Genomic DNA, 72,089 nt, shown 5'->3' on the forward strand with positions numbered 1-72,089 from the left:
GTTTTGGAGATCCGGAGAGAGAACACGTTTTTTGTTCATCCATGGAAAAGTCCTTGAGGATCCTTTGACCACTGATCAGCAAGATACCTTTGCATTGACTGGAGATGTGTTTTGATGTGAAACATATGAGTTTGACAAGTGGCAGGCTGGTTTGTTTGCTCGGCCGCCTCTCCGGGTTAGCTTGAAACAATTGAAGGGTCCTCGCAAATAGCTTTGAGTGACATCCTGCCACTGGCTTGTTTATTTGCCAACCGTTTCTCCCTCCCACGGCCGCCTGCATGTTTGTATTTGGGTTTTCGGGTGACTCGCTAGCAGCCACCACAACAGATCCATTGTTGAGGGCAGTTCAGGCACTGGAAATGCTGACGCCTGGAAAACAGGAGAAACAGTTGACTGAGGAAGTAGTGGCGGGGAAAAGTGGGCATTATAGCCGTCTATTGGATGCAGGTTTGGCGGGTCTCTCTCACTGTCCCCAACTTCTTTGTCAGTCACTGTTGCTGTTGTCTTTGATTGACACGGAGCCTCGATCACAAGTGGAAAGTTTTAAAGCCCCTGGTCTTTAGGCAGTGAAAACAACCAACTTCAGGCTGCTGCGTCCCTGACTCACAGGCCTGCTGTAGGAGGACAAAAAGGGAAGCTTAATCCACCTGTTATCAGGGTGAGCCTCCCCCTGTCATACACACTCTCACACACACACGCACAGGACTCTGGCCGAGGAATGCTGCCTTACCCACCCATTCACAAGAAGAGCAGCTTAACTAATAGACCCTCACAAAACACTGTTGACATTTTTCCTTTTCCATTTTCTTCATACCACATAAAAACGAGTTAGTACAGTTGTGCAAGCCCCAGTGGGTTTGCTGTTGGTTTGGTCCAGAGATATACATGATACAAGGCTAAAATGGGATGTGAGTATTGTAGAATTTCCCCAATATTAGTATCTGATATTAAAAGTCACATGTTGTGTAGCATGCCAGAAATCAAACCAAATTACTTTATTTTTTTGTCTTTTTTCCCCACATATGGAGGATGCTAGTTCTGTCTTTTGGAGAAAGATGAACCATTTCTCACACATTTTTTGTAATGACACAAAATTGTCATTCTATATTGTGAGTATTTGATAGGAACTGTATTCATCATTGGCTGATACTTAAGTACTCATGTGGTATTAGCAGTAAAAAAACGTGTTGATGCAGTATCTAACCGTAGCTTTAGGGAACATGCAAAAAAAGGTGGTAGAATAATTGGCAGAACGGAAGATTTAATGGGAGCCGTTTCAGAAGGCATAGATGGCTGTTTATTGACCATCAGACAGATAATAAAGTGTAAAGTGAAGGTGGAAAACTTATGTGCAGATATGCAGTGTTTCTGTCTGTTGTGGTATAGGGATAGCAGAGCTGAGATGACTGTGTGTCTTTGTGAGGCCTTCAGACTGTGGCGTTGTGTGCTTAATTAGGCAGGCTGGCCAGAGGTCCGTCTCTCCGCTTCACAGATTCACATGGACAATTTAACCACTAACCTCCTGAAATGAGCTGCTCCTGAATGCCTCGGGGTCCGGTTTCAGCGTCTGCCGATTGCAGGGAGCAAGGGGTTATGATAAGTAAAAGTAGGGGAAGGGCCGATTGTTTGTGTGTGTGTGTGTGTGTGTGTGTGTGTTTGTGTTGGGGGGGTGAAGTGGGGGGTGGGCGTAGTGCTCATTAACTCAGATGACCCACCTTGAATAGGTAGCCTATACTGGCTGAGAACTGGATTCTTTATGATTAGGATAAAGTAGGCCTAAGTCTAGCCTTGTGCTTTGTTCTAAGACTTTTACTAGTAGGATTAGACCAATATTTACCTTTTATTAAAATCATATATTGGCCAGTCAGTGTCGTCCACTACCAATAAGATGGAGGTTCCTCCCTGACCTCCCTTTTTTTAAAAATATTTATTTCAGACGGCTGACCAGAGAAATCATTCCAATGTGGTGTGGGAGGATTTTACTCAACAGGTTCACGGGTGTCAAGCCTGCCAAACCTGCAATGCATTTTTATTTTGTTTACACACTTTATTTACTCATTTAATTGTTCAGTAATATTTTTGCGAATTCTTCATTTAAAGGTAGTAATCTATCCCATAGTTTCCCATGGCATTGAATAGGCGGTGGGTCACCCTGCCTTTAGGGACTGCCAACCCAAACAAAGGAATGTCATTAGTCTTGGTTTCAGTGTTGAGTTGTAATGTCATGAGGGCCTGAATGCTGTTTCAGAGGCTTTCCACTCAGCCAAGAATACAATTCTTGGGGAAACACTGAATCCTTGTAATATCGGCGCAAAATATTAGCTATCGGCAGCTTCAGTTTCAGCCTGCCAAAACCTGTGGCGGTCTAACCCTGCTGTGAAGCCAATCACCGAGAGCCACTCACGTGTGATCTTGCCGTGATTTGACGTTGACGCATCATTTCCTCTCGGCATACCTGCGGTCGGTTGGGTTTCCTCGGCTGCCCGGCCTACAAACGACATAAAAGCCTGAGCTGCTGCCTCTGCCTCTGGGACAACGGCTGTTGATCACAAGAGGAGTGAGAAGCCCGAATCTCTGTCTGTTTACTGTAATTAAGCTGTCAGAGGCTGTGATTTATGACGTATTGAGTAAGAGAGGTGTTATCACGTAGCCTAGAAGGAGGAAGATGTAGAGAAAGCTCCTGCGCCCAACAGCCACAGGCTTGTAGCTACTAACAATAGAGAAAATACAGACACTGCATTAAACATGCCTGTCTGATTGCTGTGTCGAATAGAAAAGGCTTGGAGGCGAAAACAAATCGCTCTCTGACAATCAGTCTTTGCTCATTGTTTTTACATAAACAAATTGGGATGACTAGGTTTCTAAGGATTTGGAGTGTTAGGCCCAGACTTATGTTTTTATCCATCTCACGTTCTCATATTCCATTTCATAACAGGAGTCAACTGAATCAACCCGATCTGGATGGAACCGTTTTCATTTTTCATCGTATGCTGAAATGGCATAGTCAGTCTCCAATCTGCCGTTTTTGTTAGAGAAACTGCATTTTGCAATGTTGTGAACATTCCCAGTGATTGAAGTCAGTCACAAAATGAACTCATTTCTCATTTCTTCCAAACTGTGATCCCTGTGAACACCACAAATGTAAACCCAACAAGGTTTCACTTAACTCCTTCGCCTCAAAAACACCAGCTTGCGTTTAATGGACATCTTTGAAGCTCGGTTCATTTCTGGGGTTGTTTTCTCTTCCACAGGGTGAGATGATTTGGGTTTGTGGCCTCCGCTGCATCCGTACAGTGATCCGGTGATGTCTCGTCCCGCTCCGTCCCCCATCTACACCCTGAGGGGGGCCGGCGGGCCCCTCAACGCCCTCCACTTCAGCTGCCGTGGAGGGGACCCCCCCCTCCTGTTCTCCGGGTGAGCCATTCATCACAACATATCTCCATGTTTTGTCTCTTTGTCTTCCTCAAACAGTCGAGAATGTTTTCATTTATCTATGAAAACGCCCCTTCTCCTTCCTTTTGCAAGTAAGCCTGAGGAGCTTAGGCTAGCAGAAACAGCATTCCTGCGGTTTTATTGTTTTTTAGCATTCATCTAATTGACCCATCTGTCATTGTATTGTCTGTAAAGCACTTTGTCACTTTGTTTTGTTTTGATATTATTATTATTAGTAGTAGTCATAGAAGTATTAGTCATCCCCCACATTGAAGTGGTAGGGGAACTATGGATCCATTGCTCACTAGCCACACACGATATCTCGGACACCACTGATTGAATTTTAACGAATCTTGGGGGAATGATGCATCTCACCACTGCGTTCCAGCATTTTCAGAATGACACCAATTAGCCCAAGAGGGGTGCTACAGTTACAGGACAAATCCAGGTGAAATTTGTTACTGATTATCCCAGCGGGGGGGATGTGGGGGACGTTTACTTTTACCTTGTATTGTTGTTATTAATAATTCATTATAAATCCTTCCGAAATCAGCCTTGTTGTTGTGTTGTGCAGGTCAGGGACGGGTGCCATCCATATCTGGAACCTGAACACCAGGAGGGCTGAGAAGGTTTTAGAAGGCCACTCTGGTAACTCGGTCATCTGGATCAGCACACTGCAGTCGACAAACGCCCTCATCAGGTCAGTATGACGCTTCCCTGGGTCTTGCCTTCCTGGTGGGGATGCTGTATTCTGTTTAGCTATCCGCAACAGAAGCACGTGCATTACTGTGCAAAATGTGCACAAGAATTGGAGAACATTGTCACTACTGGAGACATCATTAATGTTTCTGTTAGCAACCGGTGCCTGTTGAAATATAATGTTAGTTTGAGCTACAGTGTAAAACGTTTTTAGAAACATGCTTTTTTTTTTTAAAGATTAGATTACATTAGATTTGATACAATTTTAATGACCCCTCTTAGAAATTGTCTCATTGCAGCAACAAATAATAGGATACAGCAAAGAACCAATAAGACATAAATAAGAATACAGAGCAAATGGAGGGTATTAAGCATAATGCAGCCAATAGTTACAACACTAGAGCATATTAATAAAAAAAATACATGGATGAAAAAATTTGAAAATATATGAATTTATAGCACACACAGGGTGCCAAAACAAGACGGCAGTAGCAGATGCTGAGATGAACAAAAATGAGGAATACATTTTTCCCTTTAAATGATTTTTCTTTGTTTCTCCCTGTTGGTGGAGCAGTCAGGGGCGGGACATGCGGGTCTGTCAGTGGGATCTGAGCGAGGGTCGTGGCGAGGTGACGGACTCTGTGTGGACCGGTAGCGTTGGCTTCTGTCAGTGCTCCCTGCTGGAGATGAGCCCTGGGACCCGGCTACTGGCCTACCCTGGACAGCAGACGGAGGAGGTCAGACATCAGGACTCTTTGACTGTTTTCATGCCCAAAAATTCCCCAAAATTCCAAGGATTCAATAGGTAAAGCAAGCATTCAAAGCATTCAATAGGTAATTCTGAGGTAAAGCCTCTGAAACTGCATTTAGACCCAGTTGGGGGATTTGAACCAGCAACCTTCCAGTCACAAGCCCACATCTCTAACTTTTAGGTCAATGCTTTGGATGAAAGTGTCCATTAAATGGCACTTATGTTCAAGATAAGAAAACATCCTTGAAATTACTGGCAGGTGGGTGGTGAGCGGGTTAACTGGTTAAACAGTCTCACTTGAGGATAAAAATAAAGCCAACCTGCACAAACCTGACCTGACGTGCCATAGCCAGTCTGCTGGATTGGCTTTCAGCGTCCGTGCATATTTGTGGCTTTTAGTAGCCTAAGTAACTGGAAAATTGGAAGTCCCACACCATGGTTGTCGAGACTAACATCGAAGTTGGCACTGCTTTCATCTTTCTCTTCCACCATACTGTTGTGGTCCTGTGCATCTATTCTGATCCACTCATGTGTAATGGCTTGAATTTAATCATATGGCCTATGAAATAGTTTTTATTGAGCGTCAGTGAATGTGATGTGAGTCAACATGATATGTGAGCATGCACTTTGCAGCCAGGAGCTGTCAAACAACAATCTTAAACGGCGTCATTAACAAAGCCGCTTTCATGTCATAAGGCAACCTGCGCATTAGAAGGATGGACTCCAGGATGGGAATTTAATACTAGCCACCAGCCAAATGCAGGTTAATTTTGGCGGTGGCTCACATGCCATTTGGTGAATGCTTTTATCCAAAGCACCTTGTCACTCTGTGTCTGCCCCCATTCTTTGCATGGGTAAGAAAGTCCGTTGATTATGCTACCAGACATTTTGGAAGGCAACGAACAAGGCTGTTTTTTCTTCTAAAAAGCACTTTGACAAGTAAAATAGTTAAAGTGGCTGCTAGATTTTGGAATGAAACCCACTTTTTGGAATGAAAGCCCACTTTGACTGGTGGTTTAAAAAGTGAATTTCCAGGCCTGATAGTACAGTAGACTGTGCTCTGGAATGAAGTCACATTTGTGTGTGCACATTACAGTATGTGTCTCTTAGCAAATGTGTGTTCACCCACATGGTGTAACGTTTGGTGTAGGGTTTTGTGTAGGGCCAGTCTGTGTGCGGCGAGGCGGGACGGGGAGGGGGACGGCCAGCGATTCAGCCACCTCTTATTGCCTCCAGATTCATGTTACTCACTCCGCTGTGGAGGAGCCACACTTGAAAGGGACAGAGCAGTCACCTGATCCAGCCAAACGTGCCTCCGCTAACTCCAGTCTACAAGGCCAGGCATCGGGGCGCCTGCGATTCCCACCACCTCAATAATGCCATTGTCCCAACAGGCAGACCGACAGACAGACAGAAACACGCACACACACCCAGTCCGCAGTTGATTTTGTCATTTTGTCTCCCCACCCCATTCCACTGAGATCACTGGTCGAGGCAGATGCTTATCACGTATCCACAAATTAAACACTCACACAAATAAATATCCCTAGAAACCATACGCATGCAAAGCGGTGTGGTTTAGCTCCATAGGCAGTAGGTAATAAGTACGTAACACAGACTAATAATTTCCTGCTCAGCTGTTTCAGGCGGTTTTACTGTTTACTGCTCGCAATGAGACTCCTGCCAGCGGATTGCTGCCATAGCAGAAACATTAATTAATAGTGTGGGTGTTTTATTTACGGGCAGTGCGATGCCACACAAGAACAGCCCAGCACCTGAGGCACAGGCAGCTCCTTAAAGGCCCTCTTTGTCAGGCGAGCGGAGGTAAACATGCAGGACAGATGTGGCGTAGCGCTAAAATACAGATCGCTCCCTTAAAGGGATGTTTAATCTGAGGCCTAATGAGGATGAATATGCGGATCATCAGCAATGGAGGAAGTCGGCGGAATGAGTTCTGGTGCTGCGGTGATGTCCGTACGCACGCACACACACACGCATGCACACACTTGATCGCGGGCTTCATTAGGCTGTGTGTATTTTATCAGAATCAGTGCCAACGCGTGCAGGAAAACACCATTCATGTCGCGGGGTCAGGCTTTAGCAGGATTTATTATAGACAGCGGGGCGGCTGCTCTGCCCTGATGGATGGTACTGTACCGCCGGTGGGAGGCACTCTGAACTGCCGAGGCCCTGACCCACAATGACAGATTCAGGCTGCGGCTTTATTAGTTGAATTCAAAAGGCAAACAAATCACGACTTGGCAGACAGCTTATAGTTACGTGATATTTTTGTGTGTATGTAGCTGGGTCTCAATAATGATAATACATGAATGAAAACATTACACAAGGAAATAACAGGCAAATTCATCAACAAATAAAAGGAGTAAAACCATTTTGTATAAAAGTCTGTCTGTAAAAATGTGTCAAGAAGTGATTTAACAGGTGACAAAGATTTTTACCAGCCGCAACTCCATAGGCTTCGCCTTCCAAAGTCTAGGCGGCCGAGATGGCAAAGGCCTGGTCATCTTTGGCTTTTAGTCTAAGCAGGACAGCGCCAGATTGTCAGTTAGGCGATTTTAGCATGGCATAAGTATGTAAGTAACCTAACTTAAAGCTGCACTGGGGAGTTTCGCATGTTGACGCCCCAAATGGCAACGAGAGGTAACTGTTTGAAGACTTCAATACCCAGATATTCAGGTAATGTGACATCAGTAAATTCCACACTCCTCGGAACGGAAATTCTTCCTCTTAGTGTCTGGTGGGGGTGGAGGTGGTGAAGAGGTTCAGTCAGAGTCCAGCTTTCTCTGGACGGAGAGCTCACTTTGATGCTTTTGTATTTTGCTCAGAAGTTTCTATTTGTTGCCTCCTGTGTGGCAAGAAGATTTCCAGCCAGTAAACATACCTGCCACCAAAATGATAATGAAAATAATTTGAGCAAATAGGGGTGAATCTATGGTGCCTCAATTAGTGAGGTATAGATGAGGAAGTGGTGTTGCAGCACCACTTGGTGATTTAGGCTGATTTTTGCTTAGTGCAGCTTTAAAGTTTAATTGTCTTGTCTCCTCCGCAGATCAAGATCATTGAGCTGCCCAGTAAGGCCCCAGTTTGCAGCCTGATACCAGATGCTAAGCTTGGGATGGTCATGTGTATCAAACTGTGGCAGGTAAGCACAAGGCAATCCTCTCACATGTATCATTTTAACAGCAAATGTTGCTATTAGGGGTGTAACGGTACACAAATATCACGGTTCGGTACGTACCTCGATTTTGAAGTCACGGTTCGGTTCATTTTCGGTACAGTAAGGGGAAAAAATGCAAAACAGAAAATTGCTTGTCGTTTATTATGAACTTTTGTAAACAACAGTTTATAATTTTTTTAATAAAATTTTAAATGAAACATAATAAAAAATAAAATATATAAAAATAAAATAGAATAAAAAATAGAATACTGCTGCAAACTACTACTAATAAGTTCTCCAATAAATAAAATATTCTCAAATAAATGAAACAAAATATAAAATATAATAAGAAATATATAAAATATAATAAAAAATATAAATAACTAGAATAATCTTTTCTTTTTTTAGGAAATGAACTTTTCCACATTGACTAAAGTGCAGCATTTGTTATTGCTTTGGCCCGATCTGAATTACCAGTGAAAGGCTGTTTAAATGACGAAGGGAGCAGCGTTTGCACTACGCTCGTTTTTTTCCTTGCAGCAGTGATATTCACATTCGCGTGGTGCCGTTTCAAATGAGTTATCAAGTTTTGACGTGTTGCCAGAAACATACCCGATCACTACTGAACAAAGGAGACCTTAACGGTAAGGGAGGGTCTTCAAGCTCTGGCTTATCGTTTGCATTGGCCATGACGTTCGCTAGCCAGAGGCTAGGCTAGGCTAGGCTAGGCTAAGCGTGCTGTCTGTGTAGTGCGCTCAAAGTGCGAGGCGGAGACTAAACAAACTTCCGGTCCGCCACTTAATATGTTCGTGTGGGAACTCGGATTTGAAGTATGTTCCGCACGCAAAACAAGCCTACTGAGATTGCATTCGGTACACATCTGCACCGTACCTAAAGTCCCGTACCGAAACGGTCCGGTACGAATACGTGTACCGTTACACCCCTAGTTGCTATGGTTTCACACTTCACCTTAAACTGCAATACCCATGAGTCCCGACACGCCAAGTTCAGCGAGTTCACTTCAGCGACCAGCATCAAAAGCAGTCAAATCCGTTCCTTCTCTTTCTTCCTCCTTGTAAATGTTACCGTTTCTATATTTACCAGCTATAAACTGATTGGCCAGCGGCCCACAACAAGACGCAATAATAGATGAGTCAACAAATATGCGCGCGGAAGACGTGGCACGTGATTTATAGCCCACCAACTCATCCTGGGCCATTTTTCCAAGCGTTTCTTCTCAGTTGGCAGCGAGTCCCAACACTGTAATTAGAGCGTTTGGAAGGGCCGGGGGTTCACAGCCATATATCAGCCTGCAGCTGTACATCCATTCTGAGCCGCGCCGGAGTTCGCTCTCTGTTTTGTAAATGCTGCCGAAAGTTTTATTTTCCACCCATTAACGAGACCCTGTAATTATTTTCATGCTTAATTATTAACTCTTTCTCGAGGGGTTGGAGTCGGGGGAGGGGCGGAGCGGGTTTTTTGCTCATGCAAGACTTAAACAAATTGCGGGTGGTTTGGATCCGTTTGTTGGGCCGTGCAGTTTGGTGGCAACAGGAATCAAAACACAACCTGTGGTTATTTATGCCGGTGGCAATCGGGAGGCTGAACCCGCACACGTCAGTGCAATATCGCAATACTGTTCAGAATCATTTTAATCGGCAAGTACAAAAGCCATACAGGTGACATTAATGCCGAGCCGTGTTGACGAGTTACAGAGCCTCGCAGTACACACTGACACCGTGTTTGTGTTTTTCTTTTGATTTCAAAGCTTCACCCACCGTTTCCTTTCATCGTCTGATTTATGAACCAATGCAGTTTCAGCGTTGAGTGCCAGGAAACATAATTATCAATTATATAATATCAGTGTAATACAGCGCAGGCAGCTGTCTGACTTCAAAGCCGAAGGGCCCAGGTGATTCTAAATCATTCCAGGCTGATTCCTTTCAAGGCTGAGGCATGTTCATCTGTTACTGTCACCGAGCGACTCGGAAAGTCCATGCAGTGGGGAAAGACCGCAAACCCCGACACACACACACACACACACACACACACCTACAGGCAGGTTGAAAACACTGGCCACACATTCTGTCAATCAATCATTGGAGAAGAAAAAGCTCATCTTGTCTTTCACATCAACTCCTCATGTGCTACTCACTGTTTCCTTAACCTCACACACGCCGGGAGGCGGCCGCTGACATAGTCATCCTCACGCTTTACCTCTCTCTCTCTCTCTCTCACACGCTCACACACCAGGAAGAAGCCACTGACACAGCTATCTTTTTTCTCTCTCTGTTGCTCTCTCTCTCTCTTCCTCCCGCCATCCCTCCCTCCTTCCCACCCTTGAGACGAGAAGTGATTATCCTCCATTATTTCTAAGACAGACCTACCAACAGATTTATTGTCATCCTTTAAGCCCTCTATGCTCGAGTTTTTGGGCGAGATTAAATGCCATGTTTAAACTGCAGTTTCTTCTCAGTTCAGCCTCCCTTCAACAAAATCCCACCCAGCACTTTTCCACAGTTCAAACTCTCAGCTCCATCCAGAAGGTGACTGAGCACACTACCTGATCTCTCCGAATCTGATTGGCTGTGGAGCGGTGAGCGCTACAGCGGGCGTGGAGGAAGAAAGTGCCTCCATATGTGGGTTTGTCCCGTGCGGGGATGTCGGGCTCGGCCAGAGGGACAGTAGTGATGTATGATGTGCAAGGCTTTTAACGTGAACAGAGGCTGGCGGGGAAAAGGAAATGTTCCTATACAGATATCCATCACTCTCAGCTCATCACCTCGCCGCCTCGCGGCCATGACATCATGGCGGACCGGGGCGAAAACCGGGGGACGCGATTGGTTCCTTATGTGCAGCAGTGCCTGCCTGGGCCACATCAGCAAACAGGGCTCTTGGTCTCTTGGCTGTTCCTGGCTTTGGAGGGACTTCCCACATGATCAACAAGTGACATAGAAGTGTTTGCTGCTAATACACAATTAAAATCAGTACGTCACACCTGGTGATCACTGGAGACTACCAATACCAATATCAATAGCTGATATTTTGTGCCATCAAATAAAAAAAAATGTATTTAGTGTTCTTGTTAGGCTTGAAAAGCCTCTGAAACAACATTTAGACCATGACAGGACACTAAAACTCTCCTGTTGAAACACAGGATGATGATGATGATACTGATACTAATACTACTGATAATAATTAAACTTGATTAAATATAGAATAAATATGTTGTCAGACTGCATCATATCAGAGGTGGATGACATTGACTGGCCAATATCCAATTTTTAATAAAAGGCTAATATTGGATTGATATATTGACATTGGCATTGTATTGGCAAACCAATACATCAGTCTAACCCCACTGGCAGCATGCATAACATTTAATAACAATAATAATAATAATACATTATATTTGTATAGCGCTTTTCTCTACACATAACAGACAATATCAATGAATAAGACAGAGAATAGAACATATCAAATAGGGGGAAAGAGAAGACAGTTAAAATAAAAGACCAAGAGGCCAAAAGAAAGTTAGAGATTAAAAGCAGTTTTGAAAAGGTGTGTTTTTACTCACAATCTTTGGCTTTAATGTTATTGATGATGATTAACAAAGGCTCTTATTCAGCCAGTGACAATTAACTGTGTTGTATATAAACAACGTGGCTCTTATTAAATGGTCTTATACCACTAATCGGTCAAATGTATCAGTCTCTGTTACCATTTCCCTAATAGACTCTGGAAGTAGTATTGAGAGATTCTGATGCCAGAGCGGACAGTAGCTCAGTGGGTTAAGACATACACCACATTCTTGTGACATTATGAGTCAAATCCAATTCATGAGCCATGCAGCTTATAAAATAATCATAATGATTACAAGAGAAACTACCAGAATGACAGTGCCTTGCTCAAAATAAAGCAAGTTGTCAACATACTGTACGTTCTGCAGTTTCACTAGAACCACTTTTCTGTCATTTGTGTTCATTACCCTCCACTGTATACCATAAAAGCAATCTTCAATCAGAAGCCGGTGTGGTGATGAACAGGTTGGACACTGACCAGTGCTGTAGAAGACCCAACCCCACCCCTCTCTCTCGCTCTCTCTCCGTCGGCCTTGCCTCTTCCTCCAGCCTCCATCCATCTGTCTTTCCAGCTGCTCTGGAGTGATGAATCTCCTCCCGAAGCCCCGGCCCCACTCCAGCAGAGAGCCCTCTTGTAGAAGGGCCTGTGGAGGATATAATGAATTAGGTGTCTACCCAGGGTTCCCTGACCTCCGACCCATGACATCATCAATCAAGGAGGTCCTACACTTAAGTGAAGTGCAAAGGGCCACGGCGGGCCCCCAGCCTGGAACGCTTAGCCCGGGCCCTGCCTGCAAGCAGGGGCCACTGATTTTCACTTGTTTTTATTTGTTTTCATAATCCCTTAGTGTTCGTCCTCGCTGACGTGTTTGGAAGGAATACACGGCTCTGTCTATAATTTGTTTAAAGCTGGAAAAAGAGAAATATATATATAGCGTTAAGTGAGAAGAGGACTTGAAGATGGATGAAAAAATGTCAGCCTTGGCTCCCTCGCACATATGGAAAGAATTTCTCTCCCTCCTTGCTGCTGCCTATGCAGGGCACACTGCTATTGCTGGGGGCCTGTCGGCAATTTAGAGCAAAGGCACAAAGAGTCTGTACAACAATGTACATCTGTCTTTTGTGCTCTGTCTTTTAAGATTGTAAAAGCTTTAATCATCATTTGCATAACGTCCCAGGCAGAGGTGGATGTGAGGGGGCGTGTTTTAGGCAACAGGAGGCGTCGTCTTTTACATACTCAGAGAGAGGAATGGTGGGACTTTGGGAGGGAGGGAGGAAGGCAAGGGGGATTGCAGTCTTCTCTTTTTGTAAATTTCCCTAGCCCTCCCTCCCCATTTCTCTCTATCCTTCCCTTCTTCCCTTGCCTCCCTCAGTCCCTCCTTCCCTCCAGCGGTGCCATGATATATGAAGCCCCCTGCTTTTATCAGCTCACCTTTATGTTCTCATTCACTGAAGTGATTTACAAGCTCACTGTATTCCTCCGTGCAGCTCCTCTGCCTGGCCGATAACACACACTCCTTCCTCCAGAGACAGCCAGTAAGCAGATACTGAGAGGTTATCTGGGACTCCCAACAGAGGGCATATAGTCCACAGACAGGGTGTCAGACAAGGCTTTGTGGGTGACATAGGTCATAGGTGACTCTTTTATGGGCGATGTTGTCAGCAGGTCATCTATGTCATCAGGAAATATTCATTACACAATGTTGTCATGTCTGCATACTAGTGAATTAGCGGTTAGTACATATACAGCGTTGCATCAGAACACACTGATGATGGTGTAGTCTAAAACGTCTTTGTTCTTGCTAGTTTTTGGAGGGTTTTGTCATCATAGCACTTTATGTGTTCAACTTTTTTTCTAGTTTTTACATCATATCCTCAGTGTGATCATTCTTTTTTAACTCCTATACTGCTTCCTTTTCCCTTTTTATATGCATACAAGTACATTTATGCTCAGTATGTACTTTGCAGTGTTTGCTCTATATTTTTGTAACAACGGTGGTTGAGGGCAGTTTAGGTGTTGGTTGAGTGTCCAAGCTTGTGTTTGTACCATGTTTCATTTATGATGCAGTTTGCAGCATTAAAACTGTTCTCATTTGAAAGATCTACAATGATGAATGCACCATTTGTAAACACTGGGCCTGTACTAGTATTTTGGGATGAAAATGAAAGTCTTTTGTGCGTTTTATGTGTGTATACAAGTTTGTTTGTGTTTGTATGTTTGTCTGAGCATGTGTGTGTGTTGTGCTGTATTGTGCAGTGTTGTATATTCGCTATGCATGCATTTGCCCCTATATATACTGTATGTGTTCTGCAATGCACTGTAATTAATACTTTGGCCATTTTTTTCACTTATTTTAAGATAAAACTTTGATGATCCCTGTGGGGAAATTTGGATGTTGCAGCAGCAATAGTAATGGGATACAGCAGAAGAAAATTATTAAATTATTAAAAGTATAGCAAATGGGATTTATTTAAACAAAATACATGAAAAAAAGAACTACAGTACTATGAGAGGTGTGCAAAATAATAGCAGTAGAACATACTAAGGAATGAAAAATGCGTACAATATAAAATATACAAAATTGTATGATACAGAAGTAAAAATACAATAAATATAGGTTAATGAAATTGCATAGATTAAATGCATAGAGTAAACCAAGTCTTTAGAGGGACAGTGTTGTTTTGGCAGTGTGTTAGCCCACTGTATTTCTCAGTGGCAGCAGCGAGGCCTGTGGCTCGGCGATATAGATGAGGAGCAAAGTGACGAGTGCTGTAATGGAGTGCTAGGAGGAGGGAGCGGCAGGCTGACGAATGGAGCCCACAGCGTCTCTCCTGGTGTCAGCGGGAGCTTCCAGGATGATAACCTCTGCTCTGCTCTGCTGCTAGCACAGCGCAGCGGTTTCTGTGGCTTTTACCGCACAGCTCTCATCTCACGTCGTACCCCCACTTCTCTCTTTCCCTCTCGTTTTCCATCTTTTCCCAACCCCCCTCCCTCCTTCCCTCTGTTCCCTCCCTTCCAGCCAGACTCGGGTCCCGGACCGCTCCTGTTGGCTGGCTACGAGGACGGCTCCCTGCTGCTCTGGGACGTATCCCAGAGGTCCACGCTGAGCCAGGCGGTCGCCCACCCTGAACCTGTCATGTGCCTGACCTTTGACCCCAAGCGTCTGAGGGGCATCTCGGGCTCCTCGGAGAAGAACCTCTCCCCCTGGATGCTGGACGGACAGAACAACCTGCAGGTCAGCAGATGAGGGGTGTAGGTTAGCAGGGTGGCCTAGAGGAGTTAAGAAAACTGTCCTGTAACCAAAAAAGGTTTATAATTAAAAATCAACGCATTTCATTTGCATCAGGGTTGCAGGATTGCATGCATTGTTGACAATAAATATATTCCATGCCGTTACATGAATTAAATGGCCCTGTGAGCCCACTATTTTAAAGAGGCTAAGCATCTGATGTGTTCCTTTTCTCCTATATGCGTCAACAAGTTTCTCTCATCCCAAGAGGAGGCAATTTAAATTTGCTTAGAAACTGAAGAGTGGCTTTTAAGAGCTTTCAATTTTAAAGGTCTTTACCCAAATGGAATGATTGAGGAATTTAATTAATCTAATTTATCTTTAATATGTTGTAATGTTCTCAAATGTAAGATGGGATTCTGTCTGTAAAACGTTAAAACCCTCTGGGGCCTCATACACCAGGAGACAGCATTTGTTTTTTTTAAATACTGGGGAATGATTGATAAGTGGGCCCTGAAGCGGCCATTTTGGATGTCATGGAATATATTTATTGTAAACTATGCATGAAACCCTGTATGCCTGACAAAGGCTATCACAGCCCAAACCCACGGTTCTTAATATTAAAGTGTGGTCAATAATTCTCCAACTGTAGCAGAATTATTTCAATCTGTTGTTTCATTTTGATTTATGCACCTTGGAGGAGCTGCAAGGTTGCAAGTTTTTTTTTTGCCCATAACCAAAAAGGTCACAAGTTCAATCCCTGCAACAGCCAATGTGTTGTCCATGTGTCCTATCGAAGTGTCCTTGATCAAGCCCCCGAACCCCCTACCTGCTCACTTATTGTCGCACAAGGCGTTCTGGTTAAGAGTGTCAGCTAATGCCTAAAAATGTAAAAATCTAAAAGAGGAGAAGAGTGTTGCTTCTCTCTCCAGGCTCTCTGGGAAAACATTGGGGGCCAAAGAGGAAAGAGGCTCAGCAGGGCTCCAGGGCCATAAATCAGCCGCTGGTTACACAGCGTTGGCAGGGCCAGGGCCAAGGGCCGGGCCGTCACTCCAGAGCCCAACCACCCACACACACACTGACACGTAGTCACACATTAGGCCTGGGTAGTATGATCAAAATACCATCAAATATAGTCCTGGAAAATATATCACAACATTTTTCTTACTTGTGACGGTATAATATTTGCCCTTAGTTGTGTTTTCCAATAAATATCACACAATCATTAACATATGACTTTAAGATGCCAGCCAATGCACTCACACAGGTTTATCCTCCGTAAATATGGTTTACTCTTTACATTGGGATAGGAAAGAGACATAAATTATTATATTTATCGCTTAAAGAAATTAAAGCAATAAAACACTGTTGACAGCGATAATGTAAAGGCGCATACTTTGTGGATCCATGCCACCATACCTTGAAAACACGGTGTACTGCCTTGTCCTAACATGTATAACTACACATACACACTTTGGGAGAGGTCCAAACTCTACACTAAAGCCGGTGCCAGAGCATCTTCTACCATCTTCTCTACTCTGACTGCTGCGGTGATTCAGACCAAAAAGAGATCACATCAGCTTTGTACCATAATTCATCTTGCATAACAGCCAACGCATCAGAGTCGCAACGCCTCATTTGATGCTATATTTTCTGTTGATTTCATGAGCAAAAGGGAATGGCCCCATATTTCAGCCAACCCCCATGAATCAGAGCAGAGGGGAACCTGAGGCTGATATAGTACACTCCTGCAGTGGGAAGGGGTATTATTCTTTCCGAGGCTTTTTACAAATGAACGCTTGAATTAGAAATATTTGCAAAGCCCTGTTTTTTTCACCCCGAAAATGCGTCTAGAAAAACACTGGGAAGGATTTGATTCAATATACCAAAAACAGGAGGAGAGTGGTTATTTGGTTTATTTTGCTCAAGCAACAAAATATTGATTCAGCATGTAATCCAGGATGAAGATGACAGGAAAAAAGCACAAGGAGGAGGAAAGGATCCAGCAGGGGCTTTTAAATTATCCCGAAGTGCAGCTCAGTGTGACGTCCAGACAGCTATCCCCGGTTCTTCCCACAAAAGTATTTTTGTGTGGCAGTAGCGAGGGGGGGACCTGCCGGGCAGCGGCCCCCGGGCCCCGGGTCCTGACGGACGACCCGCGAGAGGTAATAAAAATATCAAAACCTCGGAGGCCCCTTAGCCAAACAAAAAACACATCTGCAGTAAAGGGAACAGTAGTTCACAGTGGGAGGCTGCAATAAAGGCTGAGGAGGCCGTAAGTGCCACAGCATCCCACTTCCCACAAATCACCCCCGCACCACCACCCAGTGTAGTGGAACAAGCCGGCAGGGCAGAGGGATGTTGCTGTTTGGGAGCTGGAGGGGAAACTGAATGTGACACAACACAGCGCGGTTATGATTTAGTGGAGGTGAAGTGAGCTTATCAAGCCCAGATAAGGACAGATAGCCTCAGGAATGAAGGTTAATGTATTACACATGGCTCCCAGAGGCCTTTATCTGCTCGCGATGAGCTTTGGAGACCCGGCTGGCTCGGTATCTGTTCCTAGTAATGATGCATCATCTATTCAGCTTTTTTTTCCCCCTCTCCTTCTAGAAGGCATTTTTGGTGAATGTGTCAGGGTGAGAGTATGAGGGTGTGGCCGTTCAGGTTTACAAGCTTTTAAGCCAGGTGGACATATATTTAGGCGGCTACTCAAATGTATTGACAAGTGCAGTGACGGGTTCCTCCAGAATATGGAGAAAGAGAGTGAAGTGGAGAGTCGGAGAAAGAAAAAGCGGCTATAGACAGAGGAAGATTAGCAGCGTAAATCAGGCATGGCTGACAGCGAGCTATTTCTGAGACTGATGACAGTTCCCTATAGGTGGGGCTCCTGATCCTCATCTTCACCAGAATGTAAAAACATTCCCACTGTCTCCCCCCGGTCACCTGCATGGTATCTTCCGTGAAACAGGAATTCCTTCACCCCTCAACCAGTTTGGATGTGACGTGACCAATAAGTCAGTCCAGATCAGGCCCAACCACTATCTGCAGTTGGACTGATGTATGTCTTCAGTCACAGCTCTTCTGATGCATGGGCCGGCTGTCATAGAAATCATGGCTCTTTTGAGTTTATTTTTCCCCCCTCTTTCTGAATGGGACTGCTCACCTGTTTGACACGTCCATCTCCTGTCAGCCAGAGCCAAGCTCTGACAGGCCAGGTGACAAAAGGCTGTAATCTCCCCGTTGCTGAGTGTGATTCAGGGTCGGGGTGTGTCAGAAATACCTGCGAAAATCCTTCCAGCCGCTAGGCTCGAGTGAGTGAGCGATGATGGGACGTTTCAATAGATCAGCGTGAACGCCAAGATCGGTGCCAAGACCGAGGGGAAAGAGGGAGAGAAAAGGAGAGTGAGACTTGAATGAGATCTGCCAAGTGGACGCTCCTTTTGAACGTCTTTTCTGTCGGCGAGATGCTACAAAAGAGGATCTTGAAGTGTGAGTTTGTATTGGAGCCGCTGTAGCCCACAGAAAGTCTTGTGGCCCAGCTGCTGAGCAGAGCTGGTAGCCTCCTGACAGCTGAGATTTAGACAGCAGGCCTGCTGTGTGTGTGTGCGCATGTGTGCGTGTGTGCGTGTGTGCGTGTGTGCGTGTGTGCGTGCATGCTGTAACGCAGGCCAGGAAGGAGTGTTCAAACAAAAAAATGAATGATGAGGCCCAAAGAAGGATTCCATCTATGATGAGAGTTTGATAGTGAGGGAGCAAGGGAAAGAAAAATGGGGCGTCAAGGAAAGTGAGCCAAGACTCCCAGGTTAGAACTAATGGATTTCATTAGGAATTGAGCCCTGGCTAATGGCACTGCTAGAAGATCCGCAGTGTTTCCTCTGTATTCATTCAACAGTGCTGTGGCACCACAGCAAGAACAACATCACCACTGCTGGAGAACACGAAATTAAAATGCCACTATAACTTAGCCAAATGCCCTTTTAAAGGACAAACAAGCATAATCGTAACATTGAGAAATTATATTTTTTATTACGATACAGTATCCAAAGAACAAAATGTTTAGCACTGCAACCCTGACCAAAACAGGCTGTGTGACTAAAACAAAGATTACCATCAAGCATCACTGTTACTGCTACATAAAATCACAGAGGAAACCCTGTTCACTGTTGTCACTGCAGGAAGTGTCTGGTGGAGGAGCCAGGCTATAAGTGCAAATCAGGACCATCCATTTAAAGTGGTAGCTGAAGACAACCCTGCAGCCATTTCCTCACTACTTTTTCTCTCTGCTTTCTCAGACTGGAGAAAGTAAAAACAATTAGCGAGCCGGCCATGCTGAATGACTATTACTACATCATTAGCCGTTTACTGCTTACGATTGACCCCTTAATGAAATAAATGCCTTTTCCTGACACAAACTATGGGAAGCAAAACAAACAAAAATAGACACTTAAACCCATCATTATCAGGCCTGTAATGCAAACCAGATGGAGTGAAGTTGGGGCATACCAACTTCTTGAGGTAATAACAGGGCTCCAAACAATCTTTCACCCCCCAGGGTCCTTTGTAGCGTTGTATCTGGCTTGTTTGGTCTAACAAGCCCCGCGCTGTTTCACACTATTGGTACCAGCGATGATGGGTTGATTAACTCAAAAAAAGTTCCATTAATAAAAAAAAAAAATCACACCACTGCCTGTTCTGAGTTTAGCTTTCTTTTAGCTCCATTTTGATCAATGACATTCCTCCCTGCTCTCCTTCTCCCATTGCATTCCACTTTATCCACTCTGGCTAGGAGTACCTGGCTTATATCTTCCACATGCAGCCTGTGGATGGTTCCAGCCCGGAACAGGAGCACGCAGATAAATTCTCCAGCGTCTCCTCCCGCTCAGGGCCATTAGTCTCCCTGGACACAGCTTATGAAGTCAATTTTACGCTGTCCAGTTTGATTTCAGCTCCCAGAGCCAGATGTTTGTGTCCTATTTACTGATGCAGCGGAGATCCCCAGCCCGCAGGAAGAGCACGTTCGCTCCCCAGGAATGTCCGCCACAGCAGGCCCTTTAGATAGCGATCTTAGCCGCCATCCATTACAATATGTCAGAATGTTGCCCCTTTACAGAGATTGATACAGTCCTAGGGACACTGTAGATCACAGGGAGAGGGAGCTGTGGCTAATCTTTAGCAGGCAGCCGTTACAACAGTGTATTTATCGGGTCTCTTCTCCCGCTGACCAGACCTTTCAGTGCGAATGTAATTCATCAGAGGTGCTTAAAGCAACAACGCCTCTGCAAACAAGCATTTCAGCGAGATGGTCTCTCTCTTTCTCGCGCAATGTGACAAAGGTAACTCAAGCCCCGTCGCGCCTCCAGAATACGCCTCTTTAACTCCAAACCAAATAGTGGGACGCCGAGAGATTTGCCCGCGGCCCTCGTGCTGTAATGTTTTATGGCCGATGATTGAGTCCCAGGAGTCGACTCGGCCAGGTTCAGCAGACATCCAGCCCTCCGCTCTGACCTCAATCATCAGATCAGCTGATAGTCTTTCCCTGTCGCTGTTTGTGTTGGATACGCTTTCCTAGACGGCAATGATTAAGTAACTTGCTGACCTAATTGGTTTGTCTGACAATTGTTTTTTGGTATTAGGAATAGATATCTCTGGCAGTAACAACAAAGAAACTGCTGATCATCGTCCTCATGTTTTGCTATGCAAGATTTTAGGGGTAGTAGCCTTAGAAACTGCATTCTTGTACTGAACTGTATTTATCTGCACTGTGACAGCCGTGAGTGTGCGAAAAGCATTTAATACATGTGCAAGTGTCTCTGCATGCATGTTGTATGCATGGTTGTAAGCTGCAAGCACCTCTAAAGACTCTCAGCCTCCTCTCTGTCTGTGGTTCTTCAGCTCCAGGACCCTGTTTCACTGGTCAACCCCGGGGTTTCCCAGCTGTCTATCCGGGGGGACGGTAAGCTCGTGGCGTCGGCGGGTTGGGACCACAGGGTGCGGGTGTTCGGCTGGAAGAAGCTGCGGCCGCTGGCGGTACTGCAGCACCACACCGACATGGTGCTCAGCGTGGCCTTCTCAGACCACCAGGACCCCAGACGCAGGCTGCTGGCCGCTGGATCCAAGGACCAGCGCATCAGCCTCTGGTCCATATATAACGAAGGAGCTGACACTGGTTGAGCTAAAGACTTCTGGGTGGATATTTGTATACTCTTTATTGATTCTTTCTTAGAGAGTCTTGCCCTCATCTGTATTGATATTGGTGTGACCCAAGGTGGTGTGGCACTAATCTGGAATAGGCAGGAGCACTGGATTGGTCTCTGGATAAATGGATTCTTTATATTTTGTTCAGGAACATATGTCTCACTTGATATAGTGAGTATGCAATGATTATGAATATGCAAGAGGAACTGAATGTAAAGTCCTGAAGTAGGACTTTGGCTCCGCTTGGAAGGACTGCATTCCAGATCAAGGCCTTATCCACAATGGACAAAAAAATCTGGCGGTGTTTATTTTCTCATGATTTAATATTTTGATTTTTGTATACTATTTCTTTAGCTGTTAAGCCAGTCCAAATAGCTGAGCTCGTTCAAATAATTAGGTACCAGCTAACTTTTGCCTCCCACTGTTTGCCAAAGCCTGATGCTCTGTGCAGCTATATTATTGTGTTGCCTTATCTGGCAGGAGATTTGCTCCAGTGGACTTGAATTTGAGGTACAAGTCGCACCTGAGCGGCTGTGTAATCCAGTGTTGTTATTCTAGCAGGCCTTAGTTTAACACGGGCCCTCCAGTCTGACCTGAGTTGTATTTGTCAAACAAGGTTAATCACAGCAGCAGCATAGAGAACACAGAGCTGTTGGTTTAGTAGAGCTGCTGATCAACAATGGCCCTCCACAACCAACATTGTCTGTTTATGAACTGTTGCTAGGTTTCTCTTAACAAATGTTGCCTCTTTGCAAAGTAAAAAAAGATGAATATGCCATATATAAAATTCAAAAACTCTACAGTAACTGTCAAGTAATCATTTTAGAAATTAAAAATGTATAGGCTATAATTTATGTATATCTTTTGATTAAAGGAAAATTCAACATTTGGACTATTGCAACTATCTTGCATTAACTTCTACATTTACTTCACATGCAATGCCAAATGCAGATGTCCTTTTTGGAAATATTATATTTGTCATGAAGAAGGTCAATGGTCTTGTTATGGAAGTCCCAGAGAAAATAGAGAGGTGTTGTTTTTCTATCCACTGTCTCTAATAATATCTCTGTGAGTCAATGAGCAGCATGGGAGCTCATGTGCTGCAGCGCCATGCCGAGAGGCCCGGGCCGGGACTTCAAACGGCACGCAGACGTTCTGCTTCATAAAGGATCTGTCTCCTGGGATGACCCCGAGTTGAGAAGCTCATCATGCTTTACAGGAAAGGCCCGAGAAATCAAAGAGCCAGACTAGCATTATAGCCGCGAACCCTCGGCAGAGAGAGGAAAGACGAGGCCGTTCGTTAGACAAACCGCCTTGCCATATTGCTGCTGTCATGGAAAAAAACATGTAACTGCAGGTTTGGTGGTTTTTCTTGCTGGAATCCAAAGTTTTGTGTTGGATGAGTCTCATGACCCTTGGGCACTCTAAACCTGTTAAAACCCCCATTTTATAATTTCCAAAATGCATGGGCACCAGTGAGAGAATAAGTCGTTACTTTATTGCTTAAAATTTTACTTTTTTGCAGATGCGTGTTTGCAGATATGTTTTGTCCTCGTCTCCTGCAGAGCTCCATCCATGCCTTTTGTCCCTGACCCCGCTGGTGACATCTTGCATCCATAATAGCTTCCTACCTCTCCTCCTCTTTGAACAAACACGAGAGGTGGCGTGAGCCGGCTTCCGTCCATTCTCTGATAAATCACGCGGCGGGTCCATTGGTGCAGATGTCTGCTGAATGGAGCAGACAGCAACCCACTGGCCTAAGAAGGGGCAGGGGAGGGGGGGGGGGGGAGTGGACCTCGTAAATCACTTCATAATGGATCATTTAGGAAGTCAATAAATGGACAGGGAGACCCCCACTACAGAGCCGGCTGCACAATAGGCCCTGTGCTTCACTTATCACCTAACGTGTGTCTTCCATGGCCTTGGAGGGCAAGGGTCAGCCTGGCTTTGTGATTGGACATAATCCGTTTTCAGTTGTGTGTGTGTGTGTGTGCGTGCAGATGTGGTTGTGGGTGTTGCTGTGCAAGTGTGTGTGTTGTTGATGCCGTCACCCCCTGGGCCTAAATCACCCTGGGTGTATTCATGGAGGATTGTATTACTAGGTGGGGACGACGCACTGAGCCCGATTGTTTAGAAAACACAAATGATGACAACGAATGATTGCAAGAAAATAATCCCTTTCTGCCGGAGCCCAGGCCAACGCTCCGCCTCACGGTCAAGTTGATTTTATTTATTTTTTCTCGAATGTGAATTAATACGAGTGTATCAAGGCTCTCGCTCTGCGGCGATGATGTGTTTTGATGTTCCGCATAAAACGTCCGTCAGCGGTGTCACGCACAGCGGAAACTGCAGTACCATTTGGATGTGGAACACGTGCTCTGCTATTTAGGTTGAGGACTCCGGTTGGTTTACCTGGCTTGTTTGTAATAACCGTCCCCAGATATCGGCGGCAGAAATGTACACAGAGGTAAAGCGAACGCGGTGAAGCCCTGATAGGCCTGTCACAACAGATGTTCCAGATGCAGCTGAGTGTCAAATGATGCCTCGGGTTGCATTATCATCCATCCTCCACCTCCTCATACTTCACTGGCAAGTCCTTGGCACCCTGTCTCTTTGGAGCTCGACACATCTGGGCATATTCAGTGTTCAGCGATTTTTCGACCGGGCCCTCGCAGGTTTCGCCCTTCCTCTGTGTGAAATGAATGATAGATGCGTATATTATTATGGTTCAGAATGGCCTAGGCCTGTTGAAAGCATGCCAGAGCCTATTTAGGTGTGAGTGTAGAAATGTAATGTAGATAATATTTTCCAATGCAGGCACCACACTCATCATATGGGTTGGCATTGAATTGCATTTCTTTATAATTCCTCTAGTAGGCGCAATTTCTTTGATATGCCAACTTGGAGAAGGAGTTCACTCTTTTAATTCTACTGCAAAGATTTATAATAATTGTTTATACCCTTGGCCATAAAAACGATATTGCTATGGCTTAATATGATGTAGCTATGCTTCATCATATTGGGAAAAGTCATTCTCCTATGTCCCAAACTTAGGCTATTATAGTAGGCTATTATAGGTCCTATTTAGACTATAAGATTTAACTTCTATAGGCTAAACCAGGGGGTATCCTAAGGCTTTAATGTCAAGCACCCCCAGACAGATACGCATTAGGCCAGGGACCCATTTGATGAGATTTTGTCTGAGGGACCCCCATCTGAGGAGTTTTGTGTTGCTGGATATGATGTGGTACAGAATTGGACAACTACTGCAGGTGGGGTGAAGAGAGTGGGGGGAGTGAACAGGTATTCCTCTGTCATTACCTCACTGTCCTATCTTTAAATGAAATTATAATGAAATAAAATTGTTGCTCATTTTGCTGGTGGACCCACTGCAACCCCCTCAAGGGGCCCCTGGAGGTCCCTGGACCCCAGTTTGGAAGCCACTGGACTAGGGATGTAGCCTAGTGGAGGGTAAACCCACCTAAACCCTGTTTACCCACCTTTTTTAGCCTGACATATATATTTTTTTACCTAATTGAAAAGTAGTAAGTAGCATCAAACTAATGTAAGTTATATGATATGGTCTTTTAAGGAAAACCTAGCAAAAATGAATGCCTTTCTGAAAATATAGTAATTGATTTGTATTGCTGGTTGTTCGCCTCATAATGACCACTGACTGGACGCAAGGACTGGAGCTCATAGTTCACCCCCCTTCTTCTTTTTTTAATCACTGCATGGAGTTATACTGAATGAGACGTTGTCAGCAGTCTCATTGATGTTCCTTATGCCGTGTCTAAACGGTAATATCTATGTCCCTATACGGCCTTTGACCTGTCTTCACTCACCGGGCCCGGGCCCACATCAAGGCCCGGCGGTGCGCGGATAAACTCAACCGGGTCCCGGTGTCCTCCACGGCTTCCTGCGGGACCGACCGGCCGCTCCTCAGCACCTCCTCAGCACCTCCCGCCCGGCCTCGGCTCACACCAAGCGGGCCTCGCATCTCCGGAGCGCTGCTTCCTGACCAGGCCGCACAGGAACACGCAATACTGAACTGGAGAACTATTTTACGATAAAGAACTATAATACCCTATATGAATATGATACCATACGAGATGGGAAAAAATACCATACAGTCGGATAAGGTCGCTATAAAGTTGCTATTGAGGACCAGACGTCCTTAGGAAAATAGTGTTAGGGTTGGCCTAAGCGTTTTGAATCGGTTTAAAATATAGTTTTCTGGCCGATGTCCAATGTTTCTGACATAAATATATTTTCATGTGTAGCATAATTTAGCAAAATAAATATTATGAGATTACTATTAGGCTAATTAAAAATGGTCAATACATTTGCGGGCTGTCTCTTATTGTCCTGAAAAAATGTTCGTCATCAGCTGAATTTTATAAATTTAATACTTTTTGTGCACGAGACGTCATCAAAATGTTATCACTTTTATGGCCCATTGGCTTCTTAATAAAATTACGCTAAAAAAAATTAAGTTTTAGGACCAGAGCAATCTTTCCAGTAAGTGAGTGTCACATGTTGTTGGTGTTTCTGCCCCAAACAAAAAAATATTATACAACCAATTAGTCGCCGTTTAAATGAGTGGAAACATTATTTAACCTTTGACACCTTTACAAGCCATTAAACAGTCAGAGGTCAGGCGCCCCCAGGCATCCTTTTTCCCGGCTCGCAGCTCAGTGGCAGCTGGGTTCAAGGAGAAAAAATACATTATTGAAATGAATCATTAGGATACGTTTCCTTTTGTACCCTGACAGTCACAAATCCCCAAGCAGACTGTGTATTTTTTCCAACAAGATTAACCTTGACAACAAAGCATTCCTCATAGGACTTCAAATAGGGGATGGAAATGGCTGCACAGATAGGGGGGTTTTGACATTCCTAAAATATCGCCCAACTGTCCCATTACATATGAGCAATGATATCCTTTTGGGTTGGGGGGAAATGTAAATGCTTTCTTTTTTCCTATTTGTGTGACATGACATGGTGCTCTCATTTTCTGGGAAGTGGTCTCGTTGAAAAGCCCACTTGGGGCATTTGACCACTTATAAAAGAAGATTAATTAAATAACATTTTTATCAGATTGTTTGGGCAGCAATCTGATGAAAAATACATGCAAAAATGCCTCATAAGTGACTATGGAACGACATGTATTCTAATTATTTAAATGTATTTTTCCAATTAATTGTTTCAACTGTTTATTATTCTTATGAAAAATGTGATGCCATGACCTTTTTACTGCAACAATACATAAATGCCCTGTAGCTGCTTATTTTAATCATCATCAATCACTGGAAGACTACGGTGTGTAATGATATCACAGTCCTTAGTTTAGTTGCACACATGGTCTGTCAAGAGACTGAGAGAGTTATGTCTTTGTGTGTATGGGAAGTATGGTCTGTGAGTGAGTGTGTGTACGTGTGTGTGTACGTGTGTTTTTCATAGAACCAGGTGCAGATCTCCACATTTGAACTGCAGTGCATAATAGTGCGGTCTAATGTTTAGACAGCTTCCAAGTCCTCATTCCCACTGACTGCAGGAACGGCGCAGCACAACCCATTTCAACAGGGCAAATCCGGTCGGAGAAACCTGAACAATGCTATCAGTGAGGTAAGCTTTTTTCCCTCCCTCCTAGCCATGCAACAGCAGACAGCGCTCTGAATGGAAGACCGGTAGAAAGACCTATATTTTTTTTTTTTATGAATTACAAGAATTTAATGTTTATTTTACAGATACAGAACAGTCATTCTGCTTCATTTATTTACTTTGAATTGCTGCAAGTCAGTGCCATGGTACAAGCTTCTCAGAGCGGCTCAAGATGTTCAGAACGTTTCAAAATCATATCTCTTTTTTTCTTTTTTTTTTTCCTCAAACAAAAACATTTCGATGTGTTTCGACACCCTCTCTGATGAGCTCAACATGCAAACATCTCGTCTACCTAGAAGGTTGATGGACTATATAACATATGGCTTTTTTGAAAGCGAGAAAACAAAGAAAATCAAAAAAAAGTGCATCCAACACAAAACAACAACAACAACAACAAAAAAAGAAAAAAGAATTCAATTCCAGTCCGTGATCAAAAGTATCGTCCGTGTGTTAAGGAGAGGTCCCTCCTGTCCCCTCTGTTTGCTGGCTCAATGTCTGCACTGCTCAGGTGAGAGGCGCCCTGATGTGGAGCTATTGCCGTTTTTGGGTTCAAAGGTCAAAGCCGACCTCTTCCGGGGCTCAGAGCGTGTGCCCGTCCTTCCTGCAAAGATGCATTTCCTTTTAAATAAATACGGCAGGGTTTATCCAGCGACAAGGAGCGTGCAGCTTGTGAACGCGCCCCGCAGGTTGCGTAAGCCATGTGGAGACAGAGTTGCGTTGTGTTTTCCCGCCTGTCCGCATTCCCACAGTGCCGCTGGCCGTTCGCCCCGGTGGGCAGCAGTCATTATCTGGGCCCGTAGTCGTAGTTAGCGGGGGCGCTGGTGGCCGAGTACATGTTCGCCGTGGCCGGGTTCATGTGGTGGTGGTACGTGTGTCCTCTGATGCCGGGTAAAGGGTAGGGCGATGGCCGGGTCTTGGCGCCCAGGTAGTGTTCGTAGGTGGTGGGGTACTTGTAAGGGTGGTGGTGCAGGGTGTCCGGGGGCAGCGAGTGGGCGTCCGGCCGGAGGTCGTGGGGAGGGCTGGGCCGGCCGCTGGTGAGGGGGACGGCGTGGAGGCCCCCGGGGACGGGCAGGGCGGGGCTGAGGACCCGGGACATGAGCTGGTGAGCCGGGTCGGCGTGTATGGGCGTGCCGCTGGGGTCTCGCTCGTAGTCCCGTCTGCTGTCTTCTGGAGGGGAAGAGAAACCAGGATTAGTCAGAAACAGCCAAGCACTTCTTGGTTATACTGGCAGGTTGTGTGTATTTGTTCCAATATTAAGCATGTCTAGTTCTGTACTCCAAAATAGGGTTCAACAGACATGGGTTTTTGAATGCTGATACTTATCAATTGTAGCTGGCGATACTCAATATGTTGCACCGATATACAAAATCTTTGAATTTGATCATTTTCATGCCCAAAAATGACAAGTATTCAGTGTTTCAGGGTGGAAAAGCCTCTGAAACAGCAGTTAGACCATCATAGGACACTAAAACTCTGCATTGAACCCCAGACTAATGAAATTCTTTTAGGTGGATTAGCAGCTCTTTAAGTCAGGGTGACCCACCACACCTATTCACTGGTAGAGGAAAGTCACTTACTGCTTTTAAATGAAGATTTAATAAAATGCATTAAGAAAATAAAATTCAATTGCAGGTTTTACAGACAGTTTTTATGTAGCTGTGGTCAGGGAGGAACCTCCATTGTATCAGAGGTGGATGACATTGACTGGCTGATACGTGATATTTAATAAAAGGCCAAAATCTGCCTGATATATCAGTCTAACCTTACTCTGAATGCTGAGGACAAGAATGTAAAAGAAAATTGGGGGGGGGGGGGGGGGGGATATGCGACCATGCCAAAAACCATATTTCTCGCAAAGGTTGAATAACTTCATGTGACTTTGTTTCAGGTTTGATAGCAAGAAGCAGTGTTGAAACGAAACAAAGAGCGAGCTGCAGACCTTTCTCTGTGCCGTTCTGCTGAGGGGGAGATGACATTGGGTTTCTTGTTCTGGCAAAGGCACTCATTATTGGCAGAGAGCCTGGCCTGTGATTCCTGGGCCTGCAGCAGGGAGAATGGATTCAGTTACACACTCATTTAATGAATGTCAAAGGTGCAATTTCTGTATTATATATTAAGATAGATGATTTATGTGCATTTTAAGAGTGTACATCGATGCATGTAATGAGCATTTGCACATTAACAGGCCCTCGAGTTACTGAGACTAAAATGTTAGTTATGTAAAGCAACCTGTTACATGATTCACATTAACCTGTTATAAGATACAACAAGAATCCCCGTAAATTCCAGGGTCGTCAATTCAATTCATATAAAAAACAATTAAGTCATATGCAGACCTGGGTGAATATTATTTGGAAATTAGTCTAAGCGTTTGCTTTAAAGTGCTTGGGGAACTAGACGAGTTTACTGCATTAGGACAATTCAGTGTCTAGTAATTTGTCAATCACAGAAAAGTATACTCAATTAACATTAGCCAGTGATTGTCTACACACTCATTTTGTTCTTTCATGTGGCAAACTCCATCTATCTGGCACCCGAGTGTGATAAAGCAAACAATTAAATTATTTGGCAAATACCCTCTGGCCCCAGGTCGGCTCCTTTGTGCCTCTTCACACTGTGTGGAAACATGCAAATGAAACTGGCTGATTTTTTTTCTACATGCAGATCCTTACCAGTCCTCTGGGTCGCAGTCCCTGAAGCCCTTTGCGAAGGGATTACTGGCTATCTTCAGCTGTGTGATCTGAAATCCACAAGACGGCGTCAAATAAACCTCCTTGTCATATCATTAGACACAATGTCATTTCCAGTATATTCAGATAGGCCTAGACACCCATTAGTGGCTGTAGGCTGGCATGATGAAGAGCTGAAAAAGCCACTTTCAAAAATCACATCTCAATAAGCCCCTAGGTTGTCATCTGTGAAATATGTAAGTGAATAGTTGAGCACCATCTTCATGTCCATTCAAACTGGTTTAGAGTGCAAATCAATTAAAATAACTGCTGGTTGTAGCCTACTTATTTATTATTTCCTGTATTGTGTATCCTGCAGTGTTTGCACCTTTTACAGCTGCAAAGATATTCATGTGGTATAATTAGCTTTTCATTCATCGATTTCCATACAGACAAAACACATTCCCACCCCCAGGTCTTTTGGATGCTCTGAAGAGTTTTAGGCACCTGATCCGTTCATAACATGCAGAAGGTTTCTCATAATACAGTTATTATGCATCCTGACACCAGCTCATGTTTGACAGACTGAAGTCTGATTAAGACTATGAATTCTAGACAGTCCTAATTACATTAATTGCAAGAAATATTTTATTTAACCTTTATTGATTTAATCAGGTTAGTCACTGAGATTAGGAATCTAATGATTTTCTTTTTAAATGAGACCTTGCAATTAGAAATAGAGCTAAAAAAAAAACCAATCATCAACCACACAGTAGGCAGCATAATCAAATTAAGGACTTGTTGAAATTAAGTTATTCGTGAATTGATATTAAGGCAACAAGTTCGTCTACTTTATGTAAATTGTAGGCAATCAGGGCTTATCAGGGCTTCAAGTGTAAAAATAATTTCCACTGTAGAAAATCAGTGACGTACAATACCAAAATCCCTCCTAACTCAATCCTTATCTTATCTACTACATTTCTTAACACTGATCAACCTGTGGTCACGGGAATATTATAATGGCACTACACTCCTCGCTATCGGCTACTTGTAATGTTGCTGATCTAGGAATTTAATCTTATTCTACTGTTGCACTCATCGCAAGTCGCTCTGAATCACCGATGAATGCCTAAAATGTAAAATTCCAACTGGTGCGAGTGGAAACCGACACCGGGGGGTCAGACTGATGGAAAACAGAGCAGGAAAAGACGCACGAAGACGAGAGGAATCGGACAGCTGTGCGCACACATCAGCGGCATGACAACATTTGGGCGCAAAAAATACCCGCACTTAAATAGACTGTGGTTTATATTGACTATAGCATAACTGATTTGTTTGTTCCTCCGTGCGTAAACGGTCTCTAATAGTCCGTGTTGTAAACCTGTGATAGGCAGAAGCAATAGCTGATTTGTTTTCTTGTTATACCCTAAGAAAAAAAATCCCTATAATATTCCTATAATAGCCTATATTTATAGGGACTTATGTGTGTGTCGTAATCAATAGTGAGTTTATAGTGACTTTATCGTACTTTGTAGTATTTTTTTCATCTCCTATGGTATCAATATAATATTCCTATAATATTCCAGTAGGATATTATATCTAGGATAGTTTATAGTGTGATATCTAGTATAGTTGTTTTTCATAAGGGAATCAGGTAGCTGCAGTGTTACTGTGTTTTTGCCCTTCACATCAGGTGAAACTGCTGCAGCAGCCCATGTGAGTCTTATAGTGGGTCATGGCGGCTCCTTACCCGGTGGTTCTGGTATGCTGTGACCGCCGTGAAGCGGGTTTCCTCAAAAACAAAGGTCTTATAATTCTCCTCGGCGTATTTCTCGCTGTCTTTGCGGGGATCCACATAAACCACGTGGAACCTGGGCTGGTAGCGGTGCATGGAGTTGAGGATGATCTGCAATGGAAAGAGGACGCATTAGCAGTCCTAGAAGTATTAGGCATGAAATAGGCTGCAATGCAACAGGCAAGCATCGTGTTAAATGTCCAGTTGGCTATGTCATAATTCGGTCTTGTCGTTTTTATCATTATAATGAAGAGCAAAGATTAAGCTAAATAAATAAATAAAAATCCAGAAATGTATTTGGAAGCCATAGCCTATTTAAAAAAATAAATTTCCCTCTAAGCTGATTGTTGGTGACCTATGTCTAATCACATCGACCAAATAGCCTAATATTTTTTCAGCCATCACTAATGTAGTCAATATTAGCGGGGTTCTAAGTTTTTGCTGGCAAATGTTATTAGATGCAGGAATACAGCTTGACGCTCCTGTCACATGTGCAGTTAAACGTGTAATTTGAGCTTGCAGAACAGTCATAGCCCTGAATAGGCCTACCTGAGAATAATGAATAGCTCCATTCTCATTTGGAGTGCAATAATTTATTTTTAAACACGTTTTAAAAAAAGTAACCATGCAACAATAATAATGAAGTAGCCTATAGGCCTACTGTATCCTAATCATACAGACATATGCTGAACATATGCATGAGGTGGCATTTAGGCCCATTTCCATCCAGTAGGCATGTTTCACCTTTGTCCTCATTGCTGGCTAAATTGAAAATCCTTTCAAATTTCCCCTTTGCTTTCAAATTCCATGTTGCAGGCACACGCGGAAATACAGGCAAGCGCAGAGGAAGATCAAACGGAAAAGGCTGAATTAATTTCCAGTGGTGAAATGTTCCATTGCCTTGCCGTCATTTTTGGAGTTTTGCAACCCTGTATCATCCCATTATTACAGAAAATATACAGTCTTATTGCAAGTTGAATCAAGCTTTACAATCAGTAATAGCCTACTACAGGATAACACTATGTATCGGTACTTGTATCAATCAATTTGAAGGTGAATAAAATTCTCCAACCTCTCCCTAACGAATATTCCTATAAGAACTTAGTTTGTCTAAGTGGTGAGTTTATAGTGACCTTATCCTACTTTATAGTATTTTTAATCTCCTATAGTATCACTACAATATTCCCGTAATATTCCTATAGGGACTTTGCGTGTCTGTGATACTCAATATTGGCTGTATGGTAGGCTATTTCTATCTCTTATGGTATCAGTGTAATATTCCTAGCGTGTTTAAAGTGAGATTATCCTAATTTATGGGTTGTTGTTTTTTTTATTTTTTTTCTCCTATCACTATAGTATTTCTGTAATATATAGGGCTAATAACTTAGTTTGCTGTGATATTTGTATAGTAGTGTTCTAAAATTGATTATAGAATTACCACCGTTTTATTGTTTTTCATAAGGGCGTGAACTCTCTGACCCCTAGCTGAGCCTGTAGGCTATAGCGATGCCCTTGTGTTCATATTGGAATCTTTAAGTCTTTATTGCATGCATGTGATTTATTTACTCTTCCAGCCGTGTACTCACATGGCCGTTGTCGTCCAGCAGGTTGTTAGTGAGTTTGAGTTTATCAAAGGAGACGATCTGCTTCATCCACTGGGCGCCTTTGGCCGGGGAGTCAGGGTGGTAGTGCACCCTGCCCGGGGTGGCGGGGTCAGCTTTACCGGCCACCAGCCACGAGGAACTGTGGAAGGCATACCTATAGGACAAAAAACAATAAATACATTTAAACAAAATAAACCAAAAAGGTAGAGGTGTCATCATTAGTTTTCTTCTTTTAGATCTCTGTGGACTCAATTCAATAAACCAACGTTAGAACATTAATACCCATACACAAATATAGGCCTATTTGCATATATTTTGTATGCATGTTTGCTGTATGGAAACCACATATTTATAGTTTAAAAAATGCTGTATCTTTTAACGTTATGATTATGATTTATGTAGGCTACAATATATGGAGGAAACGTATGTCAGTATTACAAACAATGGTGCACTTTAATTTATGTATGCTCTAGTGCATTTGCATGTATTTCAATGCATGGTACAGAAATAATTTGGACGTGGAATAATTTGAGTGTTGCTTATCTTATGCCAGGATCCATTAAACAAGAGGACATTTTGAAATATGAGTACAGAGCCTACAATACAATAGTACAGTACAATACATCATTCATAAATAATAATTTTACTGATTTTTTTAAAATATATGTATTCACCCAATGATACATTATATATAAATATATTTACTTGGAATAGCTTGCCATGATAAACTACTGAGAAATATATATAAATATATATGTTTAAATATGTTTTATACGATGTTTTTTTTTATGTATTTTTGCGCATAGGACTAAAAGCTGCACAAAGTGGATATGGAACCCATTAAAAACCTCCGGACATATTACAATATTTTGATGGTGCCATAATGACTAATTATGTGTTTCAGTTTTATAAAGACACCCAACATTACCTGTATCGTTTGTCGTCTACTGGTAGGAAGTCCATTAGGAGCATGTAGTCCGCCATGGGATCCATCCCAAATATTTTCACTTGGAAAGTTGGAAACATTCTCCTGGCGAGGAAGAAAACGTGGGATGAGTTAAATGTAGGCCTTAGATGCTCGCTATTGCTGCTTTTGTGGGTGGGTGCACATTTTGTTTACATGTTCCACTTTTTAAAATTGGATCATTTGTGTGTGTCTGTGTGCGTGCGTGTGTGTGTGTGGAGGGGGTTTGTTAAATAGCCTGTGCCCGGCTTGAAAATAGTGTTTTAATTATTCGGAATGCGTCAGAGCAGCCAACGGATATTGCCAAAAATATTTCTCAGAAAGCCAACGTGTTTAGAGAGCGACAGTCAGCTCCGGGCCTGCAGAGCACGATGTGGCCCCCGAGGTTGGGGCTGTAGGAAGAAGACAGAGGCCCCGAGCTATTGAAAATGACGTGATTCAGTCCGTGCGTAACCGGAGCAGGACGTGGATAAAACTCTGCCTGATCCAAATGAGGCTTTGGGTCTGTAGCCTCCTATAGCTCCACTTTATACGCTCTGGCAGTGCGCTTTCATTTCTCTTCTGCCCGTTTGATGAATTCCAGACACACGTACACACACATGAACACACACAGAAACACACATGCACAATTTACATGGACGTCATTTAGGTATGGCAAGGTGTGGCGCTCGTCGCACTAGTTTTTATCATTAGAATGGAGAGAAAAATATTGCCAGAAATGTATTTGGAAGTCATATCTAAGATAAATCACATAACGGAGCATTCAGGGCCGATATTCCCTCTACATTGGCCACCTAATAATTTATCACACTTACCAAATAATAAAATCTTGTCATTAGTCATCGCTCAACATTGTCCCCAGACATTCAGTGGATATACGTGAAGTTTGGCTATTAAATGAATTGGATGCAGGGACTTTGGGTTTAATCAATCGACGCCCCCGCCGCACAAACACATTTGTTTTTCCCCTTTTCTTTCCTCATCCAGCTCCGCTCTGCGGGGTGTATTCCCCAAGAACGTAAATTGAAAGTTGAGTAATCCGCCGAGTCAGTGAAAGGGATCCTAAAAAATCAACGCTCAATTAACGTCAGTGTCGTGGCTAGGTGAGGCTGAAGGAGCCTGTAAAGTGCTCTGCTGCGGATCTCCTTTCCGCTGTCAGGGAGAGGAGAGGAGAGGAGAGGAGAGGAGAGGAGAGGAGAGCGGCTCAGCTCTACCTTCACTTCTGGAACCAAAGAAATCAATTGCCTACCTGTTTCTATGCCGTAATACTTAGCCTACAGTATGGCATTAAATAGGGGCTCTGTGATACATGTCATGTCTAGTGTTTACTGGCTGAAAATAATGATGATAATGTGATATTTTACGGCCCCCTGTAGGGAAATCCTCCTTTCTCTTCCCCCCTGCACAGAGAGGTCAGAGGTCAGATCTGGTAGGGATTCAGTGTTTTTGCTCAAGGACACTTCAGCAGGCTGGATGTTAGCCGACACAAGAAGCTTGAACCCGGTGTCTTTAACCACCAGGCCACCCTGCTGCCTAATATAAGGGAATTCAGTAGGGAATGACTAAATGAAGCTGTCCAAATACAAAGGCCAGATTTAAGGCCTGATGTGCGCAGTCCCGCTCCAGAAGCAGCTCTCCTCCTGTTTTATCACCAGACTTGCACCAAACCGAAACCAGGTTTATGCCAAGCGCATGCTGTTTATTTAACTAAAATGCTATTTCTTTCTGAGACGGTGAAGAGGAAGGGGTGGGAGGCGGACAAACTGTAGACCTATAATTAGGAAATAATGTCATCCGAGGCAAACGCATGTCGAGACCCGAGTAAAAACAAAGTTGCAACAGTGTAATAGGCTCGTATAGGGAGAATGTGTACACTCGGTTGTTATGATTTTGTTCGCTCACACACGTAAGGACTGTCTGTGGATTAAAGGCCGTATAATGGCCCGTAACAGCGGCGCGTAAAATTGAGGTTGACGGTGAAGGAAAACAGCCGAGAGTCGCGCCGACTGCCCTTAAAGCCCAGCAGGATCAGATCAACATGGTGTTTACAGCTGTAAGGTTAGCGTCCAACTATCAAACCGCCTGCGTGTCTTAATCCATGCGTCCTGAATAGTATAAAACATCTCCACTAAGCAGGCATATGCTGCTCTATTGCACGAGCTTTTATTAAAATACTTTTAAGAACACCAAATGGAAAATATGTCCAGATGCGTTAGCACGAAGATGAAGTTAGTGCTTTTATTTATTATTATTATTTTAGCACATCCAGCTTATTCAAGATTATGCTGAATGTGTTTTGAATAAAGCTAAAAACCAACATGACAGGCAGTAATGCGTGAGAAGTAAGATTAGGTTCACTCCTGTAGTATGTTTGCATTGCTGGGTTATTTTTACCAGTCTGATCCCATAACATGCTGCTTGAAATGTATACTGTTAAACAATGACGTGGAAAATTAAAATGTGGCTAAACTATCATCAATATAAATAATAATATATCAATATAAACATTTGTTTTTGTTTTTTTCTCAGAAAAGCATTAATTTATGCTTGCTTCATTAAAATACCCTATCCTTATATAACTTACATAAGTTTCATACTATTTACCCGTGATGTATACTATGCATTTACATCACATACATTTATATAAGCCTTAAAATGTTAAATAAAAAGGTGGGTAAACTGAATTTAAATGGGTTTTGCCTTCCACTCAACAATATACACCAATGTCTCACAAATACTGCTACTATACTAAAGAATACAAGACCTGCAAGTCTGATAGAAGTTATGATGGTTCTTTACGCAGGATATAGCCTAGAATAAAATTGCATAGTATTTATATGCTATATTAAAAGTATGCCTAGTCCAAACTGAGAATAAACGAATTAGTCCAGTCTATAAAGTTGCATGACGGCCTGGGGAGAAAAGTGATTTCCCAGCTCCAGGCCTGTGTTTTTATTCACTCCTCCACTCACCTGCCGGCCTTGGTAACGATCATCTCCGTGCCCAGTTGATTAAACTCGTCCCATAAAGCTTTCATCTCCAGCTGGACGTTAATGTTGGCCACTTTGGGGTTCTTCTTCACTATGCTCTTGCTGTTCGGCGTGGAGCTGGAGGACGACGAGGAGCAGTTGGGAGTCCCGGCGTCGCTCGGCTGGGCCTGGCCCGGGTTGGAGCCCGGGTAGTTGTAGTTGTGCTGCGCGGCCGGGCAGGGCTCGAAGTGGGCTTCATGCTGGCTGTAGGGGTCCCCGGGGGACGGAGAGAGGTGGTAGCCCCCCGGCGTGTTGAGGCTGCTCAGGCTGCTCGTCGTGAAGGCTGCAACATCGCAAAAATGGGACAGCTGCGTCAGCCACGGGCTGGATATGGCTGAAATCATCCCAAAAAACTGGATTTACCAAATATGCCTTGCACTTTGGGTGGGTTATAACACAATAGCAAAAAACAGAAGCAGGATTCAGTGATCTCCAAATGAAGATGTCAGGCAGAAATGCACCTCTTTCGATTCAAAAGTTTCCGTCTCGACTGCTCATTAATCCTTGAGGTTGCATCCACTGCCAGCATACTAGGCTGCCTGCTCTAAAATAGCAAAACGTCCGAATAACGACGATAGATTTACCAAAAACGTTGTTCGCGGAGAAATATTGAACTATTCCGCGCAAAACGAGCTTTGAGTGTGCTTAATGTCTTTTTTTAACCGACCTACTGCGCTCCAAAGTAACTCCAAGCGGCCTCTGTTGTGCGCTACTGCTGTGTGTTAAACTGCAACCCAGTCTCCTCTCTTATCTGACGCAGAGGGCCTCCCCTTTACGATAAAACCGGTTCTTATTTCTATTTAGATAAGGAACTGCAGGTAATGTGCCTTTTCCTCGCCTTGGGACGAGACTGATTGACAGAGAAGTGCGCCCCTTTTTAATGGGCTTTCCGGCACCCATTTAACTTTTGGATAAGGGTATCGCCCACATCGCCCTCCGTTCACAAACAATAGAGGATCTGGCTGGCACAGTGGAGTGTAAACGGTTTACAAGGTAAACACACATTGATTTGCATGAGCAAACAAACAGGCTGCAGGTGACAGTTGCTTCGTCGTTATTTGACAAATGGTAGATCTATGGAATTGGATATTCATTCCCCCTGAGCTGGATATGCTTATTATGGTCTGTTTTTACCATTACGCACACAGGGTGCCCGTGTAAACCCTCCTCCTCCTGGCTTCATTTTCAATGTATGTGCTCCTGTCCATGAGTTGAAGTTGACTCTACTGTACAACTCTTTAGGGTTTTGGAGTGGGAAACTTTTTTTCCACTCTGGCTGCTTTGTATGGATAGACTTCTCCTCTCTGATGGTGATTACGAGGCTTTGCATAAATTTGCATTATTTAAGTCGGCCGACTTTGTCAGAATTTATTTTTGAAATGATTTCATTCATGCGTTGAAAGCAGCACTCATCCCTCCGTGGTTTTTCTTATTTTGTTGAAAATACAAATGAACCGAGCAGATACGGGGCAGACGTGTGTTATTTCGTGGGTGTTATGGGTTGAGATGTATACATGCTACAGCAGCTATAATACACACCAAGGGCATCAACAAACAAATTTACCTTCCATTTCCCGGGTGACAGTGCTGTAGTGCATTTTAAAGGAACTGTGGTTGTGCAGGTCTGGCTTGTCCAGGCCGGTGCCTTGTTTGTCAAACGCTGCGTTTCCTGCTTGCTCTGCAGCCGAAATCAGAGAGGCAATACTGAAAGCATTTGCCTTTGGAGAGAGGGGACCGCCGTCGTCCATAGGCGAGGGATCGAGTCGGGAAAAGCCGTCCCACCTCCTCCTCCTCCTCCGCTTTCCAACCGCGCAGAAAGCAGGAGAAGGCTGCGCACAATAGAGAGGAACATGCGCCAAAATGGGGTTTTCACATTCCGCCACCGGTGCTCCTTGGGTGCGGGAGTTTGGCGAGCTGGAGAGACTGCTCTGAAAGTATTCCCACGGCTATTTTGAAGACGCGAAAACCTGTCCGCTGCTCAGATTCATTTGATCAACCAGCAAAACTTGTCCTTTGGTATCAAAACATGGTTCATCCGCGCACAGAGAGAGAGAGAGAGAGAGAGAGCTTCCCTTGTTTCCCCTCCAGTCGGTGGCGGGGTGGTGTCATCTGAGTCCTGCCTTGAGGAGAAGCTACTACTGCTGCGAGAATGTCAAAAGTGAGAGAGATCCACGCCTCCCTTGCACTAGTAGGAAAAAAGTGTGTGCGCTCTGCACTGGATGTTTTATTTCAATAAGACCTTGTCAGTCATTTGAATTCAACTCCAACGTCATTGCAATGTCCGGCTTCAAAGTGCGCCACTTTTCCAGTAAATTATAGGCCTATATATGCTTGTGCGTGTTTTAGCTGTCCGAGCCCAGATAGCGCTGCTCCGTCCTCGAGCTTGCCTGGAACATCAGGCTCTGCACTGCAAAAAATGTCCATCTGAGCGAGTCATATGGGGGAGGATGGAGTCTTAAAATCTGGTTTTCCATAAAGCAAGAGAAGAAAACAGGCATCGAGGCTAGATAATTCCATTTGTTTCCAATATACATATTTGGAGTTGTTTTTCTTTTTCTTGAATCAAGTATGTTGAAATAAGCCAGGTCACTCCACTATAAGGGAATGGTACTTAATTCAAGTAATAATAATTAAAAAAAAGATCTTGACACTAGTGGAACTGAATTGGAAGCAAGTATCTCACCACATTAGCAGATTTTTTTTCACCTGTTCCACGAAAAATTAGATTTTCAGAGTACATACTGGACTAAATGGCTTGCTAAGGTGGATATTTTTTGCAGTGGGTCTCATCGGAAAGTGAACTTGACTATTGGTGCTGAAATATCACTCATCGCAGCTGTATTCACATAAGCTGAACAATTGTTTTACTCGTGTATACCATCCATCCGTGCGTCCATGCAATCACCTATTTGTCCGTTGCATCATTTATTTTTGAGTACAGCCCTCTAAGACACTTTTTTCCAAAGCAGTAAAGTCACATGTGTAGGACTGCAGCGGGCCTGAAATGAAACCCCAAGCAAAATCCTTCTTTGTGCGTCATTTCACGCAATTTTATCTCAGATTTACGCAGCCTTTCGCATATCAAACCTTATTCCTCACAAAGACGCACAGAAACTTTGCCAAGCGCCGAGCGCCGGTCAGTAAACAGAGCGAGAGAATAAACACACACGGCGGCTCAGTAAGGCCAGAGCTGGACTTGACCTCTCCGCCTTGCGCCTCCAGTATCGCCTTTGGTTCTCAGCTTATCGAGGTTCAGCATTAATGAAGCAGCAACCAAAGATGTGTTTTGTTGGAGCTGCTGCGATAGCGGCCGGATTGAGTCTAATTTACACTGGAGCCATTGAATAAAGTGTGAAGGCAGCAGCGGGGTACTAATGGGATAAAGCAGTTAGAGGATTAGCCCTATTTGTTTTGGATGTTTCTCTGTAGGAGCCAATGAGCATAAATAAACTACCGCTGCAACGTGTTGTTTTTGGCAAATATTTTGACACATGGATAGATAGATAGATAGATAGATAGATATATAGATAGATAGATAGATAGATAGATAGATAGATAGATAGATAGATAGATAGATATGTAGATAGATAGATAGATAGATGAAAATAACACATTGGAAAAGATTAATTCCAATTTACGCACGATCCCAGTCTCAACCCAAACTCACAAACTGACAGTACTCCATTCACTCCTGTTTATTTATGAAGTGGGAAACTCATCACGCATGGCGCGGTCTAAAGCATCGCCAAAGATCATGTATTCCGCCCAGTGTGTCCCGGCCTTTCTTTTTTTTTTTATCAGATGATGCCATTGATACCGGCTCACTTCATCATTGCCAAGTCGGAAGCCTCCTTTGTAAATACTCAGGTGATAACAGACAAAATACAGGAGCAGATCAAAATGGGAAGAGACTGTGTTGGAATTCGCTCGCAGGCCTCAGCAGCGGCCAAAGCACAGCGGAGGCATTCAATCGTGCATTTACAAGACTAGTGTATGTTTTGTGTATAGTGTGTATTTTTTTAATGAAAAGACTAACTCAGGTGAAATTTTAGGAGGAAGAAATATACACGATTAACAACGGGCTACAGTTTAATTTCCTATAAGAATAACATATAAAATTAACATAAGGTACGATAAGGTCACTGTAAATTCACTAAGTACCACCGAGACACTGTAAGATCCTATAGGAATATTATAAGAATACTATAGTGAATTTTCGTTAAAGTTATCATAAACTGAGATGAGAAATTAAAGAACCTTCTGAGGAACCCAAATCCCTCCCGAAATATTATAAGAATATTATAGTGATACTCTAGGATATCATACAGTATACAGTACGATGAAGTCACCGTTGAGTGCCACACTATAAGTCCCTATTGGAATATTATTGGAATATTACATGTTATTATTTTATATATTATATACAGGTGTTTGCAGATCTGAATCCTCCTACAATAAGCCTTCACCCATGCGTAAAAGTGACCACACTAATCAATAGTAGTCAATTTTAGATGGATACTATATAAATATCACAGCAAGTCCCTACAGGAATATGATAGGAATATTATAGTGATACCATAGGAGATAAAACTACCATAAAGTACAACAAGGTCACTGTAAACTCACTATAAAGTAGGCACAGACGTTCCTGTAGGAATATTATAGGAACATCATATCATCACAGGAATATGATTTTTCGTTGGGGTTCAAGCAGCTATAATACGAGCAACAAGGAAATGTCTCCCTGCCCATTTTTTGTAGTTCTGACTGTCTGATCATTTAAACATTTTCTCATAGTTTCCTATGGCCGTGCGCCTTCTAATGCGCATTGGCTTCCTTATTGTGCGCCCTAAAGGAAAATTATCCTCTCTTTTGCATGTATATGGCTGCCTAAAGCCTGTCCTACAGACTGTAACGCATGGCCCAGACTTAACAACGAGACAAAGTGGCCTTAGTGTGCGAACAACGTTTACTGACTGGAGGAGGATACAGGCCTAAACACAGGCTGCACCGTTTATACATGTGTCCGATGACTGATGGACACAGAGACATATAATCACATTTCTCTGCTGCTCCATGGTCAACATAAAATTAGAATATTGTATGAAAAGTCGAATCTTTTTTATTTGAAATCTGATGTTGAAATTGTTAACTTATTTACCATGTGGCCAATAAGGGAAATCGAGACTTTTGAATACTGTAACAAAGTATTTAAGTGATTTGAAAATTGGAGGCCCTGATAGTCCAACTCACCCTGGAGGGGAAACTAGGCTTTGATTTTGTGATGTCAGGCTTTCAAACTGTTTTTCAATAAGATACTGGCGAGCAGAAGTCTTTTTAAATTGATACAATGGAGCATTTTGGTGTGAATTTCCACGAGACCATCCTTCATGAAACAGGCCTATAAATTCAAGACTTACACACCTACATAGAGCTAGATTATAGCGCCTAGTCATAGCTATAGCGGCCCGAATGACATTTCCTTTTTCTTACATCGACAATATCCCATGAGATTTTATATATTTCGTTATTTCATGTTATTTATTAGTGCATCCACAAAAAACTCATTTGCTGTGATCAATAACAGAGCATAAAATGAAAAGTCTTTCATTCAGCTTTACTGGTTTCAGTTTAGTAGTGATCGTGCATTAGCCCAGTAATCCGTGATAATACTTATTGAATTTTACAGACTTTGGATAAGAAAAAGTAAATATGTTGGGTATTGAATATGTTTCTGAGTTCTAGGACAACAGGGGAATATTATTCGCCCCGTCATGCGTCAACTTCTATTTTCTAATTTATTTATTTTACAATATACCTTATTATTGTTACAGAATTGAAATGGTCGTTTTGTCTCCAAAAGGCACAATGAGACTTTATATTAGTTTAAATGACAGGACACCGTGCAAAAATGAGTGTGGGCCCAATAGAAGGCAAATCAGTGGAGTTCAGTGCCATTTGGTGTGCGCTTTTACGCACTAAATGAGTGTATATACTATCATTTTTTTCTTTTTGTGAGGTTTGTGAAGTAAAAAAAACAAAGTAGCCTAATTCATCTCCCGGATTGTAATTTTTTCTCACTAAAACTAGTTTTTACACATTTTGAATTATTAGTGACACCGATTAGAGCCTCTCACAGCCTGTTTTATGCCCGTTATTTGTCTTTTACAGGAGAGCCTGAGGTTCCTGTGCTTCCTTATTTAGGAAAGGCCTGTGTGGTCCTGTGTGTCCTGTTGTGGTAACATGATAAATCACTAAACCAAAGACTCCCGCCCATGCCTCATTAAATAGCATAGATCTCGTAAATGTCAAGGCATGGTCTCTGCTATTTTTGTGTTATTATTAAACATATAGATGTGATTAGGTCATCGGTATATCTGGGGAGACCTGTGGGCTCTCTCTCTCTTTCACAGATAAAACACCATAAAACCTGCTGTGATTTTTTTTTCTTAGTGCATTTTGCTTCTCCAGTCTTAAACTTATATATAATAATATATTAATACATTAATTACACTTTCAGATCAATTAACGGATAATAAATCATAGGTTTATCCACTGATCATAAAACAATGATTTTCACATTCACATTGCGTGACTGAGGCTGTAGGGACCGAGGCGGCGCACTCCACGTATAAAACCCTATCCTATCTAAATATTAGTCTAAATCCCTGAATAAGAAGGGGAGGAAGTGAGCAGTTGACCGCTGACAGCTGAGGGCCCGGGGTGTCCCCTCTCTCCGCAGGGCTTTGGGAAACGCGCGGATATGCCCAGGGATGTGGGGGTAAATAATCCAAAAGGTGGCTGAACTGTAGGAGCTCCAGTCGGTGATCACTATGAGGCAAAACAACCACCATTACAAACTAAAATCAATTCTATATTCAAAAATTATTAGTTTTTTGTTAAAAGACCCCATCCTGACATGACTTAGATCCATTTGATGCTATACTTACTATGATATATAGCCTACAATATGAATATACATCATAAACATTTATATCAGCCTTAAAAGGTGCCAACTCTATTCTGAAAATTAAAATGTGTTTAAAGTGAGTTTAGATGGTTAAAAGTTGCCTTTCCTATACTTTAAAAAATACAAGAGCTGCAAGTCTGTTAGAAGTCATGCTGGTTCTTTACGCAGGATATGCAGTAAAATTACATAGTCTGCTATATTGTTAAGATTCTCTAACTGCTCATTTCAATTTATTATAAACTTAACGAAAACTCCATATAGTATTCTATTGGGCCTATATTCCTATAGTGATTTATAGTTTTTCTATGATAGCCTACTCAATCGTGAGTCTATAATGAGCTTATTGTATTTCATCATGTTTTTTTCTCCTATACGGTATCTCTATATATTCCTATAGAGACTTGAAGTTTTGCTGTGATATTTGTATGGTATCCTTCTAAAATCTCTTATAGAATTACTATAGTTTTTTGTCGTAAGGATCGACGAGGATAGGTGATAGAAACATTTTAATTGTGCTTCTGAACGAATGTTCCAAAAAAAACGAAATTTCACCAATTTTAAAAAGACGCCTTTTCGCAGGTGCAAGCAGTCTGCTGTCCTCAGCGTTGCACCAGTTGGGAAGTTTGTCGGTCGGTTAAATCTGTGAATGCTTTCATTCACTCCTCACAGTAAAACAAATACACCCCCTTCCCCAAAACGAAGCTTCAACTTCAGCGCAAAATAAATCCTAATTGCAGTTTTCAATAAAAACGTCTAAACATTTTACCACAATGATGAATATTTGTTCGATGTCTATCATTATTTGTTTTCCCTTATCGTAATTTAGATATTATTTCTGTGATCTGTCATTAAGTGGTTAGCTGGACATTTTCAGGCCTTTTTCCGTGGAGATGGTCGGTTTCCATGCAGATATAATGATGCACTTTTTGCAAATTGCTGGTCGAATGGTCTACTATTAAATGCAAATACGCATACTGATGTGGAAAAACCTGTGGGATAATTACAGCATACATTGAGTGCGTGTGTTTGTGTGCGCGCGTGCGTGTGTGTGTGGGAGTAGATCGAAAACACTGATGTTTGTTGAGTTTGCTTTTCAAGTTGTGTTACAGGTGTTTGCAGATCCTCCTACAATAACGTTTCACTCATGCGTAAAGGTGACCACACTATAGTAATCCTATAGTCAATTTTAGATGTATACTATACAAATATCTCTGCAAAACTACAAGTCCCTACAGGCATATGATAGGAATATTATAGTGATTATTATAGGGATGCCATAGGAGGTTAAAAGAAATACCATAAAGTAGGAGAAGACCACTGAAAACTCACTATTGAATACCACAGACTAACAATATTAGAGGAATATTATACTGACAGGTGGTCCAGCCTATAGGTGATCTTTGGTGTCAATTATATTCCATACTGGGGAGATGTATTCATGTATTGACTCTTCTATAGGCCTATAGAATAAAATAATAATATAACAACTCACAGATATTAAAGGGAATGTCTCTTTCTGACTATTTCCAGAAAAAACCTGACGACATTTCCTTGTTGGCATATAGATGTCGCTTTCCTGTTCAGCCCTGCTCTCTTTGTATTTTGGGGGTCATCATAAAAGGACATGTGCATAAAAACACAATGGAAATGAACACAATGGCCGACCAAAGGTGAAAATCATTATTCCCCAGCGTCTGTCCGGCGGCAAATTCCAACACAGATTCCCACACAAATAAATTATGGAAAGAAACACGGGCTTATAGACTTAACATTTCAGTTTTATTAATGTAGGAAAGCATACAGGAAGTAGAAGACGTATAGGACCCGTAATTGTGTCATCAAAATGAGAAATTGCCAAGGTTAATCTTTTAGAAACTCGACAGATATTGGACTATTGTGTTTTTTAACGGTTACAGGAAACTTCTGAAACTTCTTTTGCTTAGTTTTTATAGTCAACATGTGGAAATGAAAGTGAAATATGACAACCGGTGCCCTCTCATTCGCATTTTGTAGCTCTGTGATGAAGCATACTGTACGTTTCCTGCTCCAAACCCAGTTCCTCCACCGAGTCTTTATGGCTTCTGAGGTTTGACGACTTCCCTCCCTGCGTACCTGGGCTGTCTGTCCGAGCTGCCGCCGAGCCAGAAAGACAGAGAGACATCATTTTCACTCTCTCCCTCCTCCTCCTCAGTTGTCTGGGAAGATGTGTGCCACCACTGTTTGTTTATTTTGGGTAGGAAGGTCTCCTCTCCACATGTCTTTACGGAGTTAACAAATATAGGCCTGACAGCTGCCAACTGTGCCCTTCAACACGTCTGTGCAGCCCGGCCGGGGCGGGCCGGCCTCAGGACTCTCCTCTCTGCTCAGACCCAGAAAACCTAAAGCGCCGCTATAAGAGAGAGAGATAGAGGTGTAGGGAGTTATCATCCAACTAAACATGTGGAATAAGATACAGCCTAAACCTTTGTAGCATGGAAAACACCTCGTTTTAAGAGCCTGCTGCTCACTTGATGCTTATAATCATGAAGGTGTATTGCTTTTCATCAGTGCATTGGTGTTATAGTGTAAAAATGGCAATGTATGCATGTGTCTGTGTGTATGGGTGGTGGTGTTGCACCTCTACAGTAACAGGTAGATGTGAATTTTCCTTCACAAACTGTCAGCGGTGTTCGTTAAGTTAGAATTTCTGAATTTCTCATGGAGCTACAGAGAGACAGAGAGAGTAAAAACAGCTTGGAATGTCTGCATGGGAGTTGGTGGGGGGCGGGGGGGCGGGGGGGGCGGGGGGGGGGGTCAGATCCCTTTTCAAAATCACTCCTTCTCTTTCCCTCCCACCTTTGTTTTAAAACTGGGGAAGCTTTTAGCTTTTGAAAAGTATCCTTTTCCTATCTGTGGCGGAGCGGCCCCACTCGTCATCACCTCGCCTCTCCCCGCAGTCCTGTTGGAGCGCCGGTAAAATAGCTGGCATTCCTGCCACAAAGAACCGATGATGTGGGCCCCCGGGAGCCTCCGCCATCTTCCCCCAAATTAATTAAGGCCTTTCTTCTCCCCCGAGCGGGATCCGCGGCCTTTGTCTCCTCTAATACGTCTTAAGCCCGGTATTAAATGCGAGGGCAGAGTCGGCGCTCGTTATAAATCTGTCACTGCCTGCTTGGCTCTCCTGGGCCAGGCCCGCGCGAGCCCAGCTGGGCTTCGGCGCGGCGGAGGAGCCATCCTCCAGTCTTGGGGTCTGGGTCCTTATCTGCCGGCCTTCCCTGCTCCCCGCTGGCTTGGTATTTATTTGAATATGAGAAGGCCTGCTTGTTGTTTCTGGCAGAGGGGGGCTCCAGGCTGAGACACTGGAAGCTCGACTCCCCCGCCCCCCCCCCCCCTCTCGACCCCCCCCCCACCAGTCCTTCCATCCCTCCATCTCCAGATCCCCTCGCTCCATCCATCCCTCCCCAGCCATCCCGCCTTGTTCACTCTTCACCAGCCACGGCCTCTGCTTTCATGAACTTGAACCACAGCCCGTCTCTGCAGACCCCTAGTCGAAGGCCGTTACAGACAGGCCCGCTGTGCATGTGCGAGAGTGTGTGTGTGTGTGTGTGCGTCCCACTTAACTGCTTTCCCTCCCTAGCTGTGATTAATAAGGCCGTTTCAATGGTGTCATGTCCAAAGCCGGTGGGGTGGCCAAAGTCTGCTCCTTTCCATCCAAAAAACTCGGTTGAGTGAATATTTCCTTTAAAGTCACTCCAGTCTCTAAATGCACCTTTCAGGACCCTGATCCTGTTCCTCCCTCTCTTCCTCTTCCTCCTCCTTCTCATTTTCTGGCTCGCCGCTCCGTCCCCTCGGGCCCCGTCCGTGGGCAGGCTCAGACCCCGAGGGAAGGGAAGCCGACGACTCCTCCAATCCGCCCCCGAGTGTGAAACGCCGAGTGGTGTTCACCGGCGGATTTGAACGTGGCGAATCGTTCTGTGGCGGCGGGACGGGGATCGCTCCTTACCAGGGGCAGGAAGGGGATAACATGTCCATTAGTGGGGCCCCCACACCGACCCCAGACAGTGAAATTAGGGGATCAGAGGCGTGCAGAGATTTGACCTTGAGGAATGCCAACACCACACCCACGGGCTGGAAAGGCACAGCGGAGGAGACAGGAAAATGAGCTACAATATGGCTTTTTGTTTGGGCGTACAGGAGATTTGGGTAGAGGGGGAAATATCGGGCTTTCCTGCGCTCCTCTTCCACGCCGGCCTGAGATGAAGGAGCAGGAAGTCACATGGGAGGTAAACAATGTGGAGAATGGGGCCGATACCAAGTACTGGAATTTACACCCCCTCGTCCCCATCGGTGTGGCCCCGGGCCAGCCGATAATGGACGTGGCGCCCACCAAAACACCCCGCTTCCATGTTGCACATATTTCCCCGCCTTGCAAAATGTTTACATTCGGCAAGCCTCAGTGTAGAATGTCCAGGACATTTGAGTTGTGCGTGGTTTTGCTTGGATCAGCCATATCTCAGGTCTTCGGCTGCGGTTCAGGTCACAGATCTCGCTCTGTGCTTCTTGTCACTCAGTCGGACGGGGAATCTGTCGAAAGCCGCCTCCGCCAATCAGAGCAAGCGCTGGGCTGTCCGATACTGATTACAGCGATTCATCATGTCAGGCGCTCCCTGCCGCCACATGTTTGTTTTGATCTCTTCCCCACCGGCGCGGTGACAGTGAAAGATGAGGGACCATGTGTCCGGGCCGGCACCGTGCCACGGAAACCTGCAGCAGCAGAAGCAGTCCCGGGTCCCAGCATGGAGCTCCGTCGCCAGGCCCAGAGCCCCAGCCCGGAGCTCCGTGTCGGGCCTCGGCGAGAGCGAGCTCGGCGGGGCGTGGGGGTGATCTGGCCGGCTGGCTAATTGCAGGCCCAAAAGTGTAACATTAGGTGATGGGGGGATTAAGGCATGTTGACTTGTGTTCACTCGGGGGGCTAAACTGACACTCAGTTCCCCCAGAGCGGACAGTTCCTGAAACCCCCCGGAGTTGGCTGGGGGGTCTGGGTCACATTAAGGGGGTACTGTGTGGCCCGCTAAGGCAGACCACATGACCAGCTCCTCTAAAACAAGCACTGCTGTGTCCATAATGTCAAACACTTCCTCCATCTGCATCCATTAGCCGGCTCTTGTGGCGGCGAGGAACATTTGAGAGCCGAAGGAAAACAAAGGATCCAGAGATTACATGCCCCATGTATAATGAAAAAGTTCCCTCGCCTATTGTGAGTCAGCCGCACAATTTACTCAAGGAATCTATTCATTTTGGAGTTATTGATAAGCTCTTTTGTTTGCATAGAGTGGGATTTTTTTTTTAGAGTTGGAAATGAAATAGAGGAATATTTGATTATATTGTTCTTGACAGAATTTACAAAACGCAATCAAGAATTTTTGTTAATTTAAAAGTGTTAATTTCAGTAAAAGTGACAATTTCAGATTGTGGCTACATCTAAAGGTGCTGTTTACAGCCCTGTATTCATTTGATGAGAATTCTTACCAAGTTTTACTGTCACATTACTTTTTTAAATTTCATTTTTAAAAATAATTTTTCATAAAAATGTTTTTTTTTCAGTAGGCCTGCAGAAAAATATATATTATTGGAATTATATGTGGTACATGTGTTAAAATATGATTATTTTGATTAAAATATTTAATCAATTGACATCAATTCCACATCATTTGATATTTAGGTTTCTTAATTGTGTTTTGAAATTATCAGAAAACTTACTATACTTTGAGAGTTGTTTTCCATGCATTTTTTATTTAATAAGCTATATTTTTATATATAATGCAAAAGAAATACTGATTAAAAAATAGACTTACCTGTAATTTGGTATTGCCTAGCTGAACAAAGGGAAATTCACTTCACATTAATAACAAAAAACTGAATTCCTGAACTCAACTGAATTAATTTGTAACTAAAAAGCAGATCAAATTCCTACACATTTTCTGGAGTAATAACTATAACTACTTTATAACACAAAACATCAAAACATATAACAGTGGAAAGAGGAATTACTTGTATAAAACTAGTACAAAGTATACCTACATATAAACATATACAACATTCAGCCATGGGACTAAATCACATTATTAAGATATATATATATAAATGATGAAATAAATCCAAGTTCAACACTAAATTTATGCAATTTGTGTCAAATAAAGAAATATCTGAATGACAATCAGGACATAATGTTGATATTTTGTATTGTGTAATCAAAGGGAAGATCTGGCTTCCTACAAATAGAATGCGTGTGCAAAAACGTTTTACTAGGAAACACGGATGAACTATGATGCAAAATCCTGATTACATCATTTTCAGTCATTATTAAGCCATTATTCATCAGATAGACGTCTTGACAAGCTTTAGAAAAGACACTGAATGGGTTGTGCTAGAGTGTTGCATTCAGGTTACAATATATTCATCACCACTCTTCTCACATAAAGAAGTCAGTAGACACACTTCCTCTCTCTCTGTGTCATCTGACTAATATTCACCAGGCTAGGTTTGTTGCTGGTCACAATTTCCATGAATGATGTGTCTCCCATTGTTATGAATGCCTTTATTTTTATTGCTGTTGTCCTACCTCACCCGTTCTTTCATATAGGTATTTCAGAGGCCCCCATCTTCCTCTCCTGCACTGTAAAATATGGGTGGACCCTCTGACAGATGAACCGAGCAGCACAGACAGGCAGAAATCCTTCTCGGTCATGCGTGTTGTAGCAACCTCCCATGTGGCCCAAGCAGAGACGGCCTAAACACTGGAGTGAATTGGGTTGGAGAAAAAAAAAAAAAAAAAAAAAAAGCCCCTGTGTTTGGGTCTGATTTCTCAGCTCATTAATCTTGACTGTATTCTTACAGTGTGTCTCGCAGGCTGGCATATTTTCAGCCGGCCTGAATGTAATGATATTTATTAGAACATGTCCTCGCTTGCTGTGTGTCTCTTACCGTATCTGACATGGTTGTCCTGGATACCGAGTTGTGTTTACATATGACTAAGAGGAAGGGGGTTGGACATCAGCATTTTTCACTTTTTTTCTTTTTCTTTTTTGAAGCTGCTTTTTTTTTTTTTTTTTACAGTTATTTAATATTTATTCAATCTAGTAGTCCTGTTGAAAATCCTGACCTGCGTGAGAAAGCAGCATCATGACAAACATTAAAGTTGTAGAGGAACAACAATGCACATAAGCAAATATACAAGAAAAAGAAAAGTAAATGCAAAGTCAGAATTCATTTTGCGCATACATATCATATGAATGCATAAAAGCCTTTAGTGTAATGTGCACAGGCTAAACAAGGTATAGCCAGCTCCTTATTGAGTTTGTCTCAAGATAGTATTCTCTTCTATAATTATGAGAGATGGTATTTCCAAAGCAACCAATGTGATTTATATGTGATCACTAGCTGTTATAAATGTCATTATGTATTTTGGCACAGGTCACATTATTACAATCAGGGGACAGTATGGCATAAACAGTACAAAGCACATGTGATGCATACATGTGCAGTTAATACAATTTATGAAATCATGTTCCAATCTGTATTTATTGTCCAAAAACCCAACAGTTCTCCCCGGGTTGTGAATAGAAATCTCTGCCTTTCTTGCTTCCATTTTAACTTCACTGTTGATCCATGCTGAGCGCTGTGCGGCAGGTAAGGGGAGAGTTGGGCTGGACGTCCAGAGTGTGTGTGGATGTGTGTGTGTGTGTGTCTGCTGCAGGCCTTGGAAAAAGCTGTAGCTCCCCTGTGTGGTTTTCTGGTGTAAGAGCACCTGGCACCGCAGGGGGAGAGGTGGGCATTTGGGTATCAGGAGAGACTGTAACCTGTGCAGCTCCACCGGCGCAGCAAGGCACTGACACCGCCAGCCAGGGTCAGGGGGTTTGAGTCCCACTGGCGCCACCTATATTCACGTACACATGTATGCGCTTCCTATGCTGTAACGTACCTGGAGGAAAGCATCCAGCAAATTGTATTATGTTGTTTCAGAAACATTGCTGCAGTGCCTTGAGAATCCAATACCTCTCTCTGCACTGAGTTAATATGCAGATAGCAGAGGTGAAGAATCAATCAGATGTGTTTTCCCCTTCATGTTTAACCCTCAGCCTGTGATCCTGCTGTTGAAAAGATACCTAGAGAATCACACACACACACACACACACACACACTTCTCTCATGTCCATCTCCTCTCACAGGAATTACTGGGGGTGTAAACAATTACTCAAATTCTTGTTGCCAATATCCACGTCTAACAAGTTCTTTTCTTTTTTTAACCAGTGTCACATATACACACTCCTCCACACACACACACACACACTGACACACACGCCCACACAAGCAGGAATGAATATGCATGTGCACGTGGAAGCTGAAATACTTTCTCACACACACACACACACACACAGAGTTATTTGGCTAGAGGCTCTTTGGTTCAAGTTGATGTTTAGGGTGAGCTGTGGTGTTGCTCGGCTTCAGAGGCCTAATGCAGGATCAGGTGTCTCCGTCCATATCAGGTGCCTGGGTGGAGTGGAAGGGGCTTGAGATGGCATGTGCCCTCTCTGGACACTGGCCACTTCACCCCCCCCCCCCCCCCCCCCCCCCCCCCCTCCCCCCCCCCCCCCCTCCCCCCAAACCAAAATATTTACCTGACACGTCTCCGTGGGTGGCGGCCCATCTAAAGAAACATAGACACAAACACACACACACACATACACATTCATGGATTCAGGCGCACAGGCATACACACTAGGAAATGTGCTTTTGAAGGCTGATACCGATATTGTTGTGGATCGAAGCATGTCGCTAATCAATACTTTGTGCGATCAGTGTAGTATTGATCAATTATTCTCATAATATCAGGGATGGACAACAGCGAAATCCCGTCTTTAATGAAAGGCCAATATCTCCACTATATATCAGTGTAACGTAATACACACACACACACACTTTCACACACACACATGCGCACACACCCACGCACACAAAGCCATTCCCGCGTCAGGCCTCATTGCTGTCGGCACTTTGATGTTGCCGCCGGCCTGTTTACTGATGCAAATTAGCCGGTGGCCGGCCTGCAGAGGAGCAGCGAGCGTGGAAGTCTTCTTGGGTGGTGGGTCCTCCACCCCCACCCCCACCCCCACCCCCACTGTCCCAGTGAAGGAATGCTCTCAGCCGGGCTCACCTGGGAGAAAGGGCTGGGTCAGGCCACCGGGGGCCAGAGTGGACCTCGGAGGTGTTGAAACTACACTGCCTGGCTTGGTGTAATTGTGGAATTCATCTTTTTTCATACTTTCATTCATACATTTCTACTTAATATGTTCTCACCCCCCTTTTGCAGTATTCTTATTTAGTATATTCCGCTTTTCTTTGCTGTATCCTATTACTATTTTGCTGCTGCAGCAACCCAGTTTCCCCTCAGGGATCATTAAAGTTTTATCTTATCTTCTTTGAACATATGATTTACTAACAGTATATGAGGCAAGGTGGTCATGAAAGCTTGAAGATAACCTAATATAACCTCTTAAAGGCATGCTGCGAATTGTATCAACAGCTCAGTCAACCACACTGAGAGAGAAAAATGATTTTCAATTCAGTTTATCTAGACAACATCAAAACAGACAGTGGGGCGGACAGCGTTTCTACAACAGATACCAATCTGCAGATTTAGATTGGGGCTTTAAGCCAAGAACTGATTCTGTTTTATAACCTTTACACTGGGAGAGCTTGCTGAACATGGATACTCTTTTTCAGCAATGCCCTGCTACACATATTTACTTATCTTGTAGCAAGTAATGATGTAATAACTGTCGAATAATGTAATAACTTGTCAAAATGTCAAAATTCCCTCTCAATGGGTCAAAAATGGAATAAAATCTGTTAATGCCATAAACTGCAAAGTAATATAACATCTTCAGACTGATAATGTCATGGTTTTAAAAGGTTACACTCATCACAATGTAATAATTTCTGGTTAATTTAATAAAGTTTATTACAGTTTTGACTCATTGAGAGAGGCATTTTATTACATTTTCTCGAGTTATTACATTTTCTGGCTGTTATTACATTATCAGATGCTAAACCTATGAAGGAACTTATGTTTTGGAATACAACATTGAAACATTGTTATGCATTATGTAGGTACTGTGTTCTGACTCTGTGGTTCTGCCGAGGAGAAACAGGAAATAGGAACGAGCTTAATACTGGGACAGAAATAACAAATAACAAGAGTAAACAGGGCTGAGTCCACTGGGATCCCTGCTCCAGCTTTCAATGGTGAGAACGCCTAAATCCACCTTTTCCCACTTACTGACCCAAGGATCCTGCAGCCGCCTTCAGCTGCATTGTGTGTGTATTTATGCATGTATGTGTTGTGTGTGTGCTTGTACGCGTATGGATTTGCATGTGTGAATGATGAAAGCAACTATATTTGTGCATGCACATGTTTTGTGTTAGGCTACCCCTTTTCTGATCATAGTGTGTGTGTGTGTGTGTGTGTGCGTGTGTGTGTGTGTGCAGCTGTTTTGCGATGGAAAAGCAGGCTGGCACTCAGTTGAAACGTTTGCAAATCCGAAATTACTCATGTACTGGATGTTGGGCTTATTCAGGGGGATTTCTGTGTTTTGGATCCAGGATGAGCTCAACATACATCAGAGGTTTCTTCTCAGTATCTTTGGTGCACACGCACGCACACAAACACACACACACACACACACACACACACACACAGAGAAAGAGACGATGGCTGCTAGAGTGCCAGTCCAGTTGTTAGCTTTCTGTTGCCACTCTCTCTCTCTCTCTCTCTCTCTCTCTCTCTCTCTCTCTCTCTCTCTCTCTCTCTCTCTCTCTCTCTCACTCTTACACACACACACTGTATGATCAGACAGCCATGCAGTGAAGGTTTCTGCATCTGCATGAGTGTGTGTGAGAGTGGGGGAGAGTTTGCTTTGAAGCCAGGTCATTACTGTGGATGGGGATTATCTGCCCCCCACTCCCACCCCCCTACTACTACTGCCACCCCCGTCACCCCCCAACAGCTTGTGACAGCCGTCAGTGTCAGTCACTTAGTGTAGTGTAGTGTGTGTGTGTGTGTGTGTGTGCAGGGTTGCTGTTTGCATTGGGGTGGGCAGAGTAAACAGGGTTCAGGTTACCTCTGAAGGCTTTTCCATATCACTCATTCCAATTTAAATGTGGAAAAATATCACATGGGTGACAGGAGAGTACATTGCTTGGTAGCTCTAGATCCGTATAGCTTTCAAGTACAAAGAGGTCAGTTCACATGTTGCCCTGTGATGAAACTCCACATGTTGTGTGGGCCTTTTCATGGTTTTGATATGTTCTTGTAACGATCCCTTCATATTTGAAAATCTGAGACATTAGTTCACATTTGCCTCTCTGTACTTTTCTCAAATTGATTCATAATGTGCACACACACACACACAGTCCTGTTCTAAACACCCGGTGTCTGGTAGATCTTTCCTGGGAAAAATCCTCTGGTCCACAGGAAGTCATGTGATCTACATTTCCAGCAGCAGCAGAAGCAGATTGTTTGGAATAAACTGGGTAGTCAGCATGAGCAGCAATAGCCGCCATGGCTGAACAGACAAAGAGAAGAGCGCCACCTACAGAAACTCAAACTGCATCAACAGAAAATCCAGGGAAAAAGACGTCACAGTGCTGGACACACTGTTTGATTGACAGCTGATCTCTGGGAAGAGCAGTGCAGAAACACCACAGCAATGAGCGCTGAGCACCAAAGATGGAGACACAATAAAAAACAAACAAATGAGGAACTCGAGGATTATATCTTTAAATGCTATATATTGGAGTGTGACCATTCATTCAGTTACATATAGCAGAGGTTGTGTACTTTCAGGGGAAGTGTCAAATCGGTGCTCCAACTGATGTGGATTAGCTAAGAAAAGAGAATTTCCTCATGGGGATCAATGATGGATTGCATTACATTACACTGCCTTTCCAAAAAAAGATAAGTCTGCCTATTGATTTATTCATGAGGTGACAACTCAGAGAACAATTTGTGTCGAAATACACCAAGTTTTCCCAGTTTTTAAAAAGAGAAAGATGCTGCATCAAAAATAGTTTATTTGAAAATAGTTAATATGCTGAGCTATAACTGCCTGCATGACCATTCTAAAACCATTGCGAACTTGAAAATGTGTCTCAGAAATGAATGGGAATATAGAGTCAGAAACCAACTGCATAGTGCTATTAAATTTGAACATGAAATATACAGTATACAATATATAGTAGTAAAATATGCAGAATAAAGAACAGAGGACGAAGAACTCACAGGTCCACTGCTCTTGGGCAACAATGGTTGGGAACAGCTGATTGTGTTTCTGAACGTATGACTTAGATAGATGTTCACACACACACACACACACGCACACACACACACACACACACACACACACACACACACACAGGTATGAACCCCATCACCTCTGTGCTCTGTGATTATCAGTAGGACACCTGTGAGTATAGGGGCGTGTTAGTGACACACACACATGCACACACATAAATACCTTCATACACACACACAAACACACATACCCGTGCGTGCATACAAACACACGCACACACACACATTCACACTCATGCATGCTGACAGCCTGCAGTGCTCGGCCTGGCTGTGTAATGACATTCCTGAGCACTCACTGCTGGAGAGACTTGGGGTTTGTGCGTGTGTTTGTGTGTGTGTGTGTGTGTGTGTGTGTGTGTGTGTAATATATGTAATTACAGTTTTCCAATTACACAATGATGTGTAGAGGAAAGCTATTGTTCAGATGTGCATGTTGACAGAAAGATCAACAATCTGGAAAGAGAGGACTCCCCTTCAGCACCCACTCATTTCCACTTAGTCAGATCTTCTGGTTAGGATTAGCCGATATTGGCCTTTTATTAAAAATAAGATGATATCATGAGTCACTGTCATCTGTCATATGATGCAATTTCTTTGATTACATATTTTCTAATTGATGAATATTACACTGGATGTCAATTTCTGATTATCTGAGCTTCTTCTTATTTCACTCTCCTCTTCTCACTCTGTCTCTATCTTTCCCATTCTCCCCCTCTGTTTCCCTCTTTCTCTCTCTCTGTCTCTCTCTCTTTCTCTTTCTATCCGTCTCCCTCCCACCTCCCCTCTCTCTCTCTCCCCCCCCCCCGCCCCTCTCAGTTGATTTATCCCCTGTTCTGTTTTCCCTGGACCACATGGCCCGGCAGTTTGCCCTAGCCTCACTCATCCAGAACCGATGTCATTCAGATCCAGTTAAATAAATGGCCCTATAAATTTCCTCCAATAATAAGCCTGGGTGCTGCTGGAATGTGTGGCGGCTCGTTGGGGACGGGACAGGACGGGGCAGCGGGTGGGGGAGTGGAGGGGGAGTGTGAGTGTGTGTGTGTGTGTGTTGGGGAGGTGGGGGTGGGGGGGTGTCCATACAACCCCGGGACCCAGACAGCTTGGGCCAGTGTGAGAAAGCCAGGATGCTGTGTGGATGATGTGTGTGCGCTTGTTAAAGAGAAGTCTGGGTTAAGGGAGTGTGTGTGTGTGTGTGTGTGTGTGTGTGGGGGGGGGGGGGTTGGTTGGTTTCGCTCGCTGGGAGCCGCAGCAGGGGTGGGTGGGTGGATGGGTGGAGATTCCAGGCCCCCTGTCTGTCTCCCTACCTGGAACGAGACCTCAGGGACGCTTTAAATCAGCCCACCCAGAGACAGAGACAGCAATCAGGCCTCCGCCAGACCCGCTAAGCCAAGTTAAGTCAAGTGCGTGCATATGTGTGCGTGCATGTGTGTGTGTGTGTTTGTGCATTTGCAAAACATATGTGAGTGGATATGGAAGCAATGAGGTAACGCCAGGGCCGTCCAGCTAACTAATCCTCAGGACCCCTCAGCCTGTATAATAATACAAAAAATAATACTAATAATACTAATACCTATAACCTTTTAATAACTACTTATCAAAACAGTATTATAAAGTATAAATTGCTTTACCACATTAATAAAAATGTAAGCAATGTGAAAAATGTGAAACTTGAACACGTGAACAAATGATAAATAGTGTGTGTGTGTATGTGTGTGTGTAGATGTGTGTGTGTGTGTGTGTGTGTGTGTGTGTGTGTGTGTGTGTGTGCTGGTAAGGGGCCAAAGGTGGGATATGAACCCAAGCTAGGGTAATGGGGAGGAATTAGACCTTAAGATGGAAATATATTGCTTCTATCACGTGGAAAACTCGTAATTCCAGTTTTGGTGTTTTTCTCTTGGTTGAATTGAAAGTTTAAATGGTTCATTAACTGCTATGTTACTTTCATGACTCCAGGGCCCCAGCGTCATGGAAGTAACCCATTCAATGGTAACCCATTCAAAACCAATTGTGCGGTTTCATAAATGTATGCTTTGAAATTTGAAAATGTGGCTAGGCTTTTTGGAGATATGAGTATTTCACCCAAGGAAACTGTGGGGGCATCGTTAATGAATTTTCATTAGAGTCCCATTATTCCCTTCACGCCTCTAATTGTAGAGTAATTATCCAATAATTAATCTAATGTGTTGTGTAATTTCATAACCGCACACCATCTGCTGTTCCCCCGTAAGTATTTTCTGCTGACACATCAAAACCTGCATCATTGCTTGAACTTTGACCTTACCGTCCGACCCATGAAGCGGACCATTTTACAGAGGGTGAATTCTACTGTCTGCGGCTGGCTCCCGGTGCTGACGTTTTTTTTTCTTTTTCTTTTTCAGTCGGCCTCGGTCGCTGTGTTTACCCTTCAGCTGATTTATCGGCCTTTGCCGCAGTAGCTGGCTGGCAGCGCATGAGAAAAATGTCGAACCCCCGCACCGTCCCGCCGCTACGAGCCTCTGTGGGAAACAGGAAAGCTCAATATTATTCCTGCCACCGACACCGGGATGCGCTTAACACAAGACGGGACGGGGCGGGGCGGGACGGGTGGGTGTTATGGGGAGGGCGGGGGGGGTTGTCAGATGCTGTAAGTGTCCAATTCGCACCACGGCTCATTGGCAGCAATGACAGAGTGAGAAAGAGAGAGAGAAAGAGAGAGAGGTCGGGCACATCAAAGCATCAAAGACAGCCCCCCCCCCCCCCCACACACACACACACATCTCCCAGTGCCATCTGGGAACTCGCCGGGCTACGCGCTGTAAAGGCTGCACGCTCCATGGCACCCCTCCGCCCGCCCTCCACCCGCCACGGCGCAAACGACATTTACCTGGCACTGTAAAACAAACAGCCCCGGCCTGGCTTTGAACTGAGGGGGCTTTGTTTTGAAGCGGGGTGAGCTACCATTTCCACTGACCTGGAGGTTCTGGAGGGGTTGGGGAGGGTGCTGGGGGTGGGCGATGGAGGCGGAGGGTGGCCACCTTTCCCCAAAAAAGCTGCCTCGTCCCCCTCCCCCACCCCCCGTCCCCATCCCATCCCCATCCCATCCCCTCCGCCCCCAGTCCAGTGTCGGAGCTGAGTGACTGGCCCACTGTGCGATGCCAGTGACCCGAAACCCGTTTACTGCCTTAAATCGCTTGCCCCCCGTCCCACGCCGCCACCCTCCTCTCCATCGCCTCCAGAGGATGACAAATCACCCGCCGCTCCTCAAATGGGGCCGGAGCCCCCGGTCCCCTCCCCTACCGCCTGCCCCGTCCGCTTAGAGAAGGGATTCCTCATCCTGGAATGAGGGCGGTGGAGCTGGTCAGCCCCAGACTGTGTTACCCCCCGCCTCCCACCGCTGGGTACACAAGAGCTCTAACTTGTATCTATGTGTTTATCAAATCGACATGGAGAAAATAAACATTGTTTGAGCCTGATGTTGACGGATTGGCGAAGCGGCTGGAAATATGAACGTCAGCCATGCTGGAAAGAAGTGGCCATTTATCACCAGAGGAGAATGGATACTGTTTCTCTATACAAATTGGCTGTCTGTGTACCTGTGTGTGTGTGTGTGTGCAAGTTCTGTTTGCGTACCTGTTACATGAAACGGTCTGAGTGTGTATGTGTGTGTGTGTGTTTAGAGTATTCATTTATATTGCATGAACTGGTCTGTGTGTGTGTGTGTGTGCGTGCGTCTGTGTATAGGCTGTGTTTGCATACCTGTTGCATGAATTGCTCTATATGTGCGTGTGTGTGTGTGTGTGTGTGGGTGTGTGTGTGTGTGCGTCTGGCTCCCATGCGAGGCAGCAGATCTATCATTCCCGCTGCGTTTACCTGCCACATCACAGCGCTGTATGTCCAGTGTAAACAACGTTTATCATTGCATGCAAATGAGCCTGTGAGCCGCGGCCTCCACAAAGACTCCATTCACTCCCAGCAGCGCGTTGAATCCGATACCCCAGATTACAGGCTTATTCCCAGGCATTGTGTGCTGCGTTACTGTCACTCACGCTCCACAATGCGCTCCCCCCCCCCCCCCCCCCCACACACACACCTTCCTCCAACTCCATTATTTAAGTTATGGCCAATACGCGTCCGCATAAACGTCATGCTTCAGCCTTGACAGGTCCAGACGGCTGCTGCGAACAGGAGAGACAAGATTTATCTTCTCTCCTCCCTCTTCTCCTCCTCCTCTCGCCGTCTATTTCCTCCTCTGGCCCTCTTTCTGTCACTCTTCTTTCTCTCTCTCTCTCTCTCCTCTCTCTTCATTATTGTCTCTGATCTCTCCTTTCTCTTTATTTTTCTTCTCTTTCTTTTTTCTTCTCTCCCCTCCCTCCATCCTGTCAAGGAGGTGTGTGTGTGTGTGTGTGTAGAATGTAGTAATTTTGTTGTGAAAGAGAGAGAGAGGCACCACTAGGTACATCCGCCCTGTGGGAACAGCAGTAGGGTGAGACTAATATATCAGTTTATCAATGTGTCGGGCCGATATTCGTCTTTTATTCAAAATTGTATCTGGTCTGGTCAGTGACATTCACCTCAGATATGATGGATATGATGCAGTTTGTTTATTGTAGAACTGGTTTTCTATGGGAACATAAATATATAATTATAATTATCATCATTATTGTTATTATTATCCTGGGTTACTATGGAGAGGTTTTAAGTCCCGTGGTCTAAAATGCCTTTTCAGAGGCTTTTGACAATAATTTGACCCTGACAAGAATAAAATTGGGGGAAAAAATGGGGGAAAGACTGAATACTTGTCCTTTTTTAGCATGAAAATGGTCAAATTTAAAGTTATTGAGTATCAGCTATCGGCAGCCTCAATCCAAAAATATCGATATTGGTATCGGCCTTCAAAAGCCCATATCAGTCGAAGCCTAAAAAGCAGCAGCACTTGTTGCTGTGAATTACGACATGAGGCCCCACTGGGAGGTAGAGAAGATTTATAGGACATTAATAAGCACTATCTTCTCAGCAGATCACACTGCGAGATACTGTGTGTGTGAGAGAGCGAGATAAAAACGAGATAGAGTCACAGACGTACACGTACTCACATAGATACACACACTGTGTATGAGTGTATGTTCGAAAGATAAGTAAAGACAACATTACATTTGAATCATTCCTGTGGGGGAAATTGGTTGTTGCAGCAACAAAACAGTAATAGGATACAGCAAAGAAAAATACAATATGAATATGGATAGAGAGGATGGTAGGTATTAAACATAATACAACCAACAACTGGAATGTTTTAAAAACATATTAAGTGGAAATAAATGAATGAAAATTAGGAAAATATGAGTTATAGCATTATAAGGGTGTGCACAAAAACAGCAGTGGAACATAATGAGACAAAGAAAAAATAACTGAAAATATGTATGATGAACAGATACTAACAAATGAAACATGCAGAATGAAATAAATGAGAAATTATAAAAAATATTAAGTTGTATGCATTATATATGTTATGGTAAATGTGCACATTTACCAGTAAATGTATACTTTTTGCATATTTACCGTAACATGTTGAAATGAGAGAATATGGGACTGTGTGTGCGAGTAGGCAGACACACACACACACACACACACACACACACACACTGTCCCGCCCCAGCAGCTTGCTAAGCCCTCGTCTCCCAAAAGGCCTTTTAACACAGCAGGCTTCTCTGCTCTAAGCCAAACTCCCTCGCTTCTCAATGGAAAAGCCCCGATAAAGAAGCTGGAGCTGAAATGCTGTCATATTCAGTCTGGCTGGCTGTGTGTGTGTGTGTGTGTGTGTGTGTGTGTGTGTGTGTGTGTGTATGCGTGCACGTGTGTGGGGTCAAGACATGTTCCCTGTCAGTGCTGCTTTTGGTTTAACATAGCTACCTCCTTGTAAGAGCCGCCCCTGACAGAGCAACAATACCATCAGATCTGAGCTAATAAACTCAGACTCACTCACACAAAAGGAGACAGAGAGCTAATACGCTGACCTTGTGAGTGGGAGGGAGTGTGTGTGTGTGTGTGTGTGTGTGTGTGTAGGTGTGTATGTCCGTCCGTGTGTATATGTAGGTGATTGTGCATGCATGTGTTTGCCTGTATGTGTGTATAGGCATGCATGAGTGCCTATTTGCCCACATTTGGTGTGTGTTTATGTGTGTGTTTCCATCCCTGTGTCTGTGTGTGTGTGTGTGTGTGTGTTCACCTGTGACCCGGGCCATTCATTAGGGAGAGATGAGCTCATGAGGGCGGGTCCCAAGGAGGGATTGGGCTTGCGTATGGTGTTTGGGCTTGCGGCCCGTTTCAAATCCAAGGTTAATCCCGGGCCTTTCACACTGGAGAGCCTAGTTAACAGAGAGCTGGGGGAGGAGGGTGTGTGTGTGTGTGTGTGTGTGTATGTGTGTGTGTGTGTGTATGTAAACATGCCGAGATTTTTGAAAGCGCATAATCAACCATTTGAATATGGTTTAAAAGTGTAAACTTTTGTTTTTTTTCAAAATGTATATTTTCTATACTGGTTTGGCAAAATTGTTTCAAGCCAATTAAGTTACTGAATTAAAAGAAGAGAAGGTTGGGGGGAAAAAAAGGGGGGGGGGGGGGGTACTGCAGGTGTATGTGTGTGTGTGTGTGTGTGTGTGTGTGTGTGGACAGCTGTCTACACACACGTACCTGCCAACCCCTACCTACATACAATCACACACATACAAACACACACACACATACCTCCTACACACACTCCCACTCAGAATTCATATGTGCTTCTTGGCAGCAGCTGCAGCCCTTTGTGTGCTGTGGGGTTTAGCGGTGTGTGTGAGTGTATGATCCCCTGTGTGTGTGTGTGTGTGTGTGTGTGTGTGTGTGTGTGTGTCCTCTCCCACTGGCACAGCTGACAGGGCATTAAAACACATTGAGCAGCCAGCATGGGATTTGGAGGGTCACTCTATCTCTCTGCTTCTTTCTGTCTCAGTTTCCCACTCGTTGTTGCAAAACACACAGTGTGTCTCACTCCTTTTTACTGGCCTGTTGTTCTCGTTTCAGACGTGCACACACACACACACACACGCGCACACACACACACACACGCACACACACACACACACACACACACACACACACACACACACACACACACACACACACACACACACAGACACACAAACATACTTTAAAAAGGTGAAAATCCATAGCAGATTATGAAATCTGTCCTTTGAGGTTTACTTCCCTCCCCTCTCTCTCTCTCTCTCTCTCCCTCTCTCTCTCCCTCTCTCTCTCTCGGCTGATTGATTGTTTTATTCTGCTTTCGTCAGCGGAGAATTCCACAGGAAACGGCGGTAATTAAGAAATATTGATGCTGGATACATCTATTTACTTTTCCAAAATGATCATTAGCAAAACTCCGCTGCAGTCGTTCATCACTGTATGGAGGCGCTTGGCATCAGACACACACTCGCGCGCCGCGGGCCTATCCCAGCATTCCTCTCGCCGATGACTTCATTAGGGCTTGATTTGCCATCCTGTAAACATGTGGCTCTCTGGGAGATATGATATAATGTTTGGACCAACTCCTCATCTATCTCCCATAGACATAATGCAGCATAACATCCCTAAGAGATGTACAGAAGGTGGACAAAATAACAGAAACACCACATGAATAGGACTTTAAAGTACCTGGATCACAATTACAATGGCAGCTACACAGGTGAGTCATATCAAGTTCAATGCCAATTAGCAGTATGTGTCCATATGACAATCACCACCTTTATATGTGAGTTTTCAAAGCAACAGGAGGCAACTAACAAGAGTTCCAAATATTCGGCGCCCCAATTGCATCGGTCACAAAAACTAAGGGAACTGTCTGGAAAATCTTGACAACACACAGACATCTAACATGATAGTTGCTAAACACCATAAAACCATGGCCTAAAAAATGAGCACAGACTTGAATCAGCACCTCTGTGATGCAGTGTCAGTATCAACTGAACATTATGAGCTTCACAAAGTTGAGATTTAAGGCAGGCAAGACCAATGCACAAAGAAGCATAACCTGGTGTAAGGAGCACAAACCCCAGACCCCTGAGCACTGGAAAAAGAAAGACAGTCTGATAAGTCTTTCACTCTCTAACCCTCGAGTACGAAGCCACTCTACAGGACCAGGTGCACCCAGGGTGCAAACACTGTTCCCTCATGATGTTCCCATATTCCAAGATGATACACACCGCTAAACTAATTCCAGAGTGGTTTCACGAACCACAAGGATGAAGTCAAACTCTTTCCATGGCCACAATCACCACATCTAAATCATCATTGAACATTTATGGGAAGTTACATTTTCACCTCCTTCATCCCGCAAAGAACTGGAGGCTTTCCTTCTTCAATACGGGTCCAATATTCCACCACACACAGTTCAAGACTTGGATGACAGCATCCAAGGAGGATTGAAACTGTTGTGAAGGTAAAGAGTGGCCCTAGCTACTTGATAATCATATATTGTTAGGTGTTTCCGTTATATTTTATATTTTATCAACCCCTTGTATCCATTTCTTGAGCTGCAGTGTACAAGTTCACCTAAATGTGTAACAATACTCAGTGGTGTTGGCATATTGAAAAACTCTCTTGATCCATCTGTACGAGTTGTGTGTATCGATTTGCTCCCACTACCTCTCAGGATTAAAACCTTCCTTCCCCTTTGTGTTGGCTGAGCCTATTGATTTACAGTCTGAGCTGGAGTGTGTGAGAATCCCGGGATTTGACATTAATCGCACGATCAGTGAAAGTAATGGCGCTGTAATGTCCGGAGGTCCCCGTGTGTGAGCGGGGAGTTTGATATACACTCTGGGTCCAGCCCTAGCAGTGATTCATGGCCCGGCCTCTCTCTCTCCCTGTCACACACACACACACACACACACACACACACACACACTCCATAGCTGTAGCTGTTTAGCACTGAGCTCTGACCTGACAGCCACACTAGACCTCACCATAAATTACTGTTCATTTGAAGTGACATTGGCGAACCTGTCTCTTCTGTGTGTGTGTGTGTGTGTGCGTGTGTGTGTGTGCATGCACAGTTGTAACCATCAATGTGTGTGTGCACGAAAGAGTGATTTACGAGGGTCCCTCTACGGCATCATTTTTTTGGCGTTTAAAAAGACGGTTTGCTAATACTCAGTGAGTCCTGGAGGTTTTTTACAATCAAAGCAGAGCTCATAAATCAGCCTCAACACTAATGGCCCAGTTATCTTTAACTGTTGGACAAGTGGTGGTGAGACGGGTTTGAGACCCTGATGTGTACAACGTAAGATACAAGATAAGAGAGACAAAAGAGAGAGGAAAAGGACTTAATTACTACCACAGGGAAATTATGTCTAGGTCAAGACATACAGATACAATAACACAGTAATTTGTGCTCCCTCTCTCTCACACTCACACTTTCATACCTGGGCAGGGCGGCTTATTGGTTAGAGAGCGTTCTCCCCTACCAGCTCCAGGGCTGCTGTTCTGTAGCTGAGCCTGACCTCTGACCTCTGTGGAGGTTAAGTGAAAAGACAATTTCCCTACAGGGATCAAGTAAGGGAGTAATAGCATCACAAGAGCAGATTTTGAAGGCTGATGCCAGTATTTTTGAAGCTGTTGATAGCCAATACTTTGGCTAGTATTCAGTATTTCCCCAATAATTTTGTTCTTGAATGGAAATCTGAAACGGATTTATCAGATTTGATTAGTCGGCTGGTGTTAATTGCCGACCCAGCATCAAAAAACCTAATCTAATAATTCACAGAGTTCTAAGACATCCAATGTATTTTCATAAAATTATATTCAGAGGTAAGCGCACTCTGTCTGATTGCCAGGATTTTATGCAAATATCCCTCGGAGCAGCAGCACCGAGGCCTCGACACGGTGAATAAAGTCTGGCTGTAAACTGTGCTGACATGCGCCTGGAGACGCGCTGATCATTTTGTTTCTTATTTTACAGCATGTTCTCTTTGTGTCGCTGAATCACCTCCTTGTTAAGCAAGAGGGGAGGGGAGAGAAGAGAGAGAGCGCCGGCACTTGTCGCAACTCGCAGCATCCAATAAAAGGAAGAGGCAATTAAAAAGCTGGTTTCCTGGAGAAAACCCACAGCTATGTGAAGAACCACCAACAGTGTGTCCTTCATCTCTGTACAGGAATGGGATTGCACCCGGCAAGGACGATATATATTTTATATAATATTGCACTGCAAAAAATGTCCATCTTAACAAGTCATTCGCTAGTTAAAGATTCTGATAATGGGGGTGAGATAATTCCCCTTGGTTCCAATGCAATTTCACTTTTGTTTCAGGAATTTCACTGAAGTCTTGAAACAAGAAAGAATATCTACTAATATCCAGAATATTGGACACTTGATACATTGTCTGTCATGAAAATAAATGTAACATTAAAACATATTCCATTTGTCAAGTGCAGTCCGATTCCTTTGAATAAATATTGTTTGTGAGGCCAACACACCGACCAGTCTGAGCACTGTGGCCTCATTGACAAATTGTATTTTCTTCATGTTTACCACATGTCTAGGTGGTGTTGTTGGAGCAGTCTGTATTCCGAGCAATGCAACACCACCACCTCCATCATGGACTACTGTAGGTCTCTACAAGTACTACATCAGACTCCTAAATTTGCTGTTGTGCTCTATGGCAGGGGGTCTCTAATGTTTTCCTGTCACAGACCCCCAAATTCACCCACATTTTCCCACTGACCCCATAAGATTGTCCCAGTGACCCACATGGAAATTTTGTTGTTGTTGTTGATTTAGAATTGACATGTGTAACTGTTTACACTGTGTATGAGGAGATTACAGTGGTGAGAGTGAAACCTGTGATTAGAATAGTTGTTCTTACACATTTCATGAGCTTGGAATTGCCAGGTTGTATCTGGGTGGAGCGTAGTTCTGAGATATCGAGCATCAAAGATTCAACATGCCAGCTGCCAAAACTGTTATGTACTTCCTGCCTTTGAAAATAATTAATCCCCCCCAAAAAAACACAAAATACACCACACAAGCCTAAAGTTAACCCTAACCCTTCAAAGATCATGAATATGGACATCTCAATTTTGATGACGAAAATAAATAAATAAGGCATATAGATCCATATAATTCACATATAGTTCCTAATTTTGCTGCATGGGACCCGACTTTGAGAAGTGCCGGTCTATCTGGTTTCCAGAGGTTAACCCGATGTCCTGTGTGACCCCAAAGGATGCCGGGGAAGACTTTTGGAAGGGGTTCCTCTGTGTGTGTTTTAGAGCACACACACAGACACAGAGGAACCCCCCACCCCCCTCCATCATCTCAGGGGGTCCGGCCAGGCCTGGCAGCCCCTCAAAGACGGCCTTCTTTCACCCCGCGCCCCTGGGGAGAGCAGCCCCCAACATTTATGCAAAGTCAATAGGCCCTAATTGTAGGATCGGCTTACAAGCCAAATTCTTCTTGAGCCCATTAACAACTGTAGTTAATTATAAGTCGAGAGGAGGGGTGTGTGTGTGTGTGTGTGTGTGAATGTGTGTGTGTGTGAGGGGGAGTGAGAGAAAGTGTGTGAGAAACAGAGGAGGCGGTGGGGGTGGGTGGGTGAAGAAACACAGAAAAAGAAAAAAAAAAAAGATTGAAAACATTTTAAGTTATGTCACACATACACACACACACATACACACACACTCAGGCACATTAGTGTTTTTTCGGCAGACCTCCCAGGCTAAATCTCTTCTTCATTGGTCTTTGTGGCAGGGATTTGCTCTAATGAAGCAGGGGATCAGCGCAGTGACTCACACATTGTCAGAGTCACAGCCAGACCAATATTCCTCCAGCTCCGGCGTGTCAGCTTCTCAATAGGCTCTGATCTGCCCACTAATTATACTTTTGGACAGCTGAGTGCACATTAATCTAAAAATAAGAGCGCGATATGAGGGAGCGAGCGATCAGACTGCAGCGAAAACAGGTTCATCGGACAAAGGATGGCAGGTAGGCATGCTGGTTAAGTAGGCCACCTAGTAGCTGAGCAGTCGCTGGTTCAATCCCTGGAACCCACGGTGCCAAGGTTCCCCGGAGCAATGGCACTTAAACCCTCTGTGTATGTACTGTATATACGGGTATTAAACACAAAAGGCCGTTGTCAATATGTCATTGTCTGCCTGTCCTTTTCAGTTAAACCCATACAAAGGTGTGGCATTACAATTGATATGTCAAGTCTACTGGCTAAATTTCTATATTGACAGCCAGGTGTATAATTTGATGCTTTTACATGTTTTTTTTTGTTTTGTTGTTTTTTTCATCGAGCCCTAAAGATAGATTCACACCTTTTTAACGACAGACAGGAAGACGAGTCGCTTGCCAATTCCCCCACAACTCTTTCCACTCCTTAACAAGTCCCAGCATAGACAGTCCCTGCTGCAGCGCTCAGCCTCGCTACCTGCTGCTGCATCCTCTAGGGTTAGACCGGTGTATTTCAAGTATGTCTATGTAAATTCTGATATGTTGAAATAGAAAAGAATGGAATGGAAATGGAAAACTGTTTAATAGTTGTTGCATTACAATATCATCAAGCGCATTTCTTTGTTTCGTCTTCAGTGTACATGAAGTATCGCCAGCATTAGTGCTAAAGGACATTAACAACATTTGTACAGTAGCTACTAATCAATCTTTCCATTTTCTCGGGATTGTTTTTTTTCTCATGTGTAGGAAGCCTATTTATTCACTTCAACCCAGCTGAAGAAAATGCACCAAATTCAGATTTTTCTTTTTGCGACATTTCAAACATTTGCTTAAAATTCACTTGGCAGTTGGACGGAAACATGCAGGAGGAGGAGGAGGAGGCGGAGTAGGAAGAAAGGAGCGACAGTGGGGCGAACAGAGGCACCATCAGGCCTCGTGGCCCTAAGCCCACTTTATTGAATTCTCTGTTGTCTTTATGAAGGCCGGGCTAAGACGGGGCCAACAGGTGCCAGTCTCAAGGGGGACGAGCATTAGGATGTCCCCTTTGACCCTGGAGGGAGCCTGGACAGCTGCAGTGTCTGTAAGGGGGGTGTGAGGGTGTGTGTGTGGGGGTGTGGGGTTGTGGGGGGGGTGGACTGACAGTTCAACAGGTTACAGACAGGGTGTTTCCAGGTCAAGGCCATAGGCAACTCAAACCATCATCTTATAGTTAGATAGATAGATAGATAGATAGATAGATAGATAGATAGATAGATAGATAGATGTGATGCAGTTTGATTACATACTTATTGTAGAATTGATCAAAACTACACTGGTTATTAATTATTATTATTAATATTATTATTTTGGATTTCAATGGAGAGTTTTAGTGTCCCATGGTCTCAACCTAACAAGAATAAAACTCTGGGGGAAATACTGAATAATTGTAACTTTTGTAATTTTTTTTCAACTTTAAAGCTATTGAATATTGGCACAACATATTGGCTATTGGCAGCTCCAATCCAAAAATATTGAATTCTTATAATACTAGAGCACTTATCAAAGCAGAGTTAAAATAAAAAACAACAACAATAAACATCCATAAATAAAGAACAAAGAAGAAACTATTAAAGGGCAAATACGCAAAAAAAAAACCCATAAAGAATAAAACAAAATGCAGACAATATAGTTCAAGTACAAAACAGCCCAAGTAAATCAAGACTAAAAAAGTGTGTTTTTAAAGGAGGACACTGAGCTGACTAGGCTGACCTCGTCTGACAGGTCGTTCCAGACCTGTCAGACAAGGTCAGTTTCCTTAGAAAAGTGTGTAGAGTAGATTTCAAAAGTGAAAAGGTGCACCAACTGAGTTTGGTTGGCTTCACCCTCCACTACATCCCTGTTGTTGGTCGGCCTGGCGAGGAGCGAGAGAAGCAGTGGGGGAGAAAGTGAGTTTATGGATGTGTTTATTAAGGATCCCCCGGCAACAGCAGAGCGAATCGCTGGCTCTCGCTGGCGAATCTCCGTTTGCCTCTCTCTCTCTCTCTCTCTCTCTCTTTTTCACTCACTTGTGCTCTCTCTCTCTCTACCTCGCTCACCCTCCTACAGTCTCCTCACCCACACCTCTCCCTCTTTTCCAGCTGCGGAGGAGGAAAACCCCTAACCAGTGGGCCAGCCAGCCAGTCAGCTAGTCAGCCAGGCCTTCTGCTCCACAGAGGGCCCTGCCAATCACCGGCCAGCACTGCTTGTGTTCTTCTGGAAGACTTTTTCCATTGCACAAGTGCCATGATGTACCTGCTAGGGTTAGACCAACATGCACTTTTCAAGACCCATACCGATACCAATATTTTTGGGTTGAAATTTGTGGTGATGTTCAATATCTTTAAATTTGACTGCTATTTTCATACCAAAAAAGTCCCCCAAAATGACAAGGATTCAATGTTTCCCCCATCTGACTGGACTAGCTGTGGTCAGGGAAGAACCTCCATCATATCGGCAGTGGACAACATGACCGGCTATAATATCAGCCCAATATATCGGTCTAACCCTAACCCACAAACTCATGGTATGGTACAGTATCAACACCCTTTGGTTTTCCATTGAAATACTGGTTTAGTCCTGCCAATACTGCTTGACCACGATCAAATAAGTTTAGGTGCCTTACCAGTGCAATTCTACTGCTTGCACCAAACTGAACTGTGCACAAAACACTGGAAACATACCAAACATACCTGCACCAGAATGGGTACGGCAACATACACTTACGCAGTGGAAAAACCAGTGAGCCTCCCACTCGATCCTCAACATGATTTAACAGACTCCATGTGAATATCACGCGTGTATCATGGTCATCATTATGCTTCATATCACACAAATGATGTTAAGTGCTGCTTCCCACAACATATAGGCTATCATTAGACACGGTGAGTGAAACAATGCAGCAACCCATACCAACGTCACAATCCATTCGAAATCATTTTAATCAGCCAAGTCTACAGATAAATCATATCAATTCATCACATCTTCTGGTTCAACTTGAGCACCTGTGTACACATATTTATGCATGTGTGTATACTTCTGTGTGTGTACCTCTCATGTTTTTTTAACCTTTATTCATCAAGGGAAGGTTTGCTGAGCACACATGCTGTTGTTCAGCTACGCCCTGTTTCACATTCTTACAGTTGCACAATGGGAGATCCCCTGTAGACTGCAACCACAGCCACTGAGCAGCTCCAGTGGAGCAGTTGGCGATAAAATGCCTTGCTCAACGGCACTGTGATGGTAGTTGTTGAGGGAAGGGAGGATATTACGGATTCATGTTATATGCAGTGTTTCCAGGTGCTCTTTGGATTTGACCCAGAAACTAGCCCACTTATCTAACTGCCGCTCTTGTGTCATCTGGGCAATCCATGATGGCATCCTGATTTTGCAAGTGGCTGGTGGCCTAAACTCAACATTTTAGCATTTTCCCCAGCATATGTGAGTAATAATCTGAAAAACTGAGAACTAGCAGCAACTAACATCTCAGCCTAACGTTAGATTAACGCATTTCACGTGCAGCACGTCATTATAGTCAGAAAGAAGCAGGAAAGAGAAATTCCTTCAAGAAATGTAAGGAATAAAATGAACAAAATTATCTGCTTTGGACTACATTAATATTGTAGAGAGACATAAGGTTAATGTTAGCTAGCTAGCTAACTACTAGCAGACACTTCATAAAAATACCGGACAGCAAAGGTTAGGCTTGCTTTGCTGGGCAGGCAGGTAATCGTCTACCTAGATAGCATCAGTTAATGTAAGAATTTAAAGTGATAATTTGTGAGATTCTTGTTTTTATTGATTTTGGCAGCACCTTTGGTGTTTTGCATTCAATGTTGTCACTGGTCCAACATACTGTAATAATAAAGGCACTATGTAGCTTCTTATATTTCTTCTACCTCTTATTTTTATTCCAAACTAACTGCTGTTGTGTCCGTAAGTAGCATCATTTTTTTC

General features: G+C 43.8%; 2 protein-coding genes across 6 annotated transcripts; one reads left to right on the forward strand and one right to left on the reverse strand.

Moving 5' to 3' along the window:
* Positions 1 to 3,255: 3,255 nt before the first annotated feature.
* On the forward strand, positions 3,256 to 21,910 carry gnb1l (guanine nucleotide binding protein (G protein), beta polypeptide 1-like). The gene is made up of 6 exons (XM_071911376.2): positions 3,256 to 3,414; positions 4,007 to 4,132; positions 4,706 to 4,868; positions 7,953 to 8,045; positions 14,662 to 14,877; positions 20,767 to 21,910. Exons 1-6 carry the CDS (start codon positions 3,305 to 3,307, stop codon positions 21,043 to 21,045), a joined length of 987 nt encoding a protein of 328 aa, XP_071767477.2. The 5' UTR covers positions 3,256 to 3,304; the 3' UTR covers positions 21,046 to 21,910.
* A 4,425-nt stretch (positions 21,911 to 26,335) lies between these two features.
* On the reverse strand, positions 26,336 to 38,886 carry tbx1 (T-box transcription factor 1). Of its 5 annotated transcripts, none has more exons than XM_071911371.2 (8): positions 38,359 to 38,886; positions 36,738 to 37,077; positions 33,730 to 33,831; positions 32,784 to 32,955; positions 31,153 to 31,308; positions 29,406 to 29,473; positions 28,673 to 28,773; positions 26,336 to 27,897 (listed from the first exon to the last, which is right to left on the reverse strand). In XM_071911371.2, the coding sequence occupies exons 1-8, from the start codon at positions 38,540 to 38,542 to the stop codon at positions 27,518 to 27,520; spliced, it is 1,503 nt and encodes a 500-aa protein (XP_071767472.1). In that variant the 5' UTR covers positions 38,543 to 38,886; the 3' UTR covers positions 26,336 to 27,517. The 5 variants fall into 5 exon arrangements, with proteins under 5 accessions (XP_071767472.1, XP_071767469.1, XP_071767468.1 ...); XM_071911368.2 differs by having other exon boundaries at positions 36,738 to 37,128; XM_071911367.2 differs by having other exon boundaries at positions 26,337 to 27,900; positions 36,738 to 37,128.
* Between the last annotated feature and the right edge of the window lie 33,203 nt (positions 38,887 to 72,089).

This window comes from Centroberyx gerrardi, chromosome 8, assembly GCF_048128805.1.
Source record: "Centroberyx gerrardi isolate f3 chromosome 8, fCenGer3.hap1.cur.20231027, whole genome shotgun sequence".
Classification (NCBI taxonomy): domain Eukaryota; kingdom Metazoa; phylum Chordata; class Actinopteri; order Beryciformes; family Berycidae; genus Centroberyx; species Centroberyx gerrardi.

Bases quoted from the DNA above. Each gene is read 5' to 3' on its own strand.
- gnb1l (XM_071911376.2), top strand. From the start codon at position 3,305: ATGTCTCGTCCCGCTCCGTCCCCCATCTACACCCTGAGGGGGGCCGGC. The intron at 4,133-4,705 runs GTCAGTATGACG...TTGGTGGAGCAG, and splicing joins TCGACAAACGCCCTCATCAG to TCAGGGGCGGGACATGCGGG. The intron at 4,869-7,952 runs GTCAGACATCAG...TCTCCTCCGCAG, and splicing joins CTGGACAGCAGACGGAGGAG to ATCAAGATCATTGAGCTGCC.
- tbx1 (XM_071911367.2), bottom strand. From the start codon at position 38,542: ATGGACGACGGCGGTCCCCTCTCTCCAAAGGCAAATGCTTTCAGTATT. The intron at 33,832-36,737 runs GTGAGTGGAGGA...CTTCCTCGCCAG, and splicing joins ATCGTTACCAAGGCCGGCAG to GAGAATGTTTCCAACTTTCC. The intron at 31,309-32,783 runs GTGAGTACACGG...TTTCCATTGCAG, and splicing joins TGCTGGACGACAACGGCCAT to ATCATCCTCAACTCCATGCA.